This window comes from Salminus brasiliensis, chromosome 5 (assembly GCF_030463535.1).
Source record: "Salminus brasiliensis chromosome 5, fSalBra1.hap2, whole genome shotgun sequence".
Classification (NCBI taxonomy): domain Eukaryota; kingdom Metazoa; phylum Chordata; class Actinopteri; order Characiformes; family Bryconidae; genus Salminus; species Salminus brasiliensis.
The window spans coordinates 41,994,768-42,066,856 of NC_132882.1; the positions used below are offsets into that span (position 1 = coordinate 41,994,768).

General features: G+C 44.6%; 2 protein-coding genes across 2 annotated transcripts in view; both read right to left on the reverse strand.

Annotated features, from left to right (window-relative positions):
• slc50a1 (solute carrier family 50 member 1) overlaps positions 1 to 2,066 on the reverse strand; it is a 9,690-nt gene extending 7,624 nt beyond the window's left edge. Inside the window, exons 1-3 of the mRNA XM_072680448.1 lie at positions 1,878 to 2,066; positions 515 to 592; positions 273 to 396 (exon numbers count right to left, since the gene is read on the reverse strand). Coding sequence (XP_072536549.1) covers positions 273 to 396; positions 515 to 592; positions 1,878 to 1,945 — 270 coding nt within the window. The 5' untranslated portion in view covers positions 1,946 to 2,066. The remainder of the gene's footprint in view (positions 1 to 272; positions 397 to 514; positions 593 to 1,877) is intronic.
• A 3,055-nt stretch (positions 2,067 to 5,121) lies between these two features.
• Positions 5,122 to 19,796, reverse strand: efna1b (ephrin-A1b). The gene is made up of 5 exons (XM_072680458.1): positions 19,601 to 19,796; positions 8,620 to 8,915; positions 8,015 to 8,080; positions 7,722 to 7,838; positions 5,122 to 7,195 (listed from the first exon to the last, which is right to left on the reverse strand). The coding sequence occupies exons 1-5, from the start codon at positions 19,690 to 19,692 to the stop codon at positions 7,065 to 7,067; spliced, it is 702 nt and encodes a 233-aa protein (XP_072536559.1). The 5' UTR covers positions 19,693 to 19,796; the 3' UTR covers positions 5,122 to 7,064.
• Between the last annotated feature and the right edge of the window lie 52,293 nt (positions 19,797 to 72,089).

Genomic DNA, 72,089 nt, shown 5'->3' on the forward strand with positions numbered 1-72,089 from the left:
TCCCCAACTCCCCAACTCTTCCTAAAAGTCTCCCCCAGAGAACACAGTAGTTCCACTGCTCCACAGCTCACTGCTGGGGGGGCTTTATACGCCTCTAACCCCTGCCTGCCATTAGGCAGCATGGTGCCTGCAGGCTGCTCCAGAGAGTCCTGTTCTATTGGCCGTACTTCTCTACAGGGACTAGACAAGCTGTGTGTCTGTGTGTGCATTTGCACATCTGTGTCAGCAACATGTGCTGACAGTTAGAGTAGCTCAGATTCCGTTTGACCCACCTTGTCTTTGGCATAATGGAAGTAGGTGATGATGTACAGGGTTTGCAGGGAGGCTCCGATGACGTTCACAAGCAACACCGTCCCATCGTGTTTTAGTACACCATAGTACAGCCAACCTAGATTACTGAAGGCAGGAAATGACATCGTTAAACTGAGTAGACAACTCTCTGATGATCTAGAACACATATGTAAATACATATGCAAATGTGTCCACCCCAAACATACAATGCAGGAGCACTCACTTTAAACACGTGGTGAGAAAGGGCAGGAACTGGACGCTATCTGCACTCTGGGTGGCTCTCATCTTCTTCAGGTCGGTCCTGCATAACATGCATACGCATTAAATTACACCAGTTCCAGTATTTAAGACAATATCCACCAATTGGAATCTGGCCCTGCCCGGCAGTGGCAGCTTGCCGAGCCTGGGTATCGAACCCACAACCCTGATCATCAATAGATCATCATCAGCTCTGACCGCTGAACCACCACTGCCCCGAGTACTTGATCGGATGGTTGTGGCTAGGCAACTACTACTACACTGACCCACTAACCTGACCTGAGGGTTCTTAGCAAGGCTGGGAATGCATGAGCAAGTGATGTTCATATTGCATAAAAACATACAGTTATTTCATATACTGTGATCAAGGGAAAACAAAAAAGGGGCCCCAGGTGGTCCAGTGGACTAAGTCGGTGTCACTGCAGAAGATCAGAGGATCGCTGGTTCGAATCGCTAGCGATTGGCAGCTGAAGCCCCAAGAGAGCACAATTGGCCTTGCTCTCTCCATGGTGTAGATGGCGTAGATGGCGCTCTCTCCCCACATCGCTTTGCAGCGTTGCTGGCCGTCACTGCTGTCTGCAGCGGGTTGGTTGCCCGGGGATGTTGCATCGGTGGCAGTTCGAAAAATGAACGGCTTGATTGTAGGGAGCGTGTACTAGTACGCCTTCCCTGGGGTCAGGGGGCATCACGTGCAATGGGCGGGGGATTATTTACAGGGTGGGTAATTGGCAGCCCAAATTGGGGCAAAAAGGGTAAAAGAAACTGCCTGATTTGCCTAGACGGCCCGGTACCGAATTGCATGGGAGCTCACCGTTTAATGAAGCCCTTGGGGGGAAAATCAAGGCCATCGTAGCTGTGAATTTAGCGACATGCTAAGTTTGATCACTTGAGCCACTTGAGCCACTCACTCCGACTGAAGGGGGCGTGTTCTAGTGGGAACGTGACGTCAACGCGTACGCTATTAACGAACCACTTGCGCATGCGCAGTACTCTCTCTCTTTTTTCAGGAGAAACGACCACCACGACTCGACACAGGGGTGAGAGCTGAGTTCACACACAAGCAAGAGCCCCACTTGGTTAAGTATGGCGTGTTATTTTTGTGGTGCAGTTAAATAACCATGGCCAAATTTACGTCAGTGTAGCAGGAAACCTGCTCAGACAGCCTGGACACGTCACTTCACCTGATAAGCACCTGCATGGCATTACAGGAAACTTAAATATGCACATCTTAGCAGCTGTGCGACCCTTGATCCTTCATAAAAACCAACACAGGCTGATCTAACGAGGCTGTTTACAGCGGAGAAACGTGCAGACAAGCAGTGGCTTACAGTCCCGTGGAGAACATGCCGACCGTAAACACGATGCACGCCCATGACAGAAACTGCAGAAAATCCATAGAACGAAAAAGCAACAGAAAAATAAGTCTCGGCCTAAAAAAGATTTAAACTTCCTCTGAAAATCTGACCAACATAAACAACATTGGCCCAAATCTAGCGCTGCTGACGTCCACCTTCCCTCTCCATTTCCGTGTTTGTAATCCGCAGTCCACGTTTTCCTCCTCTCTGATTGGCTCATCGCGACGACGAAGGCGAGCCGCCCAGCCAATCGGAAAGCTGTTCGCCAGTTTCTGACGTGGACTCAGAAGTAGTAGTAGAAGTAGTAGTGAAGCAAAGTTCGAGTCACTTTAGGAACCGATTCACCTTTCCCCGAACTGAATCGATTTTTTTCTCGTTTTTTAATATGGGCCAGCGAGGCGTTGTGTTTTTATTCTGATAGTCCAGGAGATGCATTCAAAAGTATCTTATAAAATATAATACAAACTCCGTTTACTTTTCAGTTAATAATTCGTAAACCCGAGTCCTTAGAGAACCGATTCTTTTTTCGAACTGTCTGTTTTAATGAGTCGAATGTAAAACGCCTCGGGATTTGTTTCAGTGTGGCGTCGTGTCTGTTGCTCAGCATACAGTTAAACATATATATTTATTCGTGTTTTATCTGAAACTAAGCTGTAATAATTGCTAGGATCACTTGACGTAAATCCGTTCAGCCAGGTGATTCAAAAGAGCCATAGTGATGTGAAGAGTTCTTAGTGAGCCGATTCTTTTGAACTGTCCGATCTAAGGACTCAGACGCTGCCTTCAGCAGTTGGTAAAGAGTTTATTCTGATAGTCCAAGATGCTTTGTAGAGGTTAACCTGTCCAGAATAAGTATGCCACTATTTAGCATGGATTACAATATTTTTGTTCAGGCTGAGTCGCATTCCGGGGTATGGGATATGATCGTGGGAGTTTGGGACTAAAATATCTGCTCTTTATTGTGAAAAAGGAATAAAAGAATAAAATGACCTCTGTTCTGTTTCCTGTAGCATTTCCTGCGACCCTGCCTGGTCAAGAACTATTGTTTAGACGTGAAGGGCCCAGGACCTTACCAACATGGCCTGCGACTGATGCTGCAGTAGCGATGCTGGACGAGGCGGGCAGCCTGCATGTAGCGATGCCAATGCCACAATAGTGATTCTAACAATACGGTAGCAATGAAAACACTGCAGTAGGAATGCTGGGTAAGGTGGGCAGTTGCACATTTGTGATAATAACGGCAGGATATTTCTGCTAATAGCTTGATAGTGCGGTTGCCATGGTAGTGATTCTAACATCTAAATAGCGACACTGGATGAGGCTGAAGGTCGGGGCAGTAACGATGCTAACACTGCGATATTGATGCAAACACCATGGTAGCAATGCTGGGCGAGGCAGATGGCCAGGGCCCTAACACCGCAGTAGCGATGCTGGTTGTGATGGAAACACCATGTTACATTTACATTTATGGCATTTAGCTGACGCTCTTATCCAGAGCGACTTACAAGGTTACTGGTATTACAGAGGTGGGCCAATGTAGTGTTAGGAGTCTTGTCCAAGGACTCTTATTGGTGTAGCGCAGCATAGTCACCCAGACTGGGAATCGAACCCCAGTCTCCCACATGATGTGGTAGCCCAGTGGCAGGTAGTGGTGTTATCTGTTGCGCCACACCAACCACCATGTTAGTGATGCTGGGCAAGGCTAGAGTCCAAAAGAGTCCAAAATGTGCAGGACTGTTAGCTTTGTGGCTAAATGTCGTCCTCAGACCATCAGTACCAGAAAGTGTCTCTTCTAGGCACATGCAGGTTTCAGCAAAGTCCGTCAGTCAGTCAGCCAGTCGGTAAGCCCGCTAGGCCGGCCAGCGATAATACAGTTACTTAAAGGGTGGTGTAAAACCATCTGGAGAAAACTCGGGATCCGAGAAGATGACCAAAACCATGTTCTGCTCAACCCTGCGTTAATCCGTTAAAGGTCCAGTTGACAGTTGGCTGCTCTCCTACTCCCCCCACTGGCTGTAGTAAGCTGTATGTGTGTAACTTCTGTTTCTACTGACCCTGACACACCATCTGCATTAGGCTTGTTTTCCTACCACTGAATTCAGTGCACTCAATGGGGCATTGTCTGCGCGTTGGCACCAACGCAACCAGCCCTGACAAGTGTGTTGACCTTTCTCAGGAGACGGCATAGAAAGCGAGGTGAAAGCGGTAGGGAAAGTGTGCAAAAGTGACATCCTCGCACCCTGGTGACAGTTTACACTTCTCCATGGCTCCCCCGCTCTCGCTCCTTTCATTGCGCCATGCTGTTCGTTCGCGTGTTTGCAGAAGGGCTGTGAAGTCCCGGCCGAGGACGAGGGATGAAAGGGGGGTGGGGGGAGGCGGAGGAGTGGGAACGAGATAGAAAGTGCTGCGGAGGAGCTGACATTGGGTTTGACAGGAATCAGCCAAAATGGGATTTGCTCACCCTAGTCTTGAGTAAATCCTCAGAAAAACAGACAGGCGAAGGGGAGACGGAGCGTCGGTGGGGTATCCCGTGTCGTGATTGGGGTGGGGGTGGGGGTGGGCGTGGGACTATGCCAGTTAATACCTTAAATTCACCCAGACAACCAAAGAACATCTTCCTATACAGACACTTCGCTGTATATGACCACATAGCATACAGGATTGGGCATATTTAAGGACAAAAGTATTGGGACATCTACACATTATACCTACTGGAGCTTTGCTGACATCCCATTCTAAACCCATAGGCATTCATATGGAGTGACCCCACTCTGTATCTTTATGTGGCCTCACACTTTGTTGGCTGGTACCCCCCCCCCCCCCCCCGGTTATGTGGGGCTCACTTGGGTGGTATATGGGCTTAACGGATTCCAGGTGGGCCCACATTAATCTCACATGGGTTCCAGTTAGGCTTCATATGCTGTGTACAACCCAGATGGGGCCCATGTTTAACAAAACCCCTCCTGATCCCATCACTGACCCTGCTGGGCATCCATACAACCATACAACCTGTGGATAAAAGGTTCTGGTTCCCAGTTGGGTGGGCCGTACAGGCCTCATGCTGGACACTAATGAGGGAGTAGGGATTTCATGGTGGTCAGAGTCTATATTAATAAACATGGGCAGTTTCTTTCGCTGAAAAAAGTAGTTCCAGCTGCTTTGCCCAACCCGGTGTGCTCAGGAGTTTAAAAAAAATAAAAAAAGGACAAGGCAATGATTACATATCACAATATTTTTTATTGGAATTCTGTCCCACAGTCTCATAATTAACAAATTCATGATAGAACTCTCTCTATGTACATTTTTACACCACTATTTACAAGAAGTAAACAAAACACAGCGTCTTAGTTGATCCTGTCCTGCCAACCTGTGTGTGTGTGGATACAGTTGTACTGAGTGCTCTACTGTTACAAGAGAAAACCGGCTTCTCTCACACACTCACTCACTCACTCACTCACACACACGGTCATGTACAAACACGCACAGACTGCTCAGTACAACTGTACACCGCTGCCATCGCACGAAAACCTCGCTTTATTTATTTACTTATTTGATTTTTTTTAACTTCGCCCGAAATCTCCAGCTGCCGCTTGCACCATATGCACCGTTCCATTTAATGAACAGGACCAATGGAACTAAAGGTGGTCCAAAAGCTACCAATGTGCCAATTGGAGATGCAAGGTTCCGTTAAAATTTTTTAGCATGCCCGTAGTTCTGTGTTTTTTTTACTGACGTCCATCTACCGTACGCCCAATCACACAACAGGTTCACAATAAGGGTGTACAGTGTATGCTAAGAATGCTAAGAATACACCAACCACTGGCTAGATTTCAGGTTCTACAAATTTCAGGTTTCACGAATAATGCACAAGCCTCTTTACCCAAGGTGCAGCAGTAGGTTTCCGATAACTAGGGATGGGAAATATGGCCGTCTTTATTGATAGTGTGAAAAAATAAGTCAAATATGTGGTTCTGAGTTTAGAAAAGGAGCGTTTCCTTAAAAAGTGAGCAATTTTGCTTGTGTTTACGTGAATTTCGGGTATTAAAAAGTAAATATTAATTATTATTTATTACTTTTTGGTCTGTCCCAGCTTATCAGACCTCTAGAAAAACGTAATATTGTGACTAGTATTGCGATATTTGAAGCCGCTTTCCGCCACATCGCCCATCCCTAGGAGAAACCACCGTATTCTTTGGCTCAGAAGTGTTGAGAACCGTAAACGACAGTCGGAAACTAAGCACAATGTCCTTAACTCTAATGAAAACTGTGGTCATAACACATTAGCTCCTTTTCCAGTTGCTGCTTTTGAAGCTTGGGCCCGCGTTCACAAAAGTGTCTTAAGAAAGATGCCTATGCCGGCCAACATCACTTGAAGAATGATGAGGGGAGAGAGAGCACGGCCAATTGTGCTCACTCTGACTCCGGCTGCTGATGGCAAAGCAGCATGGCCCAGGACTAGTCCTCGCGACCCCCCGGCCATAGTGGAAGTGCATTGGAGAGTTAACGTTACATTTAAGTTTAGAATTTAAAGTGAAGACTGATCTTGAAGCACTGTTAGTTTCTATATCTAGAAATTAGAGATCACTTCACTTCTAGTTTTTTTTTTACTCAAACCTTTGAGTGCTTAGTTTTCCATAATTTTGCTGGCCACAACAGAAAATGTTGTTGTTCACAATTAGCTACATTACAAATGGCTACATGAAAAAACCATGAACAGTGGCCCATAAAGATTTTCTAAAGAGAACATTCTCATGTGATTTATTTATTTAAGAACATTCTTATCTGAAAATTCTTCGCATGTTTTTTCCTTAGGAAAGCTTTTGTGAACCCGGCCCCAGGTCCTCAACACATTGGTACACACAGGCTACAAGAGCACAGTAGAAAACTGGGGGGAAATGGTAGGTAATACTCTTCTTCTATATACTGTATATATAAAAAAAACATCCTCTGCTTCTTCCTTCTCCGAAGGTCACAAAGTCAATCACACGAACACAAGCACTTCACTCAGCAACTCGCACACCAGAATGGAAGCTTCACTTCTTTCACATATTTATATATATATAAAAAAAATCTCTGTAAAAAAGGTCTTTTGAGAGCCAGCTGCCAGCGCCGGCGTGGTATCAGTCCGCGTATCCAAAGGGACCGCCGTCAACACGGTCCTCACAAGTCTCTGTGCAAGAGCAGTGCCTGGATGACGACAAGCAACGTGACGAAGAAAGACGGCGGGCAGACGGAAACGGCAGAACTGCCTACGCTCCTCTGGACCACGGGGATCATTGCGACGGGGTCGTCTGAAAGGGAAAAGAAGGGAAGAGAAAAGACGTTCATTAGTTAATTGAACACACAACAGAACCAGCGCTTTTCTAGACATCCGCCTATCCAGCCTGCAGCAGTTTAGCCCCGCCCACTCACACAGAAGTTATAAGGAGGGAGCGTTCAGCCAATCAGAACGGAGCTCTTTTACATGCAGCCAGTTTTGAATTTACACTTCTTGCTGTGATGCCAGCGAAACCAATGTGTTTCCATACATCCACCTATCCAGCCTGCAGCAGTTTAGCCCCGCCCCCTCACACTGAAGTTATAAGGGGTGTTTCAGCGAGAACAGCTTTTGAAATGAGGCACAATACAGAAGAGCCAGCTTGTTTACATGCAGAACTGTATAAATAAACAAACAAACAAACAAACAAACAACGCCTGTCCTAAATCTGCAAGCTGCGCACAGCCAGTCTTGAAGCCACGTGGAATTCCGAGGCTTTCCTAGAGCAAACGGGCGAGCTGACCGAGCTGAAGGAGGGATGACAGATCGGAGATGCTCACCTGCTGGAAGCCTGTTTGATGGGTTGTGCACTCCGCCCGCGGCCGTGCGGCCGTTCTTTCCAGCCTCCATCTCCTCCTTCTCCTCTTTCTCCACCACCTTCTTGTGGTTCTTCGAGCCTGCAACGTCAATCGGTGCATTGTTAGGGACTTGGCAGGAACCCCGTAATTAGACACAAGGACTGAAAATAGCCGCCTCGCTCATCGGCGGCAGGTGCGCGTGAATGCTAAGCATGTGTTGAGCAAACCAGCCTGTGGCTAACGCGAGGAATGCTAATAATATATTTGACACTTACCGTGGGGTCCGACCACGTCGACCTTTAGCCGCAAGCACTCCTGCCCGTGGTGGTGGAGGGGCTTGGCTGCGGAGGACGAGGAGAAAGAGGAAAGATTAGACCCAATAAAAGAGGACAGTTGCTGACATACAGTAAAAACAACGCAGCTGTTAAAAGAGTCGGACTAGCTTCTGTCGCTACGGCCGAGACACGTTTGATAGCGTAGCGATGCTAGCATGCCTAACTCATCACACGCTTGTCTCAACCCGAGGCATTGCATTGCGTTGCATACGCTGAGCTATGTCTAGTTGTAGCAATGTGACATACACCATATGGACAAAAGTATTGGGACACTTTGTTAGAGTAACTCAGTCTCTGCTGTCCACAAAATTATCATCATCCAAAAGTATGGAATGGAGATCCATCCATCATTCCAGAGGACACAGTTCTTCCACTCTAGGCTCTACACCCCTCTAACCCACGCCCGGTGCCAATGGTTTCATGTTTACCTGCTCCAGAGAGGCCTATTCTATTGTTGCCATTTCTCTGCAAGGACTAAACAAGCTGTGTGTGCATTTGCACGTCTGTGTCTGTGTAGTTTGCCAAATTATTGCAACACAACTCACAGATGTAGTAGTAGCTCTCTCCCTGGCGGAACTCCTTGCCCAGAGTGAAGGGTGTGAAGCGCTGGAACTTCTCGGAGAACTTCTCAGGGGCGTGGGCGGCGAAGGGTCTGGAGCACTCCCAGCGCAGCTGGTCGAAGGAGTGTGGCTTGCAGGCCTCGTAGTCCTCCAGGTCCACCATGTACAGCACGTAGCGCTCGGCCTCCTGCGAGGGGATCTCCCCGCGCTTGTAGTGGGGGCAGATGATGTCCAGGTAGTCGTTAATGCGCACTTGCACCGTGTACTCGTCCCACAGGAAGCTGGAGAGAAAGAGGGAAAGGGGTGGAAGCAGAAGGTCAGCATCTATAGACATCTGGAACGGTTCGAGAGGGGGCGGGTGGGGGGGAAAGGTGATGCAATCTCTGCTGGGAGACGAACAGCACTACGCTAATGAGTGGCAGAGTGGAAACTTTGGGAATTTGGGACGAAATCTGCTGAATGCAAAACAGACGTTGGAGGGAACACGCCCAGCAGGCCGGAGGCCTGTACATGGGTACATGACACTTGACTAATTGTGGTGTTTTTCTTGGGGACTTGCGTTTATCAGTCACCTCGTCGTACTGGTTTCGTGACGGGACGCAAAAACACCTTCACAAGGCCCCTCTGTCTCGTCGCCGTCTCTGTTTTCTTTGCTGTCAGGCTGTGTTATGTGACGGGGTTGTGGTTTCATGGTGTCGAAACCTGCCACGAGCGTCTTGTGCCTCGTCTTTGCACCCAATAGGATTAGTCAGTAGTAACGCAGAGGTGTCAAGTCAAGTCGTCCCCGATAGTTAAAACCTCGGCGTCAATGGGCCAGTAGACGTGACGTCCCCAAAAAAAAACATTTTTATAAAACAAAAACGTGTGCCATCGCTTAGCATGACTTACCACCCCGTCACGCCAACTTGTTTTGTCTATAATTAATGTACTGTTGCTTGGGACAACTTTGGAGACAACCAGCAACAAAAACAATGCAAGTTCTGACGTTCTTTTACCCTCTTCAACAAAAGTCCCTCACGTGCAACCACCCCGTCACACGAAATAGACAGTCATGGCTAATTTTCCCCTAATGTTTTGCACTAATAATGCACAGAAATGAGATGTTACTCTGACTGCAGCCATTCTGGGTTGACATTTACCACCCCGTCACGCTTGCTTGATCATGGCTCCTATGTCTGAATAAATAGGACACTATTAATAAGGACGTCATGCCCCATCATAAGACAACCAAGTAACTAACAGCTTTGTTTGCTAGTCACAGTCCATAACCTACATCCTACTAAAACTCTGAGACGTCCAGGCTGCGTCCCCCTGGGTGTGTGTGTGTGTGTGTGTTTATGACTCCCGTCTCTGGCCGTCTCCGTTTTACTGTCCTTCCTTTTGCCGCGACTAGACCCTTCAATCCGTATCCGTAGTCCCAATGCAGCTCATTTTAGTCATCAGAAATTTTGACAAGACTGACCGCTGCTTTTGCCTTTGTTTATTCAAAGAAAAAGTTATCCTCCTGCAGTGACCGCGAGGCCTAGTTGCACGGCAACGCTTGGACCCAGCTGAGTAACGAGGCGTGCGATTGGCTGCCGTGACTCTGTAGCTGTTACTATGCTGTAAACTCCACGTTCTGATTTGCATTTTACACAGCCCATGCGCTACCATTGCCCTGACTGGCTGCCATCAAAGCAATGGGCGTCCTCCCTACCCTCTCTCTGTCTGTCTGTCTGTCTCTCTCTCTCTCTCACTTTCTTGTTTTCAGGACCCCCGATTAAGTTTCCAGGAGACATATTGGCTCCAGCCCACCCTCTGCCAGCCCCGCAAACACACACATACAGAAAGGGAGACACACACCCATCCACACACACACCCACCTACACAAACCAACAGCAGTTTCCCACCCCACGGTTTTCCTCTTGTTAGAATTAGCCGACCTGTCAAAACAGCCTCGCAGTCTATTCAGGATGGAGGTAAACACACTCTCGTATGTACACACACACACACACACACACACACACACACACACACACACACCCCACTGTCCTCGTTAGTGCAGGCTAATGTCGGGATTACGTTCTGTCTCGCACAGCTTGTAATCAATGCCACGTTCAAACAGCAGGGTGTATACACGGCTAAGCCTACCGACTGTTCTGCAAGTGGGAAAATGGTGTGTGTGTGTGTGTGTGTGTGTGTGTGTGTGTTATGTTTCATGCATTTTGTATGCGAATGTCTGTGAATAATCCGCATTCGGCTCGCCACTGCAGGTCTCGGCGCATCGCCTCGGCGATCATCGAGATACAGCTGTTATTGGTCGTTGTTCTGCCATATTGGCACCAGCAGTGAAATCTCCATTGCACAGGTACCCCCAAACTGTCCCGTACCCCCAAACACAGCCGATCTACTGAAGTTTAAGGTTGGCTTCTTTAGTTTTGCACAGTTCAGCATAGCTAAAACATAATGGATGTCTATGGACACCAATTAGCTATCTCCGACAGACCTGCTTGTGTGCGGTTTTAGACCCTGTGTTAATTTTCCTTTTTTTTTTACGCTAAAACAGAAAAAACAGTCGACCAGTCGTCACTTTAACTGAATACGTCCCTTCAGACTCTTCAATTAGTCTCTCACTCCGTCACCTCCACCCACCACCCCCTTTTTTATCTTCTTCTTTGAAGCAAAGTGAATTAGGAGCCGTTTGAGACCTGCTTCCAGTATGGTTCTCTGAACAAGAGAGCAGCCGTAATGAGGTGCTATTAACCCCACAAACCCCCACCCCAAAACACCAACCCCAGACGGCCTGGTGTTTGGCTCAAGTTACAGCCTTTTGGGTCTAAAGCCAGTGGTGGGAGTTAAGAAGGGAAGTTAAGATGCTAATGACAATTATTTTAATTATACTTATTAACAACTAACTGATATTAAACCAGCATGCTTTAGGCCTTGTGTACGACTCGTTCTCCTCAGAGTGAGCGAAATCCCACAGTGGACGAATCCCAGACCTGTTTCGGCTGCATCTCCCCCCCACCTCCCCTCCAATCTGTGGCCTTCACAGGTCTTACAATCACACAGGCGCTGTTGTTGTTCTTTCCCTCTTGGCGATCAGTCGCTTCAAACGCTCGTCCCCTCATTCCCGTGTGATAGTTAGCGAAGGGAGGTGTTGGGCGAGAGTGTGAGGGAGGGGATGCTGGAGGCAAAAAGAAGAAAGAAAAAAAAAAAGCCTGCTTCTTTACAGTGCTCCTTTCTTGACCCAGGCTTTTGGACAGCACTGTAGTGTTTGTTACAACAGGCTCCAGCTCGCCCTTGTCTGGCAGGCAAAGCAGTATATGCCGTTTAGTAAGGGTGAGGGTGTAACGACTGCAAAGGTGTACGATTAGCTTTGAGAAGAAGTGATCTGGGCCCGGTCCTAACCAAGCTCCGGAGAAGTTTCTGGAGAAGATTGTGGTGGGAACGAGATCTGACTTCGATCTGACCCGAGTTTTACTTATTCGGACCACAGCAAAGCCATGATAGGTGTGAAAAGGGCCCCCCCAAGACTTCCTTGCGGTTGGTGGTTGCTTTGCTTTGGCATTTTATTAGCTATTAGCTGATTAATGCTACTTAACTAACTGGGCTAATTTAGCATCCGTTTTCAATGCTAAAGCCAATTAGGGTCTAAACTGCTTCGCTGCTACTAAAGCAGAATGCCTTTCTTGGCGTACGTGCGGCCCACCGGACTGGGACGCGCCACAGCTGCGGCCCTCCAGGCACATACAGCGCGATTAGCAGAGGACTGTACGTGTATGTATGTGTGTGTGTGTGTGTGTGTGTGTGTGACCGTCCGTTAGGAGTGCTTAGGGAGCCGAGGTTGGACAAGATTTTTTACCTCTATAGTGTCCTGCAGCTGTGCTGGATACTGCTGCTGCTGCGCTGTGTGGCAGTGTGTGTGTGTGTGTGTGTGTGTGTGTGTGTGTGTGTGTCACTGAAATGATGCTAAGGTTCATCTTAAGGGTCAAACGCTTTTCTTTCTCTCTCTGGAATGTCTCGAGCTGCCAAGCTGTCAAGCAGGTCATTGGAGTCAAAGTGCAGGGTCTGATGTTTCGCACACACGGCCAGAGTCAGCGAGGCACAAAACACACACACACACACACACACACACACACACACACACACACACACACGACACAACAAGCTCAGACAGTCAGCAACAAACACATGCACTCCACAGCAACTGCACCACGATGACAGTCAGCAGTTCACACTCTAGACAAACCCACACACACCTGTGGACTTGCTTGCTGGAAACCTGGGGGGGTGGCGTGTCGCAACAAGCCTGACTCTGTTTTGGAGGTTTATTCATATGCTATCAAGTAATGAAAGCTGTCCACACACACACACACACACACACACACACACACACACACACAGAGAGTGAACTCCCACTCAAAAGGTTTCAATTACCAGTGCTGTTCGGGTTGGGGGAGTCCCAATCTCAGGCTTTTTCATGCTGGAAAAAGCTGGCAGGCTGCAAGCGCTAAGCTGTTAATTCGCTAATTCTCACTACAGAGGCTAGGCTAATTCTTCTTCTAACCTCCCCCCTGGAGTCATTTCCAGCAAATTTCGTTTCTCGCGTGAACTCTCAGAACACTGCCATATTGTTAGTTTTAGAAAGGCTTAGAAACGCAGGGCCAATTCGGAGATTAAAAATAATGGGCCCGAGATTGAACCTTGAGGCACACCGCTGCCATACTTCTACAATCCTTAGCTCTGTCTTTGCAACCTCCCCCCCACCAACCCACCCACCATCAACCTCTGTGCTGCTCCTTCTGTTGCCATTTCAAGGCTATCATGGCAGTAATTAGCCCGGCCACGGCGGACTTGGCTGGAATGCCAAGCGACTAATCCACTATTCCAAAGTAGGATTATCGCACCAAGCCCGCAGACCGCATACCGTCTATTCACCAGCACCAGACCTTACTAACACAACCCCACAGACGAAAGGGAGGGGACGGGACAGGGGGGGGGTATAAGAAAAGCGTGCTATGTGGCTGTGTTAATTAGATTACGATCCTTTAGGAATTGATTCGATGCATGTCATGATTTGATTCAGTATCGCTATGCTAATGCGGCTGCATTGGGAATTTCCTTGATGACACTTTTTTTTTCAGAAGGGCAGCGTTCATAAAAGCTGCACGGCACCTACATAAGCCTACATAAGGGCTGACTTAAACATATATAAGCATTCCCTTTAAAAACATACTAATAGAACATAGACAAAACTTTGCAAGTGAATTAGCAACTTCATGCTGCATGCACCCCGGTTTACACCCCGCTATATAAATACATGTGTGTGTGTGTGTGTGTGTGTGTGTGTGTGCTGGACAATGCAGTGCAATCTTGCTCAACTCAACGATGTCCCCTTTTAGTCCCTGCTGAGCTCAGCTAGCCACTTCTTTAAAACCTCATTGGAGACAGCTTGCTCTTTTTGCTGCCTCCCCCCACCCTGCCAAACTTCAGCCCATCCATCACTGTCCCTGCCCCCCTCCCCAGTTTGCTTTGTCCCATCTTTTATCTTTCCATACTTGGACCACCTCCTCCCCCCTTCACCCAGGTCTGTCTGCCCTGTCTCCCCTCTCCCTCTTTAAGATCACATTATAAACAGGGGCCTCTTCATACAAACTAATTTTGCAGAGAAACGCTCCTTTCTCCCCGTCCGACCTTTCGCCCTCGTCCCATCCCCCACGCTCCCCTGCCCAGTCCTGCCGCGAAACCCCCTCTCCCTCCCTCAATCTCTTTCACTTTCAAATGGATGCTAATTGCTAGCTGGTATGCTGGTATGCTGTCCTGCGGTTCTGCGGCCTGCTGAGAGTCACCTCCGGTGATGCAAGGTGATGCTAAACGCTAAACGACCGTTATGCAACAGGGGACACCGCTTCATCTGTGGGTGAAAGTCCGAAAAACAATCAGTCAAATGTACAGCAATTATTATAATGGTCTACCCCTCTCGCCCCCTAGGTGGCAACAGCGAGCTATCTGCCAAACACTGTTGGGGGAGTCCTGGTCCAGTCAGCTTGATGTGAACTGGTTGATTCAATCGGCGTATGCTAATTGCTAAAGTACGCTCATGCAGCTCTCATGTTTAAAGCGACGTCCGAGAACAAAACCCACCCCCTCTCCACCAACCACCCCCACCCCCACCTTCTACAATACTACAACAACAGGGACAGGAAAGCTCCAGCTCTTTGGTGTGGTGAGAATCAAAACAGTAATCACTGGAGATGATGAAGAGAGGAGAAGGCTGGGAACTGCAGGGAAAAGGAAGGGAGCTGAGGAGTGACTGTGAGAATGGGAGGTGAGGAAGTCTTGGATGGAGATAAGGGGAGATGTTTTGGGGGAGGGGGGGGCGACAATTTAAGACCACTGTGTCCAGAACCCCAGGAGTTCTGACGTGTGCAAACTGTGAGACGTGCCCATGTGGGTTCTTTGAAAGGTCCTGATTCTAGACATGATGTAGAACTTCTACCTTTTCTGAAGACCCTGTGTTCAAAGGAGGGCCCAGAAGCCCCCAAGGTCCATGATAGAGCTGTGAGGATCACGGCTTTCTCCATCCAAAGCCCCAAATGGAAGATATACCTCCATCCGATCGCGAGCAATGATCGGAAATGAGGCGCAAAGTGGGTGTTTTGTAACGGGTCCCACCCGACCGCCCGCCCACCCTCCCTCCCACCCGAGTCCCACGCTGTCCCATAAAGTGGCGGATTATGCTTTACATACATGGCGCGGAATTGAGATGGGATTACACTCTGATGGATTACCGAGGCTATATATAAAACTCCGCCACGCCGGCGGTGCGAATGGGTCATCCGCCCCGGATTACACGCATCTGCCCGTAATCTGGCCGAACTCCGTACTCCGCAGATTATAGCGGCCTATAATGTGGCTGTGTGGAGGAGAGGGGGCAGACGCTGCCATTCAGAAAACCCTGGCTAAGAATAAACATGAATGAAAATAATAAAAAGGCTGGTACTTTACGGCTACTGCTGGCGGCCCCATTCATGGTCCTCATGCCCTCTGACTGTGAGGTGGACGGAGAAGGGCCATGTGTTTACAGGGATGGGCTTGTCATCATGAAGCAGAACAGTAGTGCTAACAGCTATGAGATAAATGGCGGGACGTCTGGAAGGCTAAAGGAGCGATAGCAAGGGAGGGAGGATGGAGAGAGGAACAGGCAGGTACCGGAATAGGGAGGAGAGCGAGAGAGCCAAGGGGGAATGACCAAAGGATGAGTGGACAGCTGATGGTCAAGTATAGCAACAAGTCTGCTGGCAGGCCTCTCCACGTACTAAATATACCCAAATCACACATTCCACATGTGCCACTCTACAGTGTGTGTGTGTGTGTGAGAGAGTGTGTATGAGTCACTGATTTATCGGAGGGCACTGTATAAAGTCAGACCCCTTCGCAGGCAATGAAATGCTGCCAGTAAACCATATTGCAGTTAGACTGCTGTATATTGCAATTGCGATATACCACGGCCTCAAAAAAAAAAAAAAAAGTATTTGGACATTGTGCCATATTTCCAATGTTGGCATTCGCTCAAAGCCAACCATTCCAAGATTCAATTTGGCAAAGGGAGCAGTTTCTTCGTCCACGCCTGCAGGCTTGCGTCCAAAAGGCCAAAGGTACCGTTCTAAATCTGTGATTCCAGAAGCTCAAGGGCACCACTGTAAAAAAAAAACAGTTCCTGACTGTGACGTTTCCACCACTGTGCTTTAATGCAACCGGGTTCTCCGGGCTTCCAAGTCTACCAAAAGTCAGTTTTGTTGAGTATTGAATACAATAACCTCATTAAACTTCAGTAAATATTTAACCCCGATAAACAAAAGTGGGCCTAGGACTGGACCATGAGGCACACCGCTTACCATCCAACTCTCAAGCCCACCCTGCTGCCATGCAAAATAAACATCGACCCTCTTTCTTTGCAGACGCTACGCAAAACACGTCTAGAACATCGGTCCTAATGAAGGGTTTTGATTGATAAATGGCTCTTTCGCATGCCGCAGCCTTTTACAAGCGCACTATCGCAAAAGGCAATCTTGCGATAATGGATGACAAGCGATCTGCTGGGCAGCGCTGGTGCGTAAAAGCCCAAAAAGAAAAACGCAGCCCAGCCCGTCTCGATGGCTTTGGGGGCAGCTGTTGCTACCTTCATTATGTTTTTCCCCCCTCGGCACACAAAGACACATGTAGCTCACTGCAAGCACGGGCACGCAACAGACAGACAGAAAAACAAGGCTAGTCCACGTAGCCCAACACGCGATGCGTAAAAACATCAAACTTGACGAGCCCGTCGTCCCGGGACTTGCACGCATGCACACGAGGGCGCTTGCCAAACCAGAGGGGCAGCTTTCCAAAAGGCACACGAGAGGGATTAAACCATTACAGTTCGCACTCCTTCACGCCCACTCATAAACAGGTACGCAGGTGACAGACGGACAAGCGGTGTTTTTTTGGAGGCCTGTGTGTTTATGTGTGTTAAGTCAGATGTGGACTCAGGTGTCCCGTCCGCTTATCAATTCACACCTCCACATCAGAGCTGCGGGACGTCCATTAGCCACATTAGACTAATCCACTCGGGGACTGAATGCTCTGATTGATCAGCGAGGTTGGGAAAGTGCTCAAGTGCTGTGAATTTGAAGGGGGGAGGGGGAAAGGGGGTGGTGGAGATTAAACGTAATCAATAAAAAATATAGCTCCTTCCCTTCCATGGAATAAACAGCAGATTAAACAGCAAGTGTAAGATTGCGAGGTTTTATGGTGAAAACCGGTGCAGAAATAGCAAATCGCCAACCAGATTACGGCCCCCTCCCGATGGGATTATTCATAAGTCTAAGGCTCGGGTGGGTCTGCTCCTAATATATGCTATGAATCTAAATTTAGCTGGGGCCAGAACCCTCGCGCTGAGATGAGTTTCTTGTTTTGGTTACGCAATACAGGCCAAATGGGCCTAGGAGTGGACCCTGAGGCCCACCTCTGCTGGACAGTCCTCAAAACTCTTGTTTTTTCCGCTTTATTAGGTCAGGACATGGCAGGAACTGAGGGTTAACTGTACAAAAGTGGGAAAGTTCCAGTACCAAATATACAGGATTATAGTAAAACCACTTACAATGAAAAAGAAAGGCCCTTAGATTGGACCCTGAGGCACGCTGCTGCTATCCGATCCTCAGAATTTACAGGATTACAGCAAAGCTGTTGACAGCGATGCCTTAGAATGAAAATAAATGGACCCGAGACTGAACCCTGAGGCATACCACTGCCACACGGTCCTGAATAATTCAGCACATTTCACAGCAGGGCCTAAAAGAAGATGAGCAGAATGTACAAGTTTACTGCAACACCCCTCTAAAAAACTAATGCTGTGCTGGTGTTCAGCATCTCCGATCATTCTTATTCCTCTGCTGAAAGAGTAGAATTTCAGTCCGCCTTCTCGCTGACCCACCTCTGACTCTCTCTCTCTCTCTTATTTTTTCTCCCCACCAGCTGTTGCTTTACCTCCCTCTCGCCTCTCGCTGACTGATGGTGAGTCAGCCTGTGCCGAGTCTGGCTGAAGCAGGAAAACTCTAGGTAACTCTAACATTACACAATCACATTAATACTGACGCACCAGATAAGGCAGAGACATGTGACTGACTAATAGTAAAACCCAAGGGCTCGCTTGCGCCAGTCCTCATCCCCATCCCAATCTGGTCACGTCAACCCCTGAAGAACACCACAAACCCCACAGCTGCTTGTTTTGACAGAGCAGACCCATCAGAGATGTTACGGGGGACATGATCGAGGGTGTCCAAAGTCCACTTACAACGGAAAACAATCCCTGGGAATTAAAAATTAAAGCATCTCCAAAGACATCTGGAAGCTCTCGAGATCTCAGGTTGCCCACCTTAAAAGCCCTCCGAAAGCCTGTATATCGACCCCTGCAAAAGTGCTGGTTTGTCATTCCAGCTTCTACAAGGCCGTCCGAAATCAGAACAGACGCTCAATCAACCTGAGCCCTCCGCTCCGACACGCACTTTTTAGATAGATACAGCTGCATACCCAACACCCCCCCCCCCCACCACAATCCTCGGCCCTTGGTAACACACTGTAATATAAGACTTCCCGTAAAAATAAATGGGCTACTACAGACATGTCTAGTTTGCCCGTGCCTATTTATTGCCCTGTCCAGGGCGTGCGTGAGCGCGCCAGAGACGGGACCCAGCAGAAGTGCGAGTATATTTAATCTGATCTGTCTGTCCATCTGTCTAGGCATTTGTTTTTCAGGCGCTTTGCTGCCTTATCTCCCTGAACGGACTGCTTGCAATGCTGTCGTGGACCTTCTGACGGAACGTAGTTCTAGATAACGGTCAAAGCCACCTGCCACTTGCCACTGGTTAGTGCAGGTCAGAGGTTAGCTGGCAAAACAGGAGGACGACCAGGACATCAAAAATCACTGTAGAGAATTCAAACAGAAATGGGCCCAGGATTGAGCCTTGAGGCACACCACTACCATATTAGTATATAATTATCCAGAATTATTAGCTAACATTATTCCACAGCAGAAACTTATAATAGTAAACTTTACAGAAACCAGCCAATCAGGAAATGCAGGATTTAAAAAAACAAACAAACAAAAAAAACAAGATTAGAGCTAATTTAAATAACTTAAGATTGAACCCTGAGGCATGCCAGATCTTAACTGGGCTTCTACAGCAGATCTCTTATCATCTTGCTCCACATGATTGGATCTCCCATTGAAAAGCCCTGGACCCCTGAAACTCCCCCGGGGGCTTTTGTTTAGGGGGCCACACAGGATAGGAGATAACCCCTTAAAAGCAAGCTTTGGAGGGGGTTGGAAGGGTTGGAGACCCTTGGAGTAAAGCCAATGAAAACAAGCGTGTGGCTACAGGGGCAGTGGGCAGCCTCAGGTGGAGCCATGGCAGAGGCAGAGCAAATGTAAACACATACTCACTTTGGGTTTGTGCCGTTCCAGTACACGCTGTGGCGCTCGGCCGACGAGCACCAGACGCTCAGCAAGATGCACAACAACCACAGGAAATCCATGGCGAGCTTGTCTTTTCGTAATTTGGCTCGGTTCGTTGGTTAAAAGCTGGGAGAAACGACGAGGCGAATGTAGCGTTAAACTGCGGACCGCCGAGCTCCTACGAGTCTCACTGGAGACGAACACAGCGCGTGGACGGTTTTATCACACGGCGACGCCTCTTGGAGACGGCCGGCCAATCGGGTGGAAGGCAGCGCTTAGACACGCCCACGCCCACGCCTCTTTTTCTTTTTTTTTTCTTTTCTTTTTTTTTTACAGTCTGCTCACTACTACGGTCGACAATGGCTGCGTCTCAAACGGCAGCTCCGTGGTCCCTATTTAGAGCACTCGCCGTGGAGGAGGGACTGTTTTACATACGATTATGATAGTAAAAGTCTTATAGAAAGCTTGGACGGGATTTGTATGCAGTCAAAAGCCTGCAAGAGTAACGTTTTTGGGGGTGGAAGGCTTAGTTTTATTACCTATGTCGTGCACTGAGTAGGGAGTGTGGGGGGATTGAGCTACAGCCACTGTTATTGTTTTGAACGGTTAGATTGGGAATTAGAAATGGCCCTTAAAACAAGGGTTAAAACAAGGGTACACCAAAATAAAGTTAAAAACAGGGTTTTAAAATCAAGTCAGTGAAACTTTTCCTATATTCCGTTGTCTTTAATTGTCCTGTAGTGTTGTTGTTTGTGATTATGCTGAATATTAGCTATAAAACTATAGACTATTAAGATAAGGATGCATTAATATCTAACCAATACCAAAATATCAGCATCCGTTAAAATGCGTGGACTCAACAATGTATGAAATATTGCTTTTGGAAACTCGCACCTTGTACGTCAGCATTCAAAACAAAAAACCCTGGATTTACCTGTGTGTCAGTCAAACGGCATAATCCCAGTAATCCTCCCCTGAGCCTCATAAGGGTGTTATGACATTCCCTGAACAGCCAGCCCAGCCTTTCCACCTTTCACCCACACCCACACCCACTTCTAGGGCACTTGGTAAGGGGGGGCTGGTGGTCTTAGGAGCACAGCCTTGAGGGTGAAGTGGAACTCAGGACCACTCGAAGCCTGTGGAGGCTGGAGGTGGAAAGTGCAGTGAGTAAAAGAGTGTGTCTGGCTGGTTTCTACTTTGGGCTTGGCTGGGCAGGTACATGCATGCCCCGTTTTCCTACAACCTCCAAATTGGGCCTGTTAGTCATGGCTGAGTGTGTGTGTGTGTGTGTGTGTACATGTGGCAGTGTATGTCAATATATTTGATAAAGATTTGATATATTTACAATATAAAAATGCAGATTATTATTCAAAAATAATTGGTGGCCATTGTTACCCCACCAAAATGTCAGCATACTGCATAGGTGGAAATGTAAAGAAAGTCATTTTTTTCGCTACCCACAGCCACCATGTGTACCTAGACGCATCTTCTGAGCTTTATTTGAGATGTTGAAGATGGTACAATACTGGCAAATCAAAACAAGCTACCAAATAAATATATAAATAAATCTATAAATAAAATAAGATTAACATTTTCTTGTTTTGCCACGTATCTCTCCACTCTGAATGGACTTAATAAGCCATGGTTATTCCAAAGCAGCCTCAATACTACCCTAAGACAGTGTCTCAGGGCACCAGACAGTGTATTCATATCCATTTCATCAAATAACTTTCTGTGATGTAGCTTTCGGAGCCATTTAAACTCTTGAGACGTCTGGTCCCATTTACCTCCACTGTGATCATCGGGACTTGGAACGTTTCTCTGGAACGGAGCACTTCACATTAACCTACTCCAGTGGACTTTGTTTACGTTTAATCCAATAAATCACACAGACTTTTTTTTTAAGCAGTGAAATTCCCCTTTAAGTGCAGCACAGCAGCATTATGCAGCAGCAACATAGAGGGTAATGGAGATACCCCACAAAGACAGAAATACCAACCTGTGAGTATAGGTCTGTGTGTCTCTCCGTGCCACGGCATCTTTACCTAGTGATCTGGTACAGTGTGTGTGTGTGTGTGTGTGTGTGTGTGTACGGTTTCTAACTTTACTCTGGCAGTACTGCATGCAGCGGATTAAAGGCTAGTTTTGGAGCTCTGTCAGTGTGGGCGGGGGAAGAAAAAAAAAAAGCACTGACCAAATGTTCGTTAACAGATCAGGCCGCAGCAGGCCTTCCCTTTGGCTTTGGCACCCGGCTCTGTGAATCTCACACTCTGTGTTCAAAACGGTCCACTAATCACCATTCCCTGCAAACTGGAAACCGGTGATGCTAAATGGACAGTATTATAGGGAACAGACATGATCCCTAATCACTATTCCCTGAATATCAGGAGCGCTGAACATAACACTGTTGCAGAGAACCAAATAGTTCCCTTGTCACTATTCCCTATGTTGGAAAATCAGGAGCGCTGTATGGAATACTATTGCAGAGAACAAAATAGTCCCCTTGTCATTATTCCCTGGAAATTCAGGAGGACTATATGTAATAGATTGGTTACTGGGAACAGGAATGGTCCCCAATTGCTATTCCCTACATTGGAATATCGGGAGCGCTGTACAGAATAGTCCCCTTGTCACTATTCCCTATGTTGGAAAATCATGAGCACTATATGTCATACATATATAGTTACTGGAAGCAGGAATGGTCCCCAATTGCTATTCCCATTGGAAAATCAAGAGCACTATTTGGAATTCTGCTGCAGAGAACAAAATTGCCCCCTTGTCATTATTCCCCATGTTGGAAAATCAGGAGCGCTATATGTAATAGATTGGTTACTGGGAACAGGCATGGTCCCCAATTGCTATTCCCTACATTGGAATATCGGGAGCGCTGTACGGAATAGTCCCCTTGTCACTATTCCCTATGTTGGAAAATCAGGAGCGCTATATGTCATACTGCTCCAAGGAACACTAACACTCCCTAAAAACTATTTCCTACTTTGGAAAATCAGGAGCGCTATATGGAATACAGTTATTGGGAGCAGGAATGGTCCCCTAGTCACTATTCACTACATTGGAAAATGAGGAGCGCTGTATGGAATACTGTTGCAGAGAACAAAATAGTCCCCTTGTCACTATTCCTTTCTTTGGGAATTCAGGAATACTATATGTAATAGAGTTACTGGGAACAGTAACAGTCCCTAAACTCTATTCCCGACTTTGGAAAATCAGGAGAGCTATAGAGTACTGTTACAGAGAACAGGAATTGTCCCTTTTTCAATGTACCTAACATTGGAAATTCAGGAGGATTATATGGAATACTGATTAACCTATATGTATATAGGGCATGTTTAGAAGGCATGGAAATGGTCCCTAATCACTATTCCCTACATCGGAGCACTATATAGAACTATAATAGGGAAAAGAATGGTCCCTAGTTACTAGTCTTTACTTTGGAAAACTAGGATTAAAATGCTCTATATCTATGGAACACTGTGATTGGGAACATCGGAAAACTTAATACTTAAAACACCCTATAGAGGACGGCAGTAGTCCCCTTTTCACTATTCCCTAAATCGAAGTGCTTATGCTATTTTAGGGAACACCAATGTTCTCTAATCACTATTCCCTACTTTGGAAAATACATGGAATGCCATACAGAGCACCATTATAAAGAGCATGATTCTACAACAGTAGTCATATTGTGGGTATTCTGTGTGTACTGGGGTACTTTGAGGGTACAGTCTTTACTGCAGTGCATTGTGGGGGTGTAATAATGAACTGGGCTTTCAGACTACAAAAATAGTGCGCATCCCTCTGTTCCTCTGTTCCTCTGTTCCTCTATTCCTCTATTCCTTTCTCTCGCCTTTGAAACTTCTGTTCTCCTTTTGCGCGCCGTTTGTTCCTCCGCACGCTGCGTCTCGCACTGCTGCCTTCTTTGTTCTCCTCCTTGTCTGTGTCCAGACAACTCTGCGTGGGTGGACTCACCATTTGTGGATGCATGCTGTCCACTAATGACTGCGTGTACTGTACTGTCCAAAAGGTTGGAATCATATTCATCACTTCTGTTAGTTCATTCACTAATAATTCATACAGTGTGGATTCACATTTCACTGTGGAATAGATTTTTGGAAGACGTGTTTTGGGGGAAAACAAGAAGTTGCAAAAACAGGGATGGTCTTAAGTCACTATTCCTGACATTGGGAAATATATATGGAAAACTAGCTCCCTATGTAGGGGATAATGCTCCCTAAGCATTGGAAAATCTATATGGAATAGTATTAATGGGAATATGTCTCTCCACTGCTGTGTTCCCTTCACTGGCTTCCTGTAGCTGCTGCCCGCATCAGATTCAAAACCCTGACGCTGGCCTACAAAGCCAAGACTGGACCAGCCCCTCCGTACTTGATGCCAAAGGTCAAAAGCCGATCCGCACCAAGAGCCCTTCTAGCTTCAAGTACGGCTCGGCTCGACCCGCCATCCCTCAAAATCCACGGAAGACGAGCGTCCAGACTTTTTACTGTCCTGCACCAAAGTGGTGGAATGAGCTTCCCCTGGGTGTCCGAACGGCCGAGTCACTCGCTGTCTTCAAACCCAGACTGAAGACCCTCCTCTTCCGAGAATACTTGGACGAATAGAGTACTATGGTCACCTTATTGTCTTGTGTTTAGTAATGTCTAAGCTGGATAAGAACGTCTGCTAAATGCCATAAATGTACATGTAAATGTAAATGAATAATAGTCCCTAATTACTGTTCCCTACATTGGAAAATCTATATGGAAGTCTACATTTGGGAACAGGAATTGTTCCAAATTATTATTCCCTACATTGGAAAATGTATGTGGAAAGCTATTATTGGGAAGAGGGGTGGTCCTTGATTAGTATTTCCCACATTGGAAAATCTATACAGAACAGTATTACTGGGAGCAGGAATTGCCCCTATTTACTGTTCCCTACATTGGAAAATCTATATGGAGCACAATTGTTGGGAACAGGAATGGTTCCTAATCACTGTTCCCTACATCGGAAAATCTACATAAAACACCTTTAATGGGAATAGGAACGGTTTCCTAACAGAGGACTGTATATATAGAACATTGCTTTTGGAAGTAGGACTGCTCCTTAAGCATTATCCCGTACATTGGAAAATCTATATGGAACATTATTAATGGGAATAGGAATAGTCCTTAATTACTGTTCCCTACATTGGAAAATCTATATGGAATATTATTAACGGGAATAGGAATAGTCCTTAATTACTGTTCCCTACATTGGAAAATCTATATGGAATATTATTAATGGTAATAGGAATAGTCCTTAATTACTGTTCCCTACATTGGAAAATCTATATGGAATATTATTAATGGGAATAGGAATAGTCCCTAATCACTATTCCCTACATTGTAAAATCTCTATATATAGAAAACTATTATGGAGAACAGTAATGGTCGCTAATCACTATTCCCTACTTTGGAAAATCCATACGAAATGCTACTACTGGGAACAGGAATTGTCCTTAATTACTGTTCCCTACACTGGTAATTCTACATGGAACACTATTGTTGGAAAAAAAAATGGTCCCTAATCACTATTCCCTACATCGGAAAATCTACATGAAACACTTTTAATGGGAATAGGAACAGTCTATGGAAGTCTACATTTGGGAACTAACAAATCATTATTCCCTACATTGGAAAATGTATGTGGAAAGCTATTATTGGGAACAGGGATGGTCCTTGATTAGTATTTCCCACATTGGAAAATCTATATGGAGCACAATTTTGGGAACAGGAATGGTCCCTAATCACTCTCTCCTACATAAGAAAATGTAAATAGAACAGTGTGATTGGGAACAGGTATGATCATTGATCACTATTCCTTATGGAATAAGGGAACTCTATGTAGAACACTGTTATTGGGAAAAGGAAATGTCCCTGCTGGGGTGGGGGGCATGCTATTTACTTTTATATATAATGTAATACGTAAAAAGTGATTCCACACGTTTGAACAGTGGTCCCAGGCTTTCCGAGCGGTGCTGTACGCATGTATGTGTGTGCGTATGCATGGACGAATGTGAATGGACGCTTGTCCAGTGCTCCCAGCAATAGCTGAACAGATATAGAGGTGGATTTTTACATAATGGCCTGCAGCTTTGCTGAAGAATCGGGGTGTGAACGGCTCTGCCATTCAGCCTGGAAGCCTCACATCCAAAGTGACACGACCTCTAAAGCCATGCTAATGACTCCTCTAATGCTGCTGTGGCATTCCCCTATCTTCCCTATAGCTGTTGTTGCCCAGTGGTTCAGAATCCAGGTCCCGTGGTACCCCCGTCCTGCACAGTTTAATGGGCTCTAATACACCCACTTCAGCTCAGGCATAGCTTACTAATTAGCCCATTAAGTAGATCAGGCCATTAGCGAAAGCCCTGCTAGCCAGAGTCAGAGCTACCAACGCAACGGCCTCTTTGGGAGAATATGGTGGAGTTATGGTGAGAAGCATTGCTATTGCCCCCAGACTCGATATGGGAGAACGGGCTGCTACATGAACCAGGCCTTGTGGCCATGGCTTTGCTTAAGGCCTGATCCGGGAGGCTGGGCTTGAGGAACCAAATGCTCGGGAAGTGAGCAGGCTTACTTGCTAGGCTTAAAGCTAACTCTAGCTGACTGACTTTACCATCTCTTCAGCCAGCTAAAAAGTAGCCTATAGCCTCTAGTCAGCTCATAAATCTATTCAACCATCTTCCACTATGGATTTTGCTTCCATAGCCTACACTGGCTTTTCTCAGCCATGGCTAGCTATTTAGCATTGATCATGCTCAAAAGCTAACCCTAGCTGACCTGCTTTGCCATCTCTTTAGCTAGCTAATCACACAACGCAGGACAGGATAGCAGTACTATGACTCTGACTATAACTATGCTAATGTCATGTGATGCTACGCTATATGGCTTCTGTGTGAGCCATCATGGTTCTTGACTGAGAACCAGCTAATCCAAGCAGAGCAACGGTTTATTCACCAGCCCACCGTAACAGGGTGGTAAATAGGTGTTTTTTAGGAGCAAGAAGATTAAAAACGATTGGTTTGCGGTTTGTCTAGCAATCATGCTAGCTAGCTAGCTAGCTCCTGAAGACTTCAGCTAGATTTTAGAACTTGGCCAGAATTAGCGTCCATGCTGTACGCTGGCGTTTCTCAGCCATGGCTTGTTATTGAGGGGGTGAATGTGTCTCTATGGAAGAGTAGCTTCGCTTGTTCGGCTACCTGACGTGTGGATTTATGTCTTGCTACTACATTCTTATAACAACGGCAACAACAACAACAAATAGCAGAGCAACACCCAGGCAACTCTGCTACTACACCTCCACCCATGCTAAGCTAACCCTAGCCGACCTGCTTTGCCATACTCTATATATGCTATATGGCTTCTATACGAGCCATCATGGTGCCTCGCTGTAAGCCAGCTAATCACAGCAGAGCTCATCGATTTCATCGCTAGCCCACCATAACAGGGTGGTAAATAAGACATCTGGGCATATTTCACCCCAACCAAAGTCACATGCTTACTATTTATACACCAAACAACCACTTAAATACTGAAGAAAAGGACTCAATGGCTCCTTTTTAATATTTTTGAACGTTTATAACGCAATTATGCTAGCTAGCTAACTCCTGAAGGGCCGAATTTGCGCCCGTGCTGTACGCTGGCGTTTCTCAGCCTTGGCTTGTTATTGAGGGGGTGAATGTGTCTCTATGGAAGAGCAGCTTTGCTTGTTCGGCTACCTGACGTGTGGATTTATGGCTCGCTACTACGGTTATATAACGACGACTACAACAACAATAACCACCACAACACTCAACTCAGCAACTCAGCTACTCCACCTCTGACAGTTTCGGTATTGCAAACATGCACACACACACACACACACACACACACACACACACATGCACGTGCATATGTTGTGGTTTTTGAGGTTCACCAATGCGACGGGTTGCACGAATGTAATTACACTGTTGCTAATAGAGCATAACAAGTCCTTAGAGATGGGGAGGGAGAGAGAGAGGGAGAGAGAGAGATCAGTTAGACGGGCGGCGTGTGACACGGAAAAATATTGTTAACCGAAAGAAGGAGAAGAAAAAAGAGGAGGAGGAGGAGAAGGAATAGAAGAAGACGCAATGGAGAGAGCGTGTGGGAGGAGAGACGGAGCCCTATGCAGGGCAGAGGAGAGCGGGAGTTGGCGAGGGTTTGAGAAAAAGCAAAACAGAAAGGAGAGAGAGCGAAGGAGTGGAGGGAACGTCCTGAAATACATCTCGAGGAACGGAAAGGAAAAAAAGAGTAACGCTGTGTAGACAGATCGGAGAGGAGGCGGCAGGTAGCGCTACGTGAGGGCGTGTAGGATAAAGGAACAAAAGGGAGGGATAGGCCCGCGAGTGGGTCAGGAGGTGTGTTTGGAAGAGAAGCCAAATGGAAGGAGCAGCGTTAGGCTCGGATGAAGATAACTGCATTGCTTGTGTTTCCATTTCAAGAGCTTTGCCTCCCTGAGATAGGCCCCTCATATGTAGTACACTCACTGTCCACTCTATTAGCCCTTCCAAATTGTGTGAGACCCATGCACTAAGCTCTCTCAGAGCTTAAATTAGCTTGTTAGGAGGGCTATGGCTTGGAAAGGCCGGGTGATGCAAATTTCAAAGACTTTCCAACAATCAGAAGCCAGCAGCTGCCTGGGACGCGTTACTGAACATTAAGCTAACTGATGTCCACCAAGCAGAAGAAGACTACAAGAAGATAGCACAGCACATGGCCTGTGTAAAATAGGATCGACGATTGGTTTGCTAGCGCGATTTTGCTAGCTAGCTAAGATATTAGAATTAGGCCTTGGCATGACAGCATTTTCAGGCAGATGTTTCCTCAAGTGGAAAAGTTAATAAGACCTGGCAGGTGACAGGAACAGTGGAGGTCAGGTTGAGGACTGGAAGACCGTGATGACTTGCTTGTTGGTTTGGTAGAAATGGAAATCAGACCCCTGTTTATTTACATTTATGGCATTTAGCTGAAATTCTTATCCAGAGGGACTTACAAGGTTACTGGTATTACAGAGGTGGGCCAATGTAGTGTTAGGAGTCTTGCCCAAGGACTCTTATTGGTGTAGCGCAGCATAGTCACCCAGACCCGGAATCAAACCCTAGTCTTCCACATGGTGTGGTAGCTTACTGGCAGATAGTGGTGTTATCTGTTGCGCCACACCAACCAGTCATTAGCAGTCATTTGACTGCTAAAGACCTTCAGGGAGATCTCACAGATCCCGGACTGTAGATGCACTGTTCTACTGTGCAGCAACACCTGCACAAACATGACCTTCATGGAAGAGTCATCAGAAGAAACCCTTTCCTGCATCCTCACCACCAACGTCAACGCCAGACGTTTTTTTAAACGAACATCTGAAGTGCTGACCATACACACCCAAACTTCAGTTTGAAGGGGTCATGTAGCCTCACGGATGCTGCCCCTATCTCTTTTCACTTCCAGACATTGGTCACTTTGATTGGGCCACCTATCCATTTGGTCCACTGTACTGGTTTTGAGAGGGTGAAGGACTGAAACCCAACTTCTACCCCCACTCATTGCTGAACAGTTTGCGGCCACTGGACTGCTGTTGACCAGATGTCATTAGGATGGTTATGGATTATCATGATAGTGTGCAGTTGTGTGCCACTGGTTGTGTTGCTGGATGTTGCTAGCCTTCACTGGCTCATTTAGTTTAGAATCCCAAAAGATGACTTTTTGCAATGTTGGATCCTTGACTTAGTGTCTCAAAATAATTAAATATTGATGTAGTGTCTAAAATAATTACCATGTTGAAATTTTTTACTTAGTATCTCAAATTATTGAATAACTTTCCTAAAATTTTTTACATAAAAACTCAAAACTGTGACATAATATTTCAAATGAATAATTTATGACATTTTGTCATAATTTTGGGTTTTTTGGGAAAATAAAAATACGATCTCAAAACAAACTAAATAGCACCATCATTATATTTTATGTATTTTATGTAGTATATTGTAGATTTTCTCAAAATTCTGACGTAGTATCTGAACGTAATGAAAATGTAAATTATTTTTGATTTAGCATCTCAAAATATTGACTTACGATAGCAAAACTTTGACATGGCATCAAAATTATGTTGAAATTCTCAGTCTGTATTTTTACATTTTCTTATATCAAAATTTTGATTTAGTGTTTTTGCCTTATGTATACATTTTGATTTGTAAAAATGTAATACATAAGTAATGTAAATTATTTAGTATATTTGTCCTGTGTAGAATTTTAGATTTAGTATCTTTTTCATGTGTAGAAATTTTGTTTTAGTATCTTTTTCTTGTGTAGAAATTTTAATTTGGTGCCTTTGTCTTGTGTAGAATTTTAGATTTAGTATCTTTGTCTTGTGTAGAAATATTAAATTTAGTGTATTTGCTGACTTTCTCAAAATCTGTACTTTTTTTATCTTAAATAATGACTTATTTTCCTAAAATCTTAAAATGTTCTTCATCACAGACTTACTTAGTATGTTTCAAATGATGTTCATGTAAACAATGTAGGTAACCATGTGGATGATGTCAGCTAAAGGCGTATGATGGTATGTATGACATCATATGAGTGGGCCAACTGGGTGGGGGAACCACTATGCTCACCACCCCGGCCATGTTTAATGCCCTCGGCTATGTATTTGCAGTATAACGAGCTACAAATTAACGATGACCATTTCAGGGTTTCAACAGATGGGCTATATCAAGTCTAAATTGAGGTGCATACATCTAATGGAGTGTCCAACCAGTGCATTACCTCTGCCTGTACTAGAAACAGTACTACAGGACCTCCTGTTCTGCGAGCAGATGTGACTTTCAGCACAAAGCTATCAGTCCCTGAGGTTTATGCTAATGTGTATTCCTTGTGTAGCAGGAGATGCGAGTATCAAAAGGATGTAGGCCAATTGGATTGTGATCTGTACTCATCTTCAGTGACCTGCAGCTGGGGTCACCAATTAGAAACACCACTGTCTGACCCCGATCGCGCACACACACACACACATTAACGTCTGTGTCCCTGTTTAAACCCCCCCCACCCACCCAACTGTGGCACACTCCGACAAGCTGTTCCTTTTTAGGCCGGACAATGAGATGGCTACTCATTACCATACAGGTGGCCTGCACTGACCTCCTGGCACAATGGCCCGTCTGGGGGTGCGGGGGAACAGAGTAACAGCAGTGCTGAAGCTGCTAATGCACACATACTCACACACTGCTGGTTAAACTGTTAAGGTCGGCCAATAATTAACAGAGGTATTCTGGGCAATTTCGTTCCGTCACTTTCGGTTCCTCCTTCCAGTCATTGTTCTCGGTCGCTTGACCACATGGTCGTCTCTGATTTGTGGTTCAAGCACATTCAGACGTTGCTGTCCTCTATCCCTCTGGATAATTCTGCCATTTCAAACCATTTATTCCCTCTGTTGACCCTCTTTTTTTTTTTTACAGTTATGGCTATACAGTCCTCCAAGAGTCCTCCAAGAGTCCTCCAAGGGTTCCATATATACATAAATGTATGCATTTAACTGGTTGAAGTAATCACAGTTCTATTTAGAACCATTACTATTCCTAGACAACCCTCAAAGACCCCTTTTTAAGGTTTAATGCTGTTTGTCTATTTGTGACATTGTGTCAAACAATGACAAAGATGTGACAAAATTGTAAAAGATTGGAACAGATTCTTTCTGTACAACTTTTTTGGACACTCAGCAATAACTTTACAGTCAGTTCAAATCCTGATAAAATATCTCTTCTTTAACTTATAAACACAAATGTATGGACGTCTCAAATTTTAAACTTAAATTAATAAAAAATATCTATATTTGAAATTTGATTCTCAAAATAATGACACTATTGAAATTGTGATACAGTCTATTGAAATGATGACTATTTTTAGTACTATTAGCATCTCAAATTAGTGACTTATTATGTCAAAATTGTGATGTAATATCTCAAAATCCTGACTTATCAGTCCTGACGTATCTTAAATTAATGATTGACTATGACCATTTGTCATATCTCAAAATAATGACAATGTTCTTAATTTTGATTTAGAATCTCAAAACAACACCTTGCAATTTCAAACCTGGCATCTCTAATGAATGACCTTTTTTAAGTAATCATTTTCTATGATTAATATTTGTCTTGAATTATTCTCTAAAACATAGTATTTCAAAAGAATGAAAATGTTTCCATTTAGAATATCAAGAAATGTCTTGTAAGAAATGTTGTAATGTTGACTGGGTTTCCTAAAATAATGACATTGGAATTCTGATTTAATGTTTTGATCGAAATCTTGAACCAGATATCTCAAATCAGTGACTTAGTAATTAGAGAATTGGTGACATTCTTGAAATTTGGGCAGAATATCTCGAATTGATGACTTGCTACAACAATTTTTCTTTTTTTTTTCTCAAAACATTAACTTATTCTCTGAAAATTCTGATTTACAATCTCAAAGCAATGCCTTACAAAGTTTCTTAAAAATTCAACATAATATCATTTTGCCCTAGTGTCTTAAAGTTTGACTTAATATTTTGAATGAATCATTAACTATGATAATAATTTGTCTTAATGTTGTAATACAATTAGTGACTATCTAAAAACGTATCTCAAAGTATCTCAAAATTATACAAAATTTCTTCATTTTGATTTAATGTCTTACTATGTTGAAATGTACTACTAAATTTATGTAAAATGACTAAAGTTAAAATATTGGTTTATTGTCTTAAAAGTTGAGATTTTGACCTAGTGTCTCAAATTGTAAGTAATGTTTTTGGAATTTAGACTTAATACCTGGAATTATTGACCTGCTGTGACATTTTTTTCTTACTGTGTCAAAATAATGACTTATTCTCTCAAGACTAATGTGGTACTATGTTTACCCTGCTCTACTACTGTGTTGACGTGGTATCTCCAATTAATTACAGTGTCAAAATAATAGACTTACATCTAAAAAATTCAAAATCATAATTTCTTTTCACAAAATAATAAAACTGTTGAACGTTTTGATTTTGACAGCTCTTTCTGTTCTTCTTTCCTGTGGCCACATGTCAGTCCTCTCCTTTCTCTCTCTTCATCCTCTTATTCTCCGAAATTCGGAGAAGTGTATACCCGTCATCTTTCCATGTAACTCATTCTTTCGTTTGTGTCACTTGGGAATGTGTGTTTTCCGGTAAATCTCTGCTGTCTCAGTGTCTTATTGTTGCCCTTTACCCACCACGCACACATGGACTCACTCACACACACACGGCCTTACGTCGATTTTCTCCTTTCCTTTTTTCTCCTAACTCCAAATCACTATTTCTCCCTGACGGCCTGCTTGAAAACCTGTCTAAATTTAGCCGTGGTCAGGAGGCTTAGCATTATGATTATTATGAATTTCTTGTTTCGGTTATGCAACTCTGGGATTTAGAGCAAATGTGGACCATGTCGGGATTAAAATAAACGGACCTAAGATTGGACCATGAGCCACACCGCTGCCATACAATCTGTCTCCCACTGTTTCTCTGTCTGTCTGTTTCGCTAGCAAGCTGTCGAAATTCAGTTCAATCCATTCTCGGTACGTTCTCTGGAACATCCAACAAAGTTTCTGAGATGCTACCACTCTTCACCCGGTACCCTATTATCATGCCCTTTTGGACATCAGTCAGATCACAGCCTTTGCCCATGATGATAGGTTTACACTCTGCTACAACTGACTGGTGTGCTTGCGTAAATATACGTGCAGCAAACCCAATCACCCAAACTCGTAGTTCATACCAAACCAAGGGTGGTCATAATATTCTGATATGACTGGGACAGTGGGTGAAGGGAGCTCGCACATTGAGGGCCTCCACATGGTATAGCAATTGCATACAGTGTCAACTGAGCCAAGGGTGGCTATTCCCAATATATATATATATACACACACACACACACACACACACATATATATATATATATATACATAATGGGATGTCTGCATACATACATCTCTCTGTATATATACCTCTCTAATTCTAATATAATATATATTATAATAAATGGGTATTTATAAATGATGGGATAGGCGAGCTTACCAGCAGTGTTACTGATTTCCTAACTGCCTGACCGGCCTACTTCTATTTCAGTCGAGACACAAAGCTGGACTGATCGTAAATGTGTGTGTGTGTGTGTGTGTGTGTGTTTGTGTGAGTCACGGTGCTGTTCTCCTAAACAATAGGCACACTCTGGTCCTGAGGATGATCTAACATCCCTCTGTCTGCCTCTCTCTTGTTTTTCTTCTTTTCTTTGCTCGTTCTCATTCAATGCTTTCCACCTCGTTTCTCTCTGTCCCTCTCGCCCGGCCTGCTCATCTCTGACACACACACACACACACACACACACACACACACACACACACACACACTTTTGCCACCTGTCCATGGTTATCCCTCTCTTGTCTCTGCCAGTACTGGAATTAAAATGTTTTCGAATGCGTGTGTGTATGTGTATGTGTGTGTGTGTATATGTGTGTGTGTGTGTGTGTGTGTGTGTGTGATTCGCCGACAGTGGCACCTCGCCCCCGCAGAATACAAGTCAGCCCATCTGGGATCATTAAGTCAGTGCTGATGAGTGGAGCAGAAGCACTGGGGCAGAGGGGACGGCGAGAGGAAGAAAGAGGAGTGCAGCTGAAGTGAGAGGCCGTGACGGTGGACACTACGGCTTAAACTCGGAGGCTGGCTAGGTACGAGTCCACCTCTGAGGAGACAAGGAGGTCACATTTAGGATTTGATAGGATTTGCAGACTGACTGCATTTCCAACACACAGTATGTCCCTTATGGAAAGATCCGACTGTTTTGTCCTCGTGTTCCAGGTTAGCCCCACATATGCATACCCACCAGGGTCAGTGATGGGACCGGGAGGGGTTAAACATGGGACCCATCAGTGTTATACACAGCATACGAGGCCTAGATGGGACCGATGTGAGATGAAGGTGGGCGGTAACGATGAGGACCATTTGGTAAGCCCAGCTGGGTACACACAGTAGAAACCCACTCCAAGCCCATGCCCACCTGGAACCCGCCTAGCCCACGTTCCACCCATATTGACTAGGGATACTAGTCACCTGAAGTGACCAGGTATAAACGGGCTCACTCTGGTCTCCTCCTCTGGCCAGCTGCACTATATATATATTGCAGGCATCGGGGAGCCGCATCGCTACCCAATTCATGCCCCCTGCCCGATTTGTGCAGTGCAAACTGGCCAAGGGCCTGTGGCTAGCAGGCTAACCCTAGCGCTGAGCTAGCATGTTGAGCCAGTGTCAACACAGAACACAGAATGAACAATGTAGATTGCAATACTCTTTTGGCCACACACACACACACACACACTCCTCCTTTGTGTGTGTGTTTAAGTATCGGCATACATGGTGTAAAAGTGGTTGTGTCAGTGTTTTCCACACTGCACATTCACTACTTTCTCTGTGTGTGTGTGTATGTGTGTGTGTGTTAATGACCAGGCCTTGACCGCAGTGGTCACTGTGGTCAGGTCTTTTTCTTTCTCGCTCTCTTTTCCTTGCTCTGTCCTCCCACTCTCTTTCACCTTTTCACCTCCTCCCGTCTCTCCTCTGTTTCTCACCTCTTTGCTGCTGGTTCACAGCTGTGGCTAGCTTTGCTGCATTGCGTTTCCGAGGTCGGTGGCTGGACAAACTGTACAGCACTCTTTTAAAGCCGTGGTTCAGTTTTTCCTCATGACCAGGAAGGCACGATGGTATCACACTCATTTCAGCTCCGGCAGATAACTGCTAAGACTGGCATTAGTGTAATGGGATGCTAAGATGTTTAGATCTGACCGATATAATATGGTCAGGGTCGTGGTGGGTCCGACCCTCCTCACTCCTCACAGCCTGCAGAGATTTACATACTGGGTAGGGTGGCACTGTGGCACGGTGGAACCTGTTGCTGTGGGTTCGGTCCATCTTTGATTTTAGGAACTGTACTAGATTCTTCTGCATTAGCTTAGCTTAGCTTAGCTTAGCTTAGCTTGACACGCTTTGTGTTAGCGTTAGCTTCAGTTGACTCCCCCTAAAGTGCCAGTGGGACAATGGAGCAGTCATTTATGATGAACGATACCTATATATATTAAATATACTATATGTCCAAAAGTTTGTGGACACCCCTTCTAATGAGTACATTCAGCTAGTTCAAGTTGCACCCATTGCTGACACAGATGTGCAAATGCGCCACACAGACACACAGCTTGTCTAGTCCCTGTAAAGAAAGACTGCCAATAGAATAGGACTCTCTAAAGCAGATAAACACGAACCTATTGGCACCATGCTGCCTAATGCCAGATGTGGTCTGGAGGGGTATAAAGCCCCCCCTAGCATTGGGCTGTGGAGCAGTGGAAGAACCATGTTCTCTGGAATAATGGTTGGTGCTCCATCCAGTACTTTTGGGATGGGTTGAGGAGTTGGGGATGATGAGGTGGGGTGGTGATCATCATCCAACATCCTGACCTCACTAACGCTCTTGTCGCTGAATGCAATCAAATTCTCACAGCAATGCTCCTCCTCCACAATCTAGTAGAAATCCTTCTTTGCTGTACAGCAGAGACATTTACACCAAGAAAAGCAGAATCAACTCTTTTTCAATCTTATTTCAATTGGAGAAGATACTAAAAAAATGAGCGGGTGTCCAAATACTTTTGTCTTTTGTTTTGGCCATTTGTCAGAAGTGACCGGTCATACTCACAGGAAGACTGAGCATGACCATTACAAGGAAATAACATGTGGATGATTGCCTTTTTCTCACTGTGAGAGTATGTGTGTGTGTGTGTGTGTGTATGAGTGTGTGTGTGTGTGGCCAAACTGTAAGTGTGAGCATATGGGCGTGTGCTGCGTGTATTTCCAGGTTGTGTTCTCATGTTACATGTTTGATGGCACGTGTGTATTTTTGTATCACACATGTTCACGAACATGCCAGCGACACACACTCGTGGATGTGAATATTGCGTGTTGGGGGTGCACGGGGCCCCTGTGGAGTTCAGGTTCAGGTCATGACCTTTAGATCTCCGAGGCATTTTGAGCCGAATGAAGTCCGAATCCACTCTCATCAACAATTCCACTTCCTTGTCTTACCCAGTCTCACCGTCCTGCCCAGTGGTGTAGCGGTGACAGGTGGTATACCATGGCCCATTTGTGAGTATTTGGCAGAATTGTTAGAGTTGTGGGGCCCAGTGTACCATCTTTCCATGGGGCCCCAAAATCCATGACAGCATTTATACTGTTGAACTGTTCATAATAATAATAATATAATAATCATGGTGTAGTATAACTTAATATAGTCATAGCAGTGATGGTCAGAGTAATGATAGTTAATAGTGGTAATATTAATAGTGACAGATCCAAAGTCCATTTAGGTTTTAACATGGTCATTAGACAGGTAGCAGTGTTAGGAGGTTGTGCTGCTGGTCTGGTATGGGTGGTTGTGGGGGCGGGGCCTGCTGGTCGAAATGGTAGGTGGCAGCTGGTCTGACGCAGGTGGAGAGGACCTCAGCAGGCAGTCTTCCAGCAGGTTGGTCTGGGTGACCATTTATAGAGAGCAGAGAATGTTGAGCAGTATCAGAGTGTGTCTGATGACTCCGGCAGGTCTGACTATAACAGCCTAATTAAAAGGAGAGAGCCAGAAGGTAACACAGACACGGGAGCACTCTGAAACACTAGCGTCCATCTGTTCCACCGTCCACAAACCTGAGTGATCGCGTGCAAGCAGCGAGACGACAGATCCAGAATTTCAGTACACATCCGTCTGGGACGTGTCGCACTCCATTCGCTCCTGCATTGCGCGACAGCCGTGGAGACAGTCTGCTGTTTTGTGTCGGACTGTACTGTGTTTTGTTCATGGGTTTGCTCGTGACTCGTTCCGTGTTCTGTTGTTTGTACGTGTGTGTCGTGCCAGATTATGCGGCGGATTGCCGTTGGTGTGTCAGGCTCTGTTGTGTTGATGTTCTGTGTGAGTGTGTTTGGGACAGCCTGTTTTATTGGCAGGGGCTTGTGTGTGAAACCTGTTGCATAAGCCATGCATACTTAACAAGAACGCAGTGTCTCGCACTGATGCCGACTAGCAAGGGTTCTCCTGCTACCGTACACACCCATATCTGTATACACACACACATATATATGAATACACACACACACACACAGGATTTTTGTTCAAACTGGCCGCTTATATTCACATTGCTGTAGGATGTTATTTGCTGAGATGCTACTTGCTACTATTTATATATATACCACAAAGCTTATGTCTGCCCAATTCTGGGCAATTTCTTGGTCTTCCCAATCTCACCTTGACCTCCACATTTTCTCCCGAACGGCCGTTTCTGCACTGTAGAAAGCTAAACCTATAGAACACTTGGGGTGTCCAAACTTTTGAACAGGTTGCGGTGTGTTTTATTTTATTGATCTATTTATATATATATATATGTTTTAGATATGTATTTCTATTCTGTTTTGTGTTTGATTTCATACACTATTTAGACAAAAGTTTTGGGACACCTCACTGTTCACTCACTGTTTCTTTCAAAACTAAGGATGTTAAAAGTTGGAGCAACTGTCTTTACTGTCCAGGGACTAGATTTTGGAGGAGCATTGCTGCTAGTGAAGTAAGTGACGTACGGATATTGGACGATTTTTTTTATTTATTTTTTTAAGCGACTAGCGGCAAATCAAGCGACTTTTTCTGGTGTTATTGGAGACTTTTGGAGACATGTGGTTGAGGAGGAGGGTTGAACGTAAAGTAGCAGTTCCACCCCACATTACCCCACAGTCTTTTGATTAAATTTGATATGCTAACATTTAACAACACAAGACAATTGATTTATGTAATTTACGTGAAAATGATTTCTGTAATGTGGGTCCAGGCAAAGCATTAAAGTGATGAAGATATTTTGAGAAGTGATGGCCAGTGAAGTTTATTCTTAATATATTTAAGATGTTTTTTACTCGCTTTATTTTCTCCCACAACGTTATTCCTTTATCCAACAGCTTCAAATACATGCAATTATGCAAATTAGGACTATATAATTAGGATTTTTAGGGCATACAATAACTTACTTTCCTAACCGAGGAGTAGGCAACACTGCCCAGATTTGTATAAAGTCAAAAAGTGAAAAAAAGTTTTTTTTTTGCAGGACAGCCACGATATCCTTCCTAAATACTGAAATCACTGTAGCAAATCAAAGAAGTGACATGGTTTACGGCTGGCCTCTGCATTCAATAGCTGGATACAGTGCAGCTCAGAGCAGAATGCTAGCAGATAACCAGGCTGGCTAGTGTTGCGCTGAGCAATGGGGGAGGGGGAGGGCCATACTGGTGGATGGCTGTGGCATCAGCAGGGATGGAATCGTTGCTCTTTTGTTGGATTGCAGGTGGTGGTGCAGGTTTGCCGGAACATATCGGTAGTGTTGGAGCTGAGTATTAACGTTAAGGACATGTTACACTGGGATTATGCGAATAATTTAACGACCTGGTTCTTGGCTGTACTGTGACTGTTGGCAACTGTTGTTGACTGGAAAACTCTGGGAAAAACTGGAAAATTGAACAGGCCTTCCTCAATCCTCATAATAATGTGGGCTAAAAGCACTATTGTAATACTAGCATAATGCTAATTTCTGCTAGCCCCATGATGGGATTCTTGATTTTTCTATTTTGTCTATCAAGACAGATGCTATTGTTGCTATGTCATGGGCTAGCATAGCAGGTGGTGAGAGTTGTGGAGAATGTGGAGGATTTGATCATGGCCTTGTCAGGCCTGGTGTATGTTATGCTGGGTAGTAGTGTGTGCAGTAGTAGCCAGGGTTGGGCAAGAGCTAGAACAGATTTGACCTCAGAGAGATAAACGAGATATAAACACACACTCCCTGATGCAGTAAAACTTTTTATGGCCTGTTATGCTTTTATTGTTTGTTTGTGCCTGTCTTCAAACTCCCTTTCTAAGGACATTCTTCTGCAATGCCTTCAATGTGCCTCCAGTGCCTCAGGCCTTCAGCTTCAGCATGGCATACAACTCCTAGAGCTGGGAAATCCACGCTATATACGTTACAAGCGTAGATGTAGTTGTAGATGTAGTTGTAGATGCCTGTTTATTCAGCATTTCTCCAAAAACCAAGGATGTTAATATGGAGGTTTCCTGTCTTTGCCAGGAAGGACATCGCTGAGGTCAGTTCCTGATGTTCATGACACCTCAAAGGTATTGAGTGGAGCTCCATCATTTCACAGAAGGCAGTTCTTCTGCTCCATTGCGCAGTGCTGGGGGAGGGGGGTCCCTACCTAAACACTGTTGTGGACCCTTGTGTACACCCTTGATCTCAGTGGTATTCCTAAAGGCAGTGGGATCGTCTTTCAGCAGGAAAGTACCGTACGTCCGGCCACACTGCATAGTTCAGGAATGGTTTGAGGAACATGAGGATGAGTTCAAGGTCCCGAGGTCAACCCGGTCCACAGTACTTGTTTCCAAAAGTCAACTGGATCTGGCTAGATGTTCTCTAGATGTTCTGTTGTATGTCTGAAATGATTGTTTGATATCATACAGTATATGGACAAAAGTATTGGGACACCTGCTCATTCACTGTTTCTTGCAGGGTGTCCAGGGTGTCGACAATGGGGACAACTTAAAGTAGCTGAATGCAAACATTTGTCCGCAAACATTTGGACATGTAGTGTAGCTGTAGAGGATGTGTTTATTACTCATTATTTATTTGGAAATAAATAAATTATGTTTATGCCCCCAAGCTTACAATTAAAAGCTGTATTCTGTTTCCCAAACACAAACACACACACACTTGCTCTCTTGGTCAAGGCCATTGGCAGATTAGCTTTGTTATTCTTCAGAGGTCAAAGTTCAAACTCTGTGCTCAGCTCCAGGCCAAACGAGCAAGATCACAGTGTGCCTACTGCATTTGTGGGCGTCTGTGTGTGTGTGAGTGTGTGTGTGTGTATGTGTGTGTGTAATTCAGTGGATTAGATGGAGAATGACATATGGACTGACCTTTGCTTGAGGGAATGCCCATTAAGGCTAGTTAAGGGATTAGCGTGTGTATGCATCTACATCAGAGCTATGCTAACACACACACACACACACACACACACACACATATATACACACACAAAGGAAACCAGAAGTCAATTACAGGTTTAGAACAAAGGCTATAATCCATTACTCAGGCCTACAATAGGGTATCATTGGCTGGTTTGTGTTGGGGTGGGGGTGCTGGGCTGTGTGTGTCTGGGCCTGCAGCGCTGGCTGAAGGTTTATGGTAATTTGGTGAACGTTATTATGTGGTTAGTGAACACCGCGGCAGCAGGTTTCAGACTGATCCTGGGATTTTAAGCAGTACCTGCAGCTGTAATATGTATAATAATACAGTTCCCTGCGGATCATTTGTTCATTCCTTTTCACCTAGAACATCAACAAAACACCAACTGCTAAATACCTAAAGCAAGATGAAAGTTTTATTAGTACAATTTTAGAGAGTGCAAAAAACAGAAAAGAAACATTTGGGCAACTCAGGAGATTTTACTGAGGTCTCAGACCTTAACTGGAGAGTGCAGTTCCTGTAAAACTGCAGGTGTGTCTGCAGCGATATACTACTTAGCAAGTTGGTTGCTAAGGTGTTGCTACATGGTTGCTATAGTATAGATGTTGGTTTCTAAGGGGTTGATTGGTGGTTGCTAAGACGTTAACTGATGGTTGCTAAGGGGCTGCTAAGGTGTTGCTATGGTATAGCTGTTGGTTGCTAAGGTGCTGCTAAGTGGTTGCTAAGGTGTTGCTATGGTATAGCTGTTGGTTGCTAAGTAGTTGCTATAGTATAGGTGTTGCTAAGTGGTTGCTGTGGTTTTGCTATGGTATAGCTGTTGGTTGCTAAGGTGTTGCTAGGTAGTTGCTATAGTTTAGGTGTTGATTACTAAGATGTCACTATAGTGTAGGTGTTGGTTGCTAAGGTGTCGCCAAGGTGGTTGCTATGGTAACAGGTTCATTGTTAAGGTATTGCTATGTGGTTGCTTAGGTGTTTTTTAGACTGTTTCTAAGGGCTTGCAAGATGGCTGCTAAGGTATTGCTAGGTAGTTGCTAAGTGGTTGCTATAATATAGGTTTTGGTTGCTAAGTGGTTGTTACAGTGCAATGGTAGCAGGTCTGATGCTAAAGTTACTTAGATGCTAAGCAGAAAAAAACAGATGTTTCTAGGCTGTTGCTGAGGTACTGCTATGGTACAGCTGTTGGTTCCTAGGTAATTGCTATAAGATAGGTGTTGGATTCTAAGGTGTTGCTAAGTGGTTGCTAAGGTGTTGCTGTGGTAACAGGTTTAATGCTAAGGTTTCACATGGCAACCTAGGTAGTTGCTTTTAGGCGTTCTAGGCTGTTGCTAAGGGCTTGCTAGGTGGTTGCTAAGGGATTGCTTTGGTACTTACTAATTGCTATTATAATAACTACTGAAGGTTAACTAGCTTTGAAGTATGGCGTCTGTAGTGTGGATGAAAAGCGTCTAAGTCTAAGGAGCTCCTCATGTCGGGAATGGCAGATAACCTTCCACGTGCAGCGGCGACGGCGACGGCTGAATTATTGAAAGTGGCGTATGTTGGCATAGCAACACTTCATCACTTTTTGTTTGTAAAAAACGGGTTATTGCATTAGTGGTTTGCTCCTGATTGTCGAAGATGCTGCCTGAGGCCCTCAGGAAGAAGGCTGCAGATGCAGAGGAGTCTGGGAAGAGGTTTAAATAGGCCATCTTAGCAAGTTCAGGAGTCCAACAGCAGACCACAGGACCATCCAAAAAAAGTCATCACAGGGCCTACAGCAGACAGCTCACGTTCAAGGAAACCCTTGCTGTTGCTGAAAGAGGCTGCATGAGGCTGGGAGCTTCAGCTCCTCATATATTTGACACTGGTTTGGTGTTTTGCTCTGCAGGCAGTCGGAGACGGTGTGTGTATGTTCCCTTCCCTCTCTCCTTCCTCTCCTCCCTCTATTCTCGGACGGCCCTAATTACAGTCTTCCCATGTGTGGTTGGACTGTGTGGCTCGTTGACTCTCGCCGTCTCTGCCTCTCTCTCTCTCTCTCTCTCTCTGTCTCACTCTGTGTTTATCTTTGCAACAAGATCTTACCAAGTTTGCACATATCTGACTAAAGTGTACCCCCAAAAAAAATAATAATTATTTATATTTTTAAATGTTTTCCAATTCACAAGGAGCTCCCGTCCACTGGTGGCGCTGTTTTCCAGAGTAAGCACAACACAAGACTACCATGAACACAAAGAAAATCCTTAGCATGCTGCTGTTCTCCGTTATGGAGCTTCTGCTAAAGAAGTTAATGCACGGAAACTCCAGCAGAAACGGTAAGAAGTTCACTTTCTATGTTGGTTATGGTTGAGGTTAGGCAGGGATGGGCAGAACGAGGCTTTTTCAAGCAGGTACCAGCACTTAAAATACCACACGACCAATATTGCCTATTTCACGTGTGTGACGGTCAGATTTTTTTTCCCAACCAAAACCACTCAGAGCACCATGCATTTTTGGAATTTAAAAAATATATATTTTTAGTATTTTAATATATTTAAAAAATATATTATATAAATATTTTACCTGAGAATTTAAAAAAAAATATCACGGTTTAATATGCAAATAGTTTGTACATCTGTGGAACACAGAAATAAATAAAATAAATTAAATAAACTTCAGTTTCTGAATTAATGTTTATTCAAGATAATTTTACACCATTTCCGGTCAAAAATCCTCAAACATGGAGGTTTGTCAAGGACTTTTATTTTGTTTAGGCTGTTTGGAAACAACTGCTTTTTATTAATAATACATATTTTTTTATTAATCCTACATTTTTTAAGAAGAAAATGAACCAAAAATAAGCACGTTTATTTTATTAATTTCTATTTTATTTATATATTTTAAGTACACGCGCACGTATTGCCTCTCACATTCGGCACGCGTTTTTTTTAGTGACGTAACGAAGCTTCGTTTTCAGCGATCACGTGATCACCGCTTGTTTTGCGCGAGGCTCCGACCCACTCTTTCGAACAGAGACTGTGACCCAATTGGATCCTTGCCCCCTCATTTTAGCGCTAACTATATAGGGAGACTATTTAGTTGACTAGCTCAGGAGCGCTATAAACGCAAATGAATGGGATTCTGCTTCTGCTTCATCATCATAATGCGACAGCACCGGTCGCGTAAACAAACGCGCGGGTGGCGGAGCCGCGTTTAAAGCCTCGTCCGCACGCGAAGTGAATTATGATTATTATTACGATTTTTTGCAGTTTTTAAAATAATGTTGCTTAGAAATGTCAGCCTCCTTTTAAAGAAAAGTTGCCCTTTACAAGCACTCGACGGTTTATTTAGGTAAAGGAAAACAAGGCTACTGCGCATGTCTGTCCCTCCATCGTTTCTGGAACCGCCATTTTTTAAAATTATTTAATTAATTTATTTATTTATTTAAAAAAAAATTATATCCATCTGTCAAAATATCATAATGTCAAAAACAAGACCGGCTTTATTAATTATATAATTATATATATATAATCATTTATTTATTTATTTATTTTTTAATTATCAAATATCTTTGCCATATCTTTTGAAAGGAATTTAAGAAGGAATTTGACATTTAGTTTTTTTGGTTTGTTTGCCAGATGTGACATTCCCAGATGTGTGTCTCTACCTTGTGTTATCTCAGCCTGTGGAGACGAGGAGTCGTCACATGACTGGAGGACTGGGCAAAGTTTAGAGACGCAGCTGCAGCCCAAGCGCCAAGTATTTCCACGTAAGTGCACCAAACGCGCCCAAAACACTACTTCCGTAAACCCTGCGAGTCTCTGTGATGGCTCTCGCGCTCCGTGGCCGGGACGCTAGGGTCCCCTCTGCTGACTCCCGCTGCTTAGCCAGGAGGCCAGCGTCCTCTCCCTCAGACTGGTCATCTGCTCCTATAGTGTAGAGGGTATCAGGGAAGGCCCAAGTTCCTCGTCTGTTGCAAGTACAAGTTAGGAACCCAGCCATCTCTCTTCACGGCGGCCATCCTCGCTAAGTGTTGCTTTTTGGAAATTGCTACACTTTAATTTCTGGACGTTTGTTTCTCGTCTGAGGGAACGTTCAGCAGCCGAACAACGTGGTCCTAATTTTAACTTCAACTTCCTGTCAATAAACCCACCATCTACGTCACGCAGAAGAAGAAAAGCGGCTGTGGCCACTTTCCGATGTTTTGTACGGCGTTTACCACGGGACGCCATTTCCTACACTTGTAAATATTCGTCTACAACGCTACTCATTCTCTGTCGCGTAGTAATGCAATGTAACTCGCAATGCATTTAGGCCCCCATTCGGCTGATGTTGGTGTAAACTACAAGTGCATCATGGGAGATCGTAGTGCCCTCAAAATAACGTTCGGATTCCGCTGTCCGATGCCCGACATGCTCATCACTGCTGTGTAGCGTAAATAGTGAGTAACTTTGGTCACAGCCAGACTATCGTAGCCAGACTACTATAGTCAGACTACCCAGGTGGTTGCTGTGGTATCCCAGGTGGTTGCTGTGGTATCCCAGGTGGTTGCTGTGGTATCCCAGGTGGTTGCTGTGGTATCCCAGGTGGTTGCTGTGGTATCCCATATTAATTTATGTTGGAATTATAGTTATAGACACTCTGAGAAACATGGCCGACGTACTCGTAAGTGTGCCCTAAAACGTAAATATGGAGCCATTTCGCCTGTCATGTGACCAAGTTTAATGTAAGGTAAAGGTTGAAGTTGGCTCAAATATACGTTACCCACAAGGCCTGTTTGTGTCTGTTGCTTAGTAACACCATTCATAATGCATTTTGGTGCACAATCAGCTGATGTCGTGAGGTCAGATGTTTACTGTAAATTACAAGTGCATTGTGGGAGATATAGTTTCCGACAAACATGGCCGACGTACTCGTTAGTGTGCCCATCCCTAGGTTTGGTTACGTTTTAAAGGTAGGTCAAGTTTACGTTACCAAGGAGGCCTGTTTCTGCTTGTTGCTTAGTAACGGCGTTCAGCTGATGTAGTGAGGTCAGATGTTTACTGCACTCTAAATTAAGTACATATGAACGAATTCCTCTCGAGACCAGGCTGGTCTCTCTCTCACTTGCCCGCAAAACATCATGCTACACATCCTCCCACACCCACGATGAGACAAATAGTCTATTTCCCCTGGACTTCAGTGTTCTCCAAAACTAATTTGACATCATTACATACTGGGACTTTCTCCCGCTCTCGCGTGCTCTCTCCTCTGCGGTGGATTCTCTGCGTGCAGTGCCGTAATGAGCTCTCTCTGTGCTCTGCAGCTGTTCTGCTCTCAGCTTTGACTGTCCTTTACTGCGGCCGGATCTCAGTGACAGCAAGTACTCCATGAACTGTGAGGGGCAGCGACCGTTAGAACTGATCCCCGCAAACCCCAGGGTAGTGGTGGTGGTGGTGGTGATGCTGCTGCTGATGATGATTAGGGCTGTGACGATCCAGCCAATCATCTGCCCCACCCCCACACACAAGTCACAGCGAACCCTGTAGGTGGGGTTAATTGTAACGGGCCAGCAGTGAAGTCGTTGCTATTGTGTTATTGGGCTAGGTGGTTGCTATGGTATCACAAGTGGTTGGTTGTGTCATATTTCCCAGCTGAAGACCAGCTTTTTTGCGTGTTGCTGGTTTCTAGGTGATGCAAGCTGGCCGTTGATGGTCAAGGAGGTTTGAAAGCTGGACAACCAGAAATCCAATCCTAGCTCTTGAGCGGCGTGGTGTTGCTGGTCATGCTGGTCATTCCGATGGACCAGTGTGGTCTGGCTGGTGGCTCACTTTGGTCAAGCTGGTCGACCAGCATGGTCATGCCTGGCCAAGGTTGTGGAGCAGCTAAACCATCAAAAACTTAAATGAAAACAAGCTAAATGTTGACCAAGAGGTAAGTTGGTCAGCCAGCTTTGTGGAAACCGTACGTCCAATCAAAAGGTGGTATCTGAGGCTGAATCACACAGTCAGACTGAACATGCCAGAGTTGGATATATCCTAAAAGCTGATCCAGCTTTACAAATCACCTCCATAACGAGCAAGTGGAGAGGATCTGGACATCGTGACTTGAGGAGTGGACATTTGGGCTCCAGATTGGACTGACAGACATGATTTAACACCTTCAGGGCAGTTCTGTTAGAACGCAGCCTGTTTCTAAAAGCCCCCCCACCTTGTATGTGTGTGTGTGTGTGTGTGTGTGTGAGAGTTTCTGCAAGTGTTTGAGTGTTTGCAGGCTGGGGCAGGGTGTGCCGGACATCGATAAGGCCAGACAGAGAGGATTACGCTCCGAATCCGAATGATGAGCTCGCATTTTGGCAGGAGTGCGTGTGGGGGCGAAGTAGCGGAGGCCAGGTTGTGTATGGATGCGAGGGGGCAAGCACTGTAAGTGTGTGTGTGTGTGTTTGCGTAGCAGACAAGCCGCCAAGTCTGGGTCACGGCGCGTTTCTGGGTGAAGTGGTTGCTCTGGATTTGGGGGCGGATGGTCTGCCCGTGTGCAAATCTGTGCGCGTTTGCCTGTCTGTGCCTTGAGAGGCGTTAGCCGGGGCAAAACCTTGTAGGACCTCAATATCCCTGGAGTTTAGGGTCAGCCTGTCTGCACTGTCCAGCTGCGTCCATGCACGAGTGTGTGTGTGTGTGTGTGTGTGTGTGTGTGTGTGTGTGTGTGTGTGTGTGTTTGTCTGTCTGAGAGGCATTCTGAATCCACTAGGGCGGCATATGGACATCTTCAACTTCAGAATGGAAGTAGGCCAGCAGCCACTGGACAGTCCATGTATTATCTTTACAAGAAGATCTGGTACGGCTGAAAAAACGGAAAAGTCAGGTCAGCTGGACGTTTTTAAAGGCTGTACAGTTCATTTATGTATTATAAAAAAAAATGAAATAAAAGCATAGCGTAGGTTTGCATTTGACTTTGATGGATTTGATGGTCTTGACCAAAGGGATGCACCAGCGTGACCCGCTTGATGGCCAGCTTGGTCAGGTCATGCTGGTCTGCTAGCGTTGTCAGGCTGTTGCATCCCCTTCTGGTTCATCAACCATCAGATGAATGGCGCAGGATGGTGTATTTGTGTCATAAGGAGGGTGCATACATTTTTGCACCCCATTGATTCTGATTTGAAAAATGTAAATGCGTTAGAGTTCTCAAACTCTCCACCACTGAGGTCATAAACAAAAGACAGAAAAAAACAAATTCTGAGACAATTTGCACTAGGGCTGGGCGATATGATAAAAATACCATGTCACGATATTTAATAATTTTTTTGTCACGATACATGTAATCACAGGTTAAAAACATCAGTATGGACAGATTCTTATAAACTACTGTTCAGATTCCTTTCTTCAAGATTGGCTGCGCTTCATCTAATTAAATCAGTCTAATTACACTGTTAGTACTGAAACCTGCAGCTGATCAGTGTTTATTAGGCACTAACAGTCTCCTCCATATGCTTAGAAAAGCATATTATTATCACCATAACAAAATTGATCACGATACGATAATATCTTGTGATATTGCCCAGCTCTAATTTGCACTCTGTTTGTTCACCTCAGCATTTGAGTAAGTATTACCTAAACTGAGCAGCTATTGCAGACTTAAAAAATGAGGTAAGAAATGCGGTAAAGTCTCCGTAACATTTCTCAGACAACATCGACATGATTGCCAGTACTCAAAAGCACTGTCTTTGGCCCTTAATACAAGACAAAATGACCCTGCATTGGCAGCTTAGCAGATGTGGGTATTGAACCAACAGCCTACAGATTCTGTCTGTGTTAACTGGGGTCAGGGGGCTGGAGGATCAGCCACGCTACATCACCTCAGAGCAAGAGAGCTTAAGAGCCTTCCTCATAGGCCCAACAGTGGCAGCGTAGCGTACGCGGATGTCGAACCCACTTTTCTTAGGTAAGCTGAAGTGCCTTGTCGGCCTCACCTCCATCGCTAACCTGCCATTAGTCACAAGTCATGTTCATGAGGTCCTAGGTCCTTCAAATCTTCAGGCTCTGAGGGCAAGGTTCTTGAGGCCTTTGCCAGGCAGGGTCACATGAAATGCTACAGAACCTTTTTCAGAATAAAGAGCCGATAGTTTGGGCCCAAACTCCCCACTGCTGAAATGCCACTGACCATTCTATGCAGCCAATGGCGGTCCAGCGAAACTAGGCTTGTCTCTTTTTTTTTTTTTCCCTGTTAAATAAGGCATTAAAAGAAAATTCAGTTTTGGGTCATTTGAGAGTGACCTGGTTGACTAGATCTGAGTAAGATTTGAAATGGTCATCTGTATTCGGTGTCTGTGTATGTGCCATGGTGGTTGGTCAGTTTGAGGGCCGGGGACTGCATGACCCAGTTGAGCTGCAGCTCCAGACATGCTAAGCTATGCTGATCTCTGATTACTCAGAGCGCAGTCCCATACTGTAATCTCCAGCAGCTCTGGGACATGTAGCGTCCGGCCCACAGACACACACACACACACACACACACACATGCTATAACCTAAACAAACCTAAAATATGAGCCGTTTGTTTTATTGTCATTGTGGGGACCCAATATTGTTTTCATCAGAGATGAGGACGGCACAAGTGCGCGGTCAGCAATGGCCCTACGGTGGCAGTTAGGCGAACATTGGTGTCGAACCCACAACCTTGTGATCAATAATTCGTACGGTAAGTCTGCACTACTGTTTCTACTACCACCTCCTTGCCTATGTCCTTAACTGCTATGCTTCGTACCCCCAGCAGAAGGGTGCACTGCAAAACTCGTGTTTGCATATCCCAGCTTGGAAAACTGGGGTCAGGGTGCAGGGTCAGCCGTGCTACATCACCTCATAGCCAGAGAGATTAAGGGCCTTCCTATAGGCCCAACACTGGCAGCTTAGCGTACGGGGATGTCGAACCCACAACCTTGTGATTGATAACCCAGCGCTCTTAACAGATGAACCACCAGTGCTGCAACCTACTAGCACTACCTTTGGCTCTAGTTGCACCTTTTCCCACAGGGTCAGGGCCCTTGAGCAAGGGCCCAAAAGGTGGCAGCTTTTGTTGCCTTTGGTATCGTTGCCTCTACCTTATGATCTATAACCCAGTGCTCCAGCCACAGAGCAATTAGCCAAGAGTAAGTGTTGGTTTAGCACTGTTTATCTGCAGTGATACATATTTTATGGTAATAAAGACATTATGGCAAGTGTGTGTGTGTGTGTGTGTGTGTGTGTGTGTGCATGTTTGCAGCAGGGGTGTGAATGTTTTAAGTAATTTATGCATGGAGCTCAGCGCCTCGTTTAAACATTAAGGCCTCTGCGTCTCGTTCTGGTGTTCATTATTTCACTGCATAGGGAGAATAAGCAGCGGGAGGGAGTGAGGAAAAGGGAAAGAGCGGATGGCGGCAGGGGGGGTGGGTTTGTTGTGGGAGTTGAGGTTTAACATAGACGGTGTTGGACATTAATTAAGTCCAACTTCTTACAGGCTCCTGGCAGTCTGGGCTGCTGTGACAGCTGGGTCATATTATGGAACAGCACCAGCCTCTGTTTTACGGCAAGTCAAGAGGAACGAAAAATGTGTTTCAGGGCCTTTTTGGCGAGTTTTGCCGCAGGCTGTATAGTAGGTCGAGTCCAAGTTAATGCTTTTGTCCATATACAGTACTGTGCAAAACGGCTGGGCACCTCGGGCACCTTTTAGGCCGGTTAAAAGCCAGGTATGTGGTTGGGAAGGATGTTTATCCGCTTGTAAACGCTACAGGACACCAGAATAAACACGTGTGCAAACACTGACATTTGCTAGCAGTTAACAGTCAGAAAAAGCGTAGGGCATTCCTAATTTGTCCACACTTTAGAATAAGAGGGAACAGGGGTGAACCGTGTTTTGGGGTACTGAGCGCACCAGACTGGGACGTATAGGTGGAACTGGAAACAGTGTAGCTACAGCAAGACGGCAAGACGTCTGTGTAACCCCCTGTTACGTTAGTAAGGAGTGTTTGAGAGTTTGGTAGTAGTAGTAGTTTGGACGTCAGCAGGCCTGCTTCATAGCATCTTGGTGTTTAGAGCGCTGGGTTATTGATCACTAGGTTGTGGGTTTGAAACCCGCATCCGCTACACCATCACTCTGGGCCATTGAGCAAGGCCCTTATTCCTCTAGGCTATAGGGACGCTCTAGCTTGGTTGACCTTGTGCTCTGAACCCGGCTCCGAGCCCCAGGTCAGTACCACACACACCACAGTTCAAATAGGAAACGTCCCGAGTTCAAAATCCAAGATGGCGGCACCGTACCTCAACAGTGGTAAGAGCACATATACACTTATACAGTTTACTAGCGCTTCTATCTGTATGTGTCTTATTAAATCAGTCATAAACACTCTACTGTACTGTCCAACGTCCATCTGTGGACGTGTTTCCATGTTGTTTGGATGCGCAAAATACTGCATAATGCGTTATTAACCCGTATCGCTGGAATATTTTGGCTCGATACACCATAAAACTGGGTGAAATGATTGTCAAACGTCAAAAATGTTGGGAAACATGGAACGTTCAACTGGAACAAGCTGGAAAAGTCCACCCCGGAATGGTACGACGTCATTTGGCTAGGCTGAGGCATCCAGCTGACGTTTTCTTAAAATTATTCAAAGTGTTTTAAGCCTCTAGATCAAAAGGCTCTTCCCTTTTTTATATGCAAAACCCAAACTTTTGACTGTACGCGCGAGTGTCAAATACAACAGTGTCGTCATCTGCAGATATACCTGAGGCCTATTTAAGGCCACAACTTGGCATTGCCCATTGCAGCACGAGTGCTTGTGTGTACGTGCTCGCTGAAGCATGTTTTTTTTTTGGGTGTGTGTGTATGCATGCATGCATGCATATATGTGTGTATGTGTGTGTGTGCCAGCTCACCACTCCAGCAGAGCGATAAGCGCAGTTTAATAGCGGACAAAGAGCGACTGGTGATTTCTTATCTCCGCTCGATGATGTAGCTGTGGTGTTTATGGCCCAGGTGCTCGTTCAGGGAGGACTTTAACCTGCCGGACAACACTTCAATACTTCACCTTGAGCACCGCGCCAATAACGCGAGCTGCAGCCAGACGTCACGTACGCCCCCGAAGACGGTTTTGTACGGTTAATGCCACGGTGTTGGCCTTTCTGGACGATGGATGGTTTTTCACAGGCTCAGTCTTTGTCTGAAAGTGAACTGTAAGCGAGTAGTTGCTGATCTCCAAAAGGTGTGGAGTTAAAGATGACGATTGTTTTGAACATTTGAATCTAAATTAGTGTTATTTCCTGTTTTTGCCCGAAAAATAATGGACAGAACTTTTACCAAGCCCTCAGACCTCTCTCAGTTGCCTTGTTTCCTTTCCTTTTATGCCCTCTCCTCAGGTCTTGTGCCAACAATCAGCAACCATGGGCTCCTCTAAGCAGCTGTCTAGCACTCTGAACATTAAAATAACACATGCCCACAATGCAGGAGAAGACTATAAGGAGATGGCAGAGGGTTTTTAGGTAGCAGTTTCCTCAGTTAGCAACATAAGAAGGAGAAAGAAGGGTGCAGAATTTCATCCAAAGAACACCTTTCCAACTGTTAAGCACTGAAGTGGATGCTTTGAGTTTGTGTTGCAGCCAGTGGCACTGGGAGCGTTCCCCTGATGTAGGAAAGAAAAGATACCAGCAGATCCTGGAAGCACACCATCCACAGCATCCTTAAAAAAGATGGGTAGACCTTAAAAGAGCAGCGCATGCAAGACGGCCCAAGGAGCCTTTTGCGGGGAAGAATATGCGAAAATCCCTCAAACAGGGACTGGAAGACTCTAATTCCGGCCGAATTTACAAGCGATTTCACACCTGAGAGAGCGAAGTTGTGACTGTCAAGTGTTAGAATGACAGAAAATCCAAATCCAACCTGCTCGGTTGTGTTCGGAGCTGGAACCGGCTACCTAACTTAGCTAGCTTAGCTTAGCTTAGCTTAGTCATGCTTATATGCTGCGTTCCATTTGAACTGGGCTGTTGGGCTTTTCGAGTAAGAAATTTCTGCTGAGACGCCCCCACAAGCTGGATGTCAACATGCATGTCAACAGTAGTAAAAGCAGTAGTGTTGAACAGTTCATTAGCATTGTTATCGCTATTTTTTGGGCCTCATTAAACCAGTACCGTCCAACTTCTATCCATGGATGTGTTTCCATGGTGTTTAAGTCTTGGTTCATGCAGGTTGTGACATGTACACAAACACCAAACAGTAACAGACCTTGTTGTCCCCCTTCATTTAAACAGGGTTGCGTCCACATATTTTATTTTTTTAATTCTTTTTTTTTGTTGTTGTTGTTTTTCTCCCAAACAAACTACTGCGCACTGCACGACCAAGGGCCAAAAGCTACTTCTGTTTCTGCTCCATTGTTCACCAGTTTCTTTTCTTGTGAGTTCCCACCAGGAGCATGATGGGACATGATCTTAAAAAGAAATCTGCAGTTGCAGTCTTGCAGATGGTGACCCTGCAAGATTCTCAGTCTGTAAGTAATGACTGATTCTCTTTAGCTGTGAGAGCGTGCTAAAGACTCGAGTCTTGGGTGAATGGTTAGCATTAGCTGCTAAGTGTTTACAAGCTGTACCGCCTGCTGAAAGGAATGTTACTAAGCCAGGATGCCGGACCATGCAGTGTGCCCTCATCTATTCTCAGTAACAAACTTTGGTTTTTAACATGCTCCTGTAAAAAATGGTGGCATATGAATTTTGCTGATGTTGTTGCTATGGGGATATGAGAAGATGTTGGCTTGAATAGCCGGGTCATGCTGCTTCGCTATCGGCAGTCGGAGCCTGAGGAAGCACAATTGGCCATGCTCTCTGTCTGGACTGGTAGATGCCGCCCTCTCCCCTCATCACTCCTGTTGCGATGCTGGTCGGCACAAGCGTTCTGCATTGCCGGAAGTTGGAAAAGAGTGATTGGCTCAGCCTAATTGGGGAGCAAATTGGGTAAAAAATTAAGAATAATAATAATAATAAACCCAGCCTGTTGAACTACATAAAAGCTCCATGTTCTGTTTTATACGCTGTGGTTAAACTGGTGATTATGCAGTGGTTCCCAGCTTGTCACTTGCTCCGTTAGCATTGTAGCCCCAGTGCAGAGCTGAAGAAGCAAGACGCCTTGAAGATTACAACGTGGCTTGATGATTGACCACACTTTAAGGTAACGGGACAACCGTGGACATGGGGTTTCTCACCAGACTGTAGCTTCAAGGCTCTTCAGATTCAGTGTTTTTTGATGCTGGTTGGACAATAATGGGACATGCCAGTTCTGACAAGGCCTGACATCATTTCTCTTATGAAACCAGAACTCCAGAGATGTTCTGGTGTCCCGTAAATCTGTCTTTTTTCCTGTGGAATGTCTTTGCTCCCCCGGGGGACCGCTTTAGCCTTTTGTCTTCAGAAATCAACAACAGCCTAGCGTGATTATAGTCCCTTTGACTACCCCTGTTGCATGCAGAAGGAGAACAAGTGATGTCATTGTAGGCCTTGTTAGTGTTCTGGTTTTACTGAAGAGGCATCTTGACCCAGTAATGGGAAACAACAGCGGGATCCCAAATGAAAGCCAGAAAGCAAACAGACAGAAAACAAATGAAGTACTCTTCAGCCTTAAATGCCACAGTTAAGCCACTCCCCCAATGACTAAGCCACCCCCCCCCCCCCATTCATACTTCCTATACTTCCAGAAGTGTCCAGACAGTATTCAGCCACCTCAAGGTTTGGGTTCCCCCCTGCGCGTTCTCTGGAGTGATGGAGCTCCATCCAATTGCTTGAGTTGGAGTTGCAGACTTGATCATCCAACATCAGCACCTGATATCACTGTTGCTCCTGTGGCTGAATGCAATCAAACCCTCACCACAAAGTCCTCAAACCACCCAAGTAAGTGTTTAGGCTTGACCAGCTTAGGGTATGTTTTCATTAAGGCCATGCTGGTCATACTGATTTTTGGTAAAGCTGGTTGACCAGTTTGGTCAGGCTGGTTGATGGTCAATCAGCTTGGTCGAGATGGTGCATCTTTAGATTTCACAGTGCTGGTCAATAGCTTAACAGCCTAGGCAAGGTTTTACCTTGGCTGACCATCTGTTCGACCACCTTGACCATCCAAGACCAGCTTAGACCATCTTAAAAAAAAAATGGCTGGTCTTGAGCTGGGTTTTTACCAGTGTGGCTGCTGGAAAACCAAGCTCAAGACCAGCCTTTTTTTTTTAAAGATGGTCTATATGAGGTCATGAGGGGGGCGGGGTTAAAAAAATAAATAAAATGACATCACTTTACCTATGCCCTCCACTGCACACACCCCTGAGCGCTCTCACGAAACAACCCCGCCCCTCCACTGTGTTATCTCTCGCTGTGTTTACAGGCCTGAGTGCTGCTTCTCAGATTGGCTGCCTTGTGTAAACACTGGAGTAGACTCTGTAAATAGAGCTAAAGCTAGCCACGGGGAAAGCGCTAGCAAAATCACGCTAACCACACACCTAAGGAGCATGACCTCACTTCGTTTACTCGAGAAGGTCATTCGCTCTAATCAGTATCTGTTTTTCTTTCAGCCTGTCCCAAACACCTACACACTGTATTAGTCGTTCTACAAGATGGTGGTCATTTCGGTCATTTCTTTAAATTCTGGGCTGTCGTTTTCATAAACGGTCATCAAGTGCAAACACTATAGATATGATCGTCCTCCCAAAAACATTTTTTCACACCTCAGAACTTCTAAAATCCTTCGGTATTATCCTTTTCTTTATCCAGACATGGGAGCCATATTCACGATGTTACGTGACAGGGTGGTAAATTAGCACACATGCTAATCAGTATCTTTTATTTCTTTATTTTTAAAAGTAATTAGTTAATTTTTTATTGTCGTTGTCAGCATTCACACTCAGCTGGTTGTGTGTGTGGTACTGCTAGGAGTGTATAAGCGGTGTGGCTGGGGGATTTTACACGTTAGCGCCACCGCAAGTGGTCCCATCATCACCACCCAGAATATTCAACCAAGAGTGGCTCTGTGGTCAGAAACTGACCGCTGAAGAAGGGATGGAGGTTTTGAGATATGTGTGTGTATATATATATATATATATATATATATATATATATATATATATATATATATATATATATAGTGTACGTTTGTGCATCAACCCAACTGCATGAAAGCTGTCCCCTCCCTCTGTTGTGGCCCCTCCCCTTTCTCCCACACACTCTCGCGTGCACACACAGTAGTCCTCTGTTTCTCGGTGTCTTTTGACGACTGGTGTGATGTTTGTGAAAGCTCACCAGTCACTGACACCTCAAACTGTGTGTGTGTGTGTGTGTGTGTGTGTGTGTGTGTTCACAAGTTCACATGCAAACAATCGGCCTCTGTGAGTGTGAGAACTCAAGGGCAGGAGCGAGGAAGGGGTGTTGCTGGGGTGGGGCGTCCCAGTGAAAAGGGAAGCGCTGTCAGAGTGAACGGAGTTCCATGCCGGTGTCTTTCGGGGGACGTGAGTGAGTTGATTGATTCAGAATTGATTGAGAGAGCTACTTCTTCTAGCATTGTCTGTGAGGTGGGGTCAGGGGGAGCGTGAGTATGCACATGCGGAAACATCACTTGTGTATCCGTTTTGCGTTTTTGGGGGTCGTCGAGGTCAGATCCCAGCGACCTGTCTTGGGTCGTGCTGCGCTGGGAGAGTTCTAAACGTTGGCATGGCAACATGACAGCCAGAGCCAATAAAGGGACCCCCCCCCCCAGTTTCCTACCTTTTCATAAACGTAGTCAATCAGCCGGGACAAGTGTGGCGTCGGAAGTCTGCTTCTGTTCTGCAGTGGGGGGCTAATGTTGGAAGCTTATGGTAGCCAAGTTGGCATTGGGCAGACTACACAACTACAGCATCACACTTGCACGCACACACACATATAAATATATAAATAAATATATATATGTATGTATATAATAAAAATGACATACTATCTCTTATATGCGCAATTTTAAATAAATCAATCAATAAATAAATAAATAAATAATAGTGTGTGTGCATATTGCTGCTGTCTAATGAAAAACATAGATTAATTATAAATAATCTAATGATTACATTTGAAATGTTTGTTGTGGGTTATTTTCTTACTTATTATTTTTTTTAAGTCATAGTAGCTTATTAATATTTGGGACCTAAAGCTTTAAGCAATGGTAGAAAAGGGAGCCAGATATCTATATTTTATAACTTTATATATATTTTATAAGTGCTAAATCCCAGATAATTATTTGATGAAATCTAAATAAAAGCCACATGATACACTGGTATCATAGCTAACATATGATGATCTGGCCTTAAATGCTTTTATTTATGTATATATGTGTAATACATATACACATAATATACACACACACACACACACACATATATATATATATATATATAAATAGCTCTACATGCAGAGTGTATATATTCACCTGAAGATTTTCTTTTTTACTAATATTTTATCAACATTACATATAGAACTCCAGAAGATACTAATTTTTTATCTATTTTTATTTATCTATTATATATATATATATATATATATTTATTTATCCGCTAAACCACAGAAAACCACAGCTTTACACTAGTTTTCATAGGATGATTTATGTATTGATTTATTTTAGGAATAAATGCAGGTTTGTTTTCTACATTTTTCAATAATATTTTATCATAAGCAACGTTACATATATGTTTTGGGATGGTAAATTAAATGGCTACATTTGCTTTGTTGACATTATAACCACTAGTTGCCATTACCAGCGCTGTTAAACTCAATTTCACAGCAAACCACTACGAATGATTGTAATTAAGCCTCGATTTTGAGAATACATCATTTTAAAACGCTTCTTTTACTTGGTTTTATTCTTTTTTAAATAATTGATACCCTTTAATTACCATACACTCTGTACACACACCAGAGTTGAGAACTGCTGCCGCCTTACGCCCGTATGTGTTCATGCCCAGATGTTGTCAGATTAGGACCTATGCTCTGTCCCAGTGACTGCTCCTAATCTGTAATCTCCCTTGCTCTCTCGCTCATTTGTTCTCTCTCTCTCTCTCTCTCTCTCTCTCTCTCTCGATTTTGTTTGTTTACTAAATGTTTGCCTTTTTTTGGACGCCTCAGTATGTTCTTTCATGCTGGCTGATTATGTAAATTAGGCACCCGCTTCCCGGTAGTTTCTGAACGGCGCGTCCAGGGCAGTGCTGTAATAGCCGGCAGGTCGCTGCGGTCAGCCTACAAAACACATCAGCGCCTGCTAACGCTACCAAGAAACGGTAAGTACAGTAAAGCCAGAAAGCAGAGTCTGTTCCCAATCAGTTGGACTCCTGCTGGGTCCCAGCGATTTAAGATTTCTGTCAATGTGATGATTTATGAGTGAGCTTGGGACATGGGTTAGGCAGGGCACGGGTGTGTGTGTGTGTGTGTGTGTGTGTGTGTGTGTGACTTTTGAAAGAGCGCTTAAGTCATTGTCAGAGATTTAGCATTTCTGTCGAGGAGATGATTTATGAGTGAACTGAGGACGGGGGTGGGCGTATTGGGCGTGGGGGGTGTTGCACAGGGGCAGTGAGGTGCGTGGAGTCGCTCCGTCCCAGACGGTTACGTTGTTTTTAGTGTATTACGCCGTTTTTTTGGCAGAGGTGAGTAGACCAACCTCAAGTAAAAAAGACAAAGACGCGAGTAGAAGTAGAAGGGTAGCGGATAGGTCACGTCCTACAACTTCGGAGGCCCGAAAATAAGCACCAGAATCCGAAAAGGAACTAGCGCTGGGCGGTATGGCGACATTCGGTACATACTGTTAAAAAATTACGCTACGTTCTGGGTTTTACGGTACGTAAATAACACACCAAAAGCTGATCTGCACCAAGAGCCCTTCCAGCTTCAAGTACGGCTCGGCTCGACCCGCCATCCTTTAAGATCCGTGGAAGACAAGCATCCAGGCCTTTTCTGTCCTGGCAACGAACGTCCCCTGGGTGTCCAAACAGCAGAGTCCATCAAACGCAGACTGAAGACCCTCCTCTTCTGAGAGTACTTGGGCAAAGAGTAGAGTATTATGTAGAGTAGAGTAAATTTTAGTCTAATTAAGCTAGCTGAGGTTATTATTGAATAAACAGTGAAGTCGCTCTGGATAAGAGCAGTTACTAAATGCTTGGCAGCCAACCTGAACGCTTAGCGCTAACATGCTACTAGCAAGAGCAAGCTAGCGCTGCTACTCAATCTGCCTGAGAAATGAATATACGCTAGTTAACATATGATGATCTGGGGTTAAATGTTTTTATATATACTGAGTAATACACCTTAGTGTGGACTAAGCCTTTCTCTGTTCACTGATTTATTTATTTATTTATTTAAATTATTTTTTAAATTAATTATAAATTTGTAATTTCTTCCCCCCATTTTCTTCCCAATATGGACCGCCAATGACCCAACCCGTACTTTGGGGCGATACCCCGGCACTAGTGAGGGCGGACCAACACACAGAGTGCTATCTACCTAACCTGGAGAGAGCAAGACCGATTGTGCTCTCTTAGGGTCTCAGCTACTGATGGCTAGCAGCATTCAAACCAGTGACCCTCTGATAATAGTGACCACACCTTACTCCGCTGGACCACTTGGGACCCTCTATGTGCTATTTCTTTTCTTTTATTTGGTCTGGAAATGTCTAATCATACCTAGGGGTAGCCTGGGGGTACTGACTACACACGGATCGTATGGAGCCAATGGGGACTCAAAGAGGGTGTATTCCATACCCAGACCCACTGTATGTTCCTGACCCAGCACAGCTGACCCAGTTACTGGACTTGTTGAGAAACATCAATATGGGAGAAATGATTAAATCCAACACCAGTGCAGTTTGTTTTTGTGTGTGCCGTTAACAGAATACACTCAATTATTAAAAGCTGATTCAACTCAACAATCTGGAAAATGATCACAGGTCCTAATTGCACGCATCCCATCCCCAGAGAGGGCTAGCAGCATTCAAACCAGCGGCCCTCTGATAATAGTGACCTCACCTTACTCCGCTGGACCACTCGGGACCCTCTGTGTGCTTTTTCTTGTCTTTTATTTGGTCTGAAAATGTCTAATCATACCAGGGAACAGGCATGAATGAACAGGAGGTTCGCGGGAAACACGCCCGAAGGATTATCGAACTGCTAAAGCGGCTGTTTTATGCTAATAACCACTTTAAGTATTTTCACTACTTAGCTAAAAAGTACCACCGAGACAACCCAACTCCGGAACTTTTGATGGGCAGTGCACTTTAGGAAATTTTAAGGAGTCCTATCTGGGAATGGGTTTCTGCATGCAGGCTTACGCACGTCTCCCGTATTTCCACATGCCATGTTTTGACGCGTGCAGGAAATGATGTTATTTTAAAAGCTTCATCAGTCTCCGAATGGGACAGGGCAAGGTGGAGGTGGGGGGTGGTTGAGGGGGGTGCTCTCACCAAAGCTTCACCGCAGATTCCCGCCGTATAGCACGGTGCTACGCATCACCGTTATCAGCAGCAACAGGAGCGTCAGATTTGATTTAGGGAACATCATGCTCCTGCGAAACTATTTCACAAGCTGTCCCCCGAACCTGCTGCCAAAAAGGATAAAAAAAAAGCAACGTTCTAAATAAACTCTCCCACAGAAGGCAGACTCCTTTTTTCACAACCTAACATTGGCAGCAGTGATGTTCTGGTGGTGATAATTTCTTGCCTTGTGTTTACATGTTGTTTTCACAGGAAGGACTTTCTGTCTTCAGTCGCATCGCTTTACAACTGCAGCCTGGCTTTTCCTCCAGAATGTGCAGAAGAGCCTCCGTTTTTGTCCGGATTAGAATTGAGAGACCTTCTAAAACAAACTCACGTTAATGGAAATTCTACAGGCAAATATATATGTGTGTGTGTGTGTGTATGTATGTATGTATGTGTAATATATATATATATATATATATATATATATATATATATATATATATATATATATATATATATATTACACATATACACAAATGGTTTGTTAGCATAAACCAGCTGTTTTAGCAGGTTTAGCTGTTTAGCAGCTGTTTTAGCAGGTTTAGCTGTTTAGCAGCTGTTTTAGCAGTATATATATTTTTTCCCGAGTCGAATTAAAACTGGTTGTTTAATTTTGTAGTATTTGTTAAGTTTTGTAAAACAAACAAAAACTTACAAAAATTCATATTCTTCGAAACACACTTTTTTTTATAACATTTTTTGTAAAACAAGATAGAAGCAATTACAAAAATTTAAATCTAATTTTGCAAACCCAACATTTATTATTTTTTTTTTTTTTGGTTTAACCAAATAACTTATAAATGACATAAAAATGCAGATTCTTCCAGTATTCTTTATTTTATTTTATTTATTTATTTATTTTAAATAGTCAAAAGCTTAAAAAATGCAGATTCTTTATGTTAAACATTCTTTTTTATATCTGTGTTTTGTAAAACGGACAAAAACATTCATAAAGAATCATAAATATATTTTTACATTCTGCCATCGCTATCTGGTGTGCTTGCAACACCTGTGGGTAGCCTGGGCGTACTGACTACACACGGACCATAAGTGAATGGGGGAAATACACAGCCAGTATGCAGATAGGTGGTGCCAGGAGCCAATGTGGAAAGTTTTACATGAGTTGGTCTCAAATAGGTTGTATTCCACACCCAGACCCACTGTATGTTCCTGACCCAGCCCAGCTGAACAGTTGTGCAATATGTGGGGTGTATGTTGTTTTATGTACGACAGACTTAAAGTATTTGGGTTACAGTATGCAAAGTGTGCTTTAGGTGAACTACTGTAGTAGCACTTTTTAATCCACTTTCCAAAAATGCGTCTTTAACGAGTATTTAAAAAGTATATTAATTTAAATTAAGTTCATTTGATGATTGAACTAAAACTATATTTGATAGTAATTGATATATATATATATATATAGTTATATAGTTTACTAACAGATACTTCAACCAGGGGTGCCAGAACACTCACATGCCACTGTGCAGTTCATGATAATTCAGCTCATGCTTTTCCAGGTCATATGAATTCCACTGGTTATGGGTTATGTGGGTTAAATGCTTTTACAAGTACCTTGGCATCTTGGAGCAACATACCTAAAAAGACCACATCTGTAAACCTTCAACTTTCGAGGGCTGGGACTGATTAAAAAAACAAAAACAAAACTTAAGCTAGCACTCTTAAAGTTCTGTGTCCAGTTGCGTAAAACACTTAAGTGTCAACCTTAAAGGAAGATCTAACCCAAGAGAATTACTTAAGTGTGTTGCATAATCAACATCCCTCAAACGTTTAACTTGGCTAAGAGAAAAAAGTAAAGGGGTGAGGTTCTGCTGTGTGCCATGACGATGACCCATCAATGAAAACTTTTGAGGTCTTAATGACCTCTTGCTTCTTCCAGGACGGGAACTTAACCGGTTTATGTAGCCATCGGCAAAGAGCGACTGCCATTCGGTGAACAGTCCGGCACACAGGACACTTGTGGATGTAGAAAACTCCCAGTTGCAAAAAAAAGTGCAGCACTATGAGGAGCTGTAGCGCTGCAGGTAAAGCATTAATACGCTGTGTAGAGTGATTATCTAGCTTGCTGCGACGGTCAAATCTGTACTCTCTTAATAACTGCAGCTCACTCAGATGGTCTAGATGGTCTTTAAGGACCTTCAAGAACCAAGAGTTAAGGTAAGGTAGGTTGGAAGGGAAATGCCTGCTAAGGAACTTGATGCTGCACTTAATAGTTTTTAAGGGATTACTTCAGGGACATTCCATACTTAAGGTGGCATTTAAGGGTTTATGATGACTTCCCTTAAGAAACACACCTCACTTTAAGGGTAACCTTAAGGGAAGTTTTCACTTAAGGTGTTTTATGCAACCGGGCACTGGACTCTGCGTATCACTCTGCTCTGTGATTCATTACTGGAGGCACGTATATAACCCCCACCGTTGTGTTTTATAGGACAGCGTTAGGTAGTCGTCTATCTGTGTGAAGAGAAACACACTGGCTACTTTTCATCTGGAAGGCTCTCAGTGGCCAGAGGCCACCATATATCACGCCTGTGCTCACCGTGAATAACGGACTCTGCCAAACACGCTCAAGTGGTTTTATCACACTGCAGGCCCCTCTGAGCTTTGCTGAGCAGGGGAAGTCATTTGTAAATGTAAAGGATGATGATGATGGTGGTGATGATGATGTTAGGCTTGCTAAAAGGTCTTTCTCTTACATGAAATGAGAAGGTAGGGAAAGAAAAAGAAGAAGGTACTGAGGTAGCTGAAGCTTTCTAAGGATACACTGACCACTTCACTGACCTCTTGATCAGAGATTAGTGACCAACAACACAATGGAGCTCGCTAAGAGAATTGAACGGTGGCCAGCATACCGGATGAAAGCCTTTTGGAATACCTCAAGAGAGCAGAGTCTGGAGTGGTGGTGCACTGTTCTACTGTGCAGCAGCTCCTGCACTAATATTGTCTTAACGTGATAGTCCTCAGAAGAAACCCTTTCCTGTGCCCACACTGCAACGTTGAAGGTCAGACATTTTCAAAACGAGCGCGATGCATTTTGGAAACCGGTCCTGTGGACCGACGGAGTTGAACGTTCTTGCGCCTGCGATTATTTAGAACAAACAAATAAAAAAAGAAGGCATGAAGGAAAGGAAAGAAGAAGCCCTCTGAGGTCGCTGAAGCTTTCTGAGGATACACTGACCACTTCACTGACCTCTTGGGAGATTAGTGACCAACAGCACAATGGCGCTCGCCAAGAGAATTAAAACGGTGGCCAGAGTGATGGATGAAAGCGTATATAGAGGGGGTTATAAATAAGTACATGGAAAGCTTAGTCTATTGGTTTAAATCTCTACCCCTCTTTGCTGTTTATACGTTGCTCTAGAGAGATTGGATGCTGTTGTGTAATGGGTGTTCTTTGGTCCAGTAGGTGAAGGCCAGAGGTTAAGAGATGTCCCGGTAGGGCCTCGCCGTTACCTCAGGGCCCTGTTGACCATTTGCAAATGCTGAAGGGATCTGGTTCAACAGGTTCAAACATGATGATGGATGAGCTACTCTTCATATAAAGCTCTCCAGCGCATCACTGACCTTTACCAGACGACACCGGTTATTTCAGGTAAGCTTCTGGGTGAGTTCACGATTGGGAGACCGGAGAACCCATCTGGAACCAGAAGCTTCAGGTCATGACAACAGTATGACCCTAACCTGCCTTGTTTCAGCAGTCCAGGTCCAGGCTGGTGGAGGTGTGGGGAAATGTTCTTAGCACACTTTGGGCATGTTTACTCAAACGTGCAATTCAAATGATACCTGATTGGTCTGTTGTTGCTGACCATGTCGCTCCCATGATGACCACAATTAACCTTCTTCTAGTGGCTACTGCCAGCATGACGATGAACCAGGTCACAAAGCACAAGAAATGGTTATTTTACCCCATTTTCTCCACCCATTTGAACCCCCCCACCCCCCAATCACTGGCAGCGCCTCCAACTTTTAACAGTCGCCTGTGCTGACCAGCATCACGCTAGGAGTGATATGCGGCGGAGGAAGTGCCATCAATCAACCTCTGAGAGAGCGAAGGCCATGTTGTGCTCTCTCTGACTCTGGCTGCTGATGGCAAGTATGAATATTTGAATGTGTTTTTGTTTGTTTGTTTGTTTGTTATCTGAAGGACTTTTTGATTGCCACTGTGCATGAAGGGTGCTATACAAATAACCTGGCCTTGCCATGCCTTGCCACTCACCTGGCCTGAATCCAGAAGAACACTTTGGGATGTGATCGCCAGAATTGCGTAACGCAGGCATGTTAGTGTGGACTGGAATCTTGAAGGAGGAATTTGAGGAGTCTTCCAACATCTTGTGAAATCCATGCCAAGACTAATTTGAGAGCAAAAGGGAGATCCTCATTAGTACAGTGTACATTAGTACAAAAAAAAACAACCAACCAAACACACCCCACAATGCTCTGGGCTCAGAACCCACAGACCCATTCATCAAAATCAAGCTTCCAGTTTAACTTCTGATGATATTACAATGTCCGCTTAATGGAGCGAGCGTGAGGCTCACTCGCTAATGCAGCTCAGTATGGGATAATTAATAACGGCGAGGCTAAGCGTATGCTGCTCCCCAGGTCTAGCAGCTACATCAGTCATGATTCCCCTGACTGCGGTGTTTGCAATCTGAGGGCATTTCACTGCTTACTGACCCGGCGGACTGCACTCGGGATTTATTACGAGTGATATTTTCTGTATATTACGATGTTTCATGGCTGCCGTTCATGGCTAAGGGCGGATTTAACTGTGTGAAGCCGAGCCGATAATGAGCTAGCTAGAATGTCAATGTTTTCACGTTTCGCAAAGTGCTGGTATTGAACATACCGAACACAGCAGAGGAACTAACTTTAGCATTTAGGGACTGGATTGAGAGCCGTCTACTGTTTTTTGGGATGGGGGGTGTGCGAATGACCCGAACAATGTAAAGTTGTTAGCATTGCTAGCCCTTCAGTCCTTAAGTGACTGTCCTCTTGTGACCCTCGCCGCTGGACATGGCTTAGTCAAAAAAGGTTGGGGGGGTTAATTTGCCTTTGCAGTTCTTGGTCAAACTGCTCCTTAATGCCATTAGGAAAGAACGAGTGGACACAGCTCAGCTTTTCAAGTGGTGGAGACTTACGGTGTGGTCAATGAGATTTGTGCTGCTTTCTCCACGCCAAAGACCAGGTTACAGGATTTCAGGAGGTCAGAGGCTCAAGCACTTATGACCTCCCAGAAAGAACCAGGCTTAGCGACTCTACATTGGGATCCGTTCAGGTTAGGTAACTAGCAATAGACCCTGAAGTTTAGCTGCATTGTTAAAAAAAAAATAAAGGAGCTAAAACAGGTTCTTTGAGGGATGCCGTAGAAGACCAACCCATGTTTCGGTAGTTGAATTCTTTGTAGAATCAAAAGGATCGTAGAAGAAGATCCTCGTAGAACCTTTTATGTTATGTGAAAAGAACTTTTTACTTTTTTTTTTTTTTTTAAAAGCTTCAAAAAGTTGTAAGGAACCAAAATATTGCTCAAAGATCTTAAAAAAAGGGGTTCTCCTGAGATTCTTTAGTGAAAACAATGTTTTGTAAACAGGTGCAATCAGAACATATTCAGACCCATTTGCTTTTTCCACACTTTATTGGGTTGTGGATTAGATTTTTGAATAGGTTGCCATTTTACCCATCAACCCCTACTTCAACAACCATAATGATTATGTGGTTTTTCACACCTGCATCTTTTTCGTCGCTTAACACAGGAATCGCAGTCCAACGTGGACCAAAGCAACCGTACCAAGACCTCCTTGAGGAGAAGGAGGTGGGTGATGGTCTCAGGTTTGAGTGGCTTCAGGGCAATTCTCTGAATGTCCTCGAGTGGCCCAGCCAAAGTCCTAAAAAGAGCTAACCTCTGAACGAGCATCTGTGGAAAGACCTGAAGATGGCATTGCATTTCCCAGACACTTGCTATTGAAAGCTGATGAGCTTTAGAGTGTCTGCCATTAGGAATGGGATAAACTGCCCAAATCCAGGAGTGAACAACTTCTAAAGACTGATTGTCCATCTGTCCATCTGTCCATCTATCTAGACCCCCAACAACTCAAAGAACCGACTGAGTGTTTCAGCGTTCTTGGCCTGGTCAAACGATGGAGAAGCCGTCCCTTGAGGCAGAGGTTCTCGAACTACTTCTTATAGGGTTGCTCCAGATGGTTTCTCTATATCTGTGGTTGAAGATGGCCTGGAGCGATGATCCACAGCTTTAAATAAGTTTATAAAAAGGGTTCTGTAGGGTTCTGCTGAGTCCATTAAGTCAAAGAACCTGTATTTATGACACTATAGAACCTTTGTCGCTAAGAGTGTAGTGTATGGTATTGTTTAATTTGTGAAGGGAGAGCAGTGAGTTGTACTGGATGAGCTTTATGCTTTGTGTCCAGAGATATTACCACTGAAGGTTTAAAGACCATTCTAATACTATATAAGGGTCCCGTATGCACTCGCTGGGGGGTATGGGTGTGTGTGTGAGCGCGTGAGCATGCTATTACAGAATACCCATTGTAATTCCATTACAGTCTTAGAACAGCTCAGGTAGAGTACGGCTGTCTGTTCATCAAGCCTGAGGCTTCTTCACCCTGATGGCAGCAGTGAATCAGCTGGGTTGGTTCCTCCACCCACACATGCCAGGTTTCTCATTGTTTTCTCTGCTGCTGCTGCTGCTGCTGCTGCGTGTGTGTGTGTGTGTGTGTGTGTGTGTGTGATGCATGAGTGGAGCTGAGGTCACTGTCTAGTTTTAGATACAAATAATCTGTCTTCCTTGATTATTTAATTAGTCTATTAGCTCAAGAAATCTAATAGCGACGCTGCGTTTAAGACCTCATTTGGACGTAATGAGGATAGAGCGGCTCAAAGGCAATAACAGCCTCCGTGATTCACCACATTCAGATTCAATACGAATACAAATACAGACTCTGATCTGGTCCATTCTGATCCATCACTGGCCACAAGCTAATGTTTGCCTCAGTCTGCTGTAAGTGATTCAGTTACTGATGTAAGTGATTCAGTTACTGATGTAAGTGATTCAGTTACTGATGTAAGTGATTCAGTAACTGCTGTAAGTGATTCAGTAACTGCTGTAAGTGATTCAGTCACTGCTATAAATGATTCAGTCATTGCTATAAATGATTCAGTAACTGATGTAAGTGATTCAGGATCTACTACAAATTGTTCAGTGTCTACACTAAATGATGCCGTAACTGCTGTAAATGGTTCTGTATCTACTATAAGTGATGCAGTACCTATGCTAAATGATTAGGATTATCTACTACAAATTGTGCAGTAACTGCAAGAACATGATTCAGTATCTGCTATGAATACTGCAGTAACTGCTATAAATAATTCTGTGGCCAGAATATAAATGGTTCAGTTCTGGTTCAATGATTCTACTCTAAATGATCTAGTATCTACTCGTAATGATTGAATATTTACTCTTAATGATTGAATATCTACTCTTAATGATCAAATATCTTTTCTAAATGATCTAGTATCTACTCTAAATGATCTAGTATCTACTCGTAATGATTGAATATTTACTCTTAATGATTGAATATCTACTCTTAATGATCAAATATCTTTTCTAAATGATCTAGTATCTACTCTAAATGATCTAGTATCTACTCTAAATGATCTAGTATCTACTCTTAATGGTTGAATATCTACTCAAAATTTTCTAGTATCTACTCTAAATGATGTAGTATCTACTCTTAATGATTAAATATCTCCTCTAAATGATCTTGTATCTACTCTTAATGATTAAATATCTCCTCTAAATGATCTCGTATCTACTCTTAATGATTAAATATATACTCTAGATGATCCTGTATCTATTCTTAATGATTAAATATCTCCTCTAAATGATGTAGTATCTACTCTTAATGATTGAATATCTACTCTTAATGATGTAGTATCATCTATAAATGATCCAGTATCTACTCCTAATGATTGAATATCTTCTCTAAATTATGTAGTATCTACTCTTAATGATTGAATATCTACTCCTAATGATTGAATATCTACTCTAAATGATGTAGTATCATCTATAAATGATCCAGTATCTTCTATTAATGATTGAATATCTACTCTAAATGATGTAGTATCATCTATAAATGATCCAGTATCTTATATTAATGATTGAATATCTACTCTAAATGATGTAGTATCATCTATAAATGATCCAGTATCTTCTATTAATGATTGAATATCTACTCTAAATGCTACAGTGAATCGTGTGGTTTGGGGGCGAGGAATGGCAGTAGGGGTCTTTTAGGGTTTGAAGGGTTATACCGGCTGTAGCAGACTCGGACACGGCTCAGTAAACTCCCCACGGCTGCCGCGCTTCATGTAATCTATTAAAGCACACACACACACACACACACACACACACACACACACACACACACACACATTACAAGGCATTGACTGAGCAATTATGGAGAAGTGCTAATCTCCACTCTAAAGAGAGGGAATGAAATAACAGGGAAGCTGAGATGAATGTTGCTCTTTCAGACTGCGTGGCACTTGTAAACAGCTCCTGCTCGGCTGCCGTTTATCTGTCATTATTTGAAGATTACAGTTTCTCCAAATCAAGCCACCGTCTGCGTCTTCCGCTTCAATACAGCTTCTTCAGAGCGAGCGGTTATAAATAGGCTGCTGAAAGTTGAAATGAGCACACGGTCGATTTCCTCAAGCCCCCTTGTTTGTTTGTGGTGTTAAGCGTACCGTGAGTTTGCGTAAGATGCTAAACTGCTATTAAGGATCAAACAACTGCAGAAGACAGTAGATTAGGAGGAAAGTGTGTTTTCGTCTAGTGCTCTTCTTCAGTTTTATGAAGGCAGTGTGTATTAAACTGTTTAGGCTAACACCAATGAAGTGTGTGTGTGTGTGTGGGGGGGTATTCATGTGGTATTTATGAACGTGTTGGTGACTTTAACCCCCATCTGTTGAGTTCTGTACAGATGCAGGCACTGAAATAGAGGATTACAGCTAAATATAGGGGTAGTGTGAGAGAGAGGCAGGGGGCAGGGTGGGGGGTTTGGGGTGCTGTGGCTGAAATACGACTTCTGTCCTCCTACCTCAACACCCTCCGGAGCGGGCTAACACCTGCGGGGTATGTCTTTGGATGTATTTTCACTCAAATTTATGATTTACGTTGACCTGAAAGATGGCTACATGCTCCAGCAGATTCTTCCAAGTCCTGGAGGTTGCAAGGCGGAGCTACCGTGAATCAAACTTGCTGTTTCAGTGCATTCTACAGGTTATCACAGCACATGTACCCAGCTGCCCACGCGATGGAATGGAGAACAGAACTCATCAGACCAGGCGAACATCTTCCATTTCTACAACGTTCAGTTCTACAACTCTTGCATGTCTATTGTAGGTGCTTTTGGCGGTGGACAGGCGTTAGCATAGGCACTCTGATCGGTCTGCAGCTATGCAGCCCCGTGATGTGACCTTCGTCCTGTAACCATCTTTAAAAAAAAGTGCTTTTGGCGGTGGACTGACATTAGCATAGGCACTCTGATCGGTCTGCAGCTATGCAGCCCTGTCATGTGACATTCGTCTTGAAACCATCTAAAACATTGGATCTATTATCAGGCGTTAAGCCAAAGTCCAGATTTCAGTCCAGTCTGGATATGTGGGGGCAGCCATGGTTTAAAAGTTAGGGTGTTTTCACACTTGATGTGTTTTTAAAAAATTAACACAACCCCACATGGGGTGCCGGGAACAGATAGCTTCCACATCCGCAACGGGCCACACCAGAGTCCACTTGCAGCGAAGCCCAGACCACTTTGACTGATTGATCTGATTGGTGCTCTTGGCCTCCCCAGGCAGCTTCACTTCACTTGACCAGACGTACCAAACTCCAATAGAGAAGATGGCCTGGGACAAGAAGGTCGCTGGTTTAATCCCCGGGACTCCCAGCAAAGCTGTTCCAGGTTGGATGGTTTGAATACTGCAGTCCACAAGCATCATCCAACCAACCTGGGCAAAAAATCCTGCCAAGCAGAGACCAAAGCTCGTAGAACAGTCTTACAGTCCAGTCTGACTGACCTACCTTGACCATTCAGCTTCTTGTAGAACACCAGTGGAGAGTCTACATGCATGTGGACCCTTATTCATGGTACCTGGTAAGTGTGCCCCTTCAGGTGAGATACGAACCACTGCCGTGCACAGCTGATGACTCCAAGACTGGCGTAGACTGCGTAATCTCTTGCGGCCTTCGATACCTCAGGGTTTGACCATTTCTAAGAGGGCAGAAACCTAAAATTTATGTCACCGCAGTCCGTTGAAAAACATGTATCTCCATTTGTTTTCGTTTTCTCCATGGTTTGAACCCTGTAGCTGTCCTCCGTGTACACTGTGTAAATATTTCTGCATAATGGACCAATAGAAATGCTCTAAATTGCTTGGAATATCCTCCTATGTTACATTAACTTCCATTCAGACTTCAGAACATTTGTGCCTTCTCTTGTAAAGTCATCATTTTGGAGTGGCTAATGTTAGCGCGCTACTGTAAAATTATTAACGCAGTCGTTGTCTACTTTAAAACTCAAATATCATAACATTTGCTACTGGGACCAGTAAAACCAACATGACTTAATAGCAAGCTAACCTTAGCGACTAATAATAATAATCAGTTCCAACATGATTCGACGTCTTAATAGTAAGTCATCCAGCATCTACAGTATACTTTATGGAAGCTTACTAACCAGTTACCAGTTCCTGTCAGCCATAACGCCATGCTGCCGCCTGGACGGATGGACGATTCCGTCCTAATTAGGCTCCTTAGACGCTGTTGGACCCATCAGCTGGGTTGTCGCGATCCCAGCGACTGGGTTACCTAGAATATATAAACTCTACCCAGCACTGTGGAAATAACCCAGACAACCAGCCAACTACTTTAGATGTTTTCATGAGACTCAAAAGTTCGTCCTCAACCTGACGTTACGGCCTCTACGTTACCCCCCCCCCCCCCATATGTTATCCGTTAAAGTCTGACGCTCCCACAATTACAGGACAGCCAAACTGATGAAGCAGCCTTTGCTGTATATAGGTTTGCTACATAGCCGATGGCTCGCATGCTTGCCTGAATTTAGATCGGAAAAGGGGGCACAGGAATGACAATGATGTGGCCCCCGAACATGAAGTCGTCACTGGCGACGAATGTCATCAGGGGAGTTATTAATATCATTAGTGTGGGAGGGGGGGCGGGAGGTGGAAGGGGATTAGCCCCTGTTTTCTTTCTCCTTGCTGCTCTTTCTGGCTTCCAGTGCTTGAACACGGCCAGTGCTGAGCATTACATGGCTAATCTGACCCCTCTGAATAAGTCGGTTCACATTGTGCCTTCTGTCTGAGCACAGTGCGAGAAACAAACGACCCTAGACCCGGTGGGCAAAGCCTGGGTTAAATTTCTTAGATTTCGTGGTTCATGGAAGTCCTTTATGCTGAGTAACGAGGCCGCTGAAGGCTGTAATGAGTGTGCGGCGTTCATTACTGATAAAAGGGAAGCATTTTTCCTCGGAAGTGCGCTCTCACCTTCCACGCAACAAGCTATTCCAGGAGAGCTAATGCATGCTAATGAGTTCCTGCATAATCACGCCGCAGAGTTCTCCTAGATCCGCCATATGGGCGAGTGGGCGGGCCCGAATGCACGCGCCTTCAGCCTCTCTCATGATCACAGACAGGTTCCCCCCCATGTCGCTGAGTCAGGGCGGAAAAGCGAGGCAACCCCAAAGCCCTGGGGTGCCCACCCCTGCTAAGTAATGTCAGTTTCCATGAGTTTACCACAGTTTACCACAAGGAAGTTGCACCCAG

Coding starts and splice junctions, on each gene's coding strand:
- efna1b (XM_072680458.1), bottom strand. CDS start 19,692: ATGGATTTCCTGTGGTTGTTGTGCATCTTGCTGAGCGTCTGGTGCTCG. Junction 8,916..19,600: donor TGGAACGGCACAAACCCAAA/GTGAGTATGTGT, acceptor CTTTCTCTCCAG/CTTCCTGTGGGACGAGTACA. Junction 7,839..8,014: donor CGACGTGGTCGGACCCCACG/GTAAGTGTCAAA, acceptor TTGACGTTGCAG/GCTCGAAGAACCACAAGAAG.